Below are 72,089 nucleotides of genomic sequence, written 5' to 3' on the forward strand. Positions count from 1 at the left end.
AGTTTTTTTCTCTCTTCACAGAAGCTCTGTCCTTTCTTCCGGGGGCTGGGGGCGTGGGGTGTCTCTGCGCGGAATGTCCTCACCTGATCCCTTCCTAACTTTCTCAGGCCCTCATTCCTTCTGGAAGCTGGGTGCCCTTCTCCTGCGTCCCCATCTGGCTCCTGGACGCACTGCGCTCTCCAGCCGTGCTGTCGCGCCCCCTCCCCAGGTGGCCCCCAACTTCCCGCAGCCGGCACCGAGGCTCCCCGCGGCTCCCCGCCCCCGCCCTGCCCCCCGCAGGCCGCTCGTGGGGGCGGGAGGAGCGCGCTCCCACCTTCCGGGCAGGCCGAGTCTGGCGGTCGGGAGAGGCGGGCGTCCAGGAGCCACCGGAGAGGCGGGAGGGCGTGGCTGCGGGTCTCACGTTGCAGCCGGGCCTGCCGGAGGGGGCTCCCGCCCGCACACGGGTTCGGGGGAAGCCGCCAGAGCAAACTCCGGCCCGCGCGGAGGGGTGCAAAGCGCGCGCCTTGTCCCTTCCCCGGAAGGAAAGGCGGCCGTTTGGCAGCCCCGCTCGGCGCCCCGGCGCGCCCCCGGCCCCTAGTCCCCGGCCCGGCTCCGGGACCGGCGGGACTCGGTCCCAAAGCCGCTGCGCGCTGGGCCCCGGCCGCTCCCGCAGCCGCAGCGGGCGAGGCGCGATGAAGAGGCGCGAGGAGGGCTGAGCGCAGCGCGCGCGGCCAGGGTCCCTGGGCTCGGGCCCGCGCCCCGTCTCCCCGGGGTGGGGCAGGGCAGGGTGGGGGTGGGCCGAGGCGTGGACTCGGGGAAGCCTCTCGGCGACGCGAATAAAAGGGCGCCGGCTCGCCGCGCCGAGCTGGGAAGCCTCGCCGCCTCGCCCCCGGCCCGGGAAGGGCATGGCCCCGGCGGACCCCCGGCGGTGAGTCAGGGCGCCCCGCTCCCGTGTGTCGCGGCTTCCGGAGGACAGGTGAGGACCGAGGGCGGCCTGGGCGCCCGCGGGGAAGGGGGCGCGGGGTCTGCTGCGCGGGGGCAGTTGGGGGTCGGCCAAGGGTGGGGGCGAGGACGAGGGCGCACAGGCCACTGGGCCAGGGGCTTGCGGGGCCTTTTGGGAAGGACAGACAGGCTGAATCTGGCGGGAGGATCCCCGTCGCCTTAACCTCTCCGCTCCCTTCCCGGGCCACCTCGCGCCTACCCATCCCTGCTCTCCAGGGAGGCGCCCGTGGGACCCCCGAGGGAACCCGAGCCCTCCTGGCGTGGGAGGGGACTGCAGAGCCGCGGGGCCTCCCCGGAGGGCGCTAGAGTCCCCCCGCCTCCTGCTCGAACTCTGGAATGTGGGTGACCCTCGGCCTGCTGGCGGCTGAGCTGCACGGAAGCCAGACAAGTCTTCGCCCGGGAGGGACGGCGCCTGTTGCGCGGGTCCCCGCAAGGCCACCCGAGCCGCGTTCCGGGAAACCCCGTATTTTCCTTAGAGCGGCGCTGGAAGCTGGCCAGCTGGTACGGCGGGGACCAGCCTCCCCTCCCCCCACTCCCCGGGGCGGCCCCGGCGGCCCCGGCGGCCCCGGCGGCCCCGGCGGCTCCGGCGGCTCCGGCCCAGGGCGCCTCCCCGCGCGCGGCGCCAGGTCCGGGCTTCCCTGGGGCGCGCGCTCTCGGTCTCCGGGGACCACCCGGCCAGAGCCGAGGCTTTACAGAAGGCGTCGGCGCGCGGGGGCCCGGGTGGCCCGCGGGCACAGCGCGCTTTCCGGGCGCGGTCGGCGGGGGAGGCTGCAGGAGGCTGAGCCCCTCCTCTGGAAAGGCTGCAAGAGAGGACGCGCTCGGGCCGAAGAAGGTGTCTATCTCGAGGTTGTTTAAAGGACCAACAGCGCCGGATTCCTAGCCTGAGCGAGCGGATCAGAGCGTGTTGCCCGCGGTTATCACCTTCCCAGAGCACGCGCGTGTCTTTTGCGCACTTTACACGTGTATTATTATTTTTAAATAAAGTCGTTGCAAGAAGTGAGAAACACATAACATGATTAACGGATGCGCAAAGCATGGACAAAACAATAATAATAATAATTAATAATAAATAACCACGCATATTCTAAACTGTTGCTTGAAATATCCGCGCATTTCCATGTTTGCGCGCATGGCCTCACTGATCGTGTTTCTTGACTGCACATGTTTTATGGGTCAATTCCTTTCCTCTCTATCTGATGTCGGATTTCACCAACTTCTTCCCCTATAGCGCATGCACCCACATGTAGTGGAATACATTTTGCTTCAGTGAGCGCGCACCCTTTAAACACTGTAAGAGGACATATGGAACACCTCAAGGAATGTCATTCAAAGAAGGGTATACTCTTAATAACGACCTTGTTGAGAAGTTTATTTTCAGTCAAATATGTACAATATATAATGGCTCGGAATGAACATTGGAGGCGGAGACTTTAATCAGTTACTTTATTATTATAGAAACATTATAGTAATATATATTATATTGTTATATATATAAAGTATATATTATAGTTTTTAATAAGTTACTTTATTATTATAGAAACATAATATATATATTGCTGTATATATAACTATATATTATAGTTACTTTAATCAGATACTTTATTATTATAGGAATATTATGGTATATATTATATTACTACATATATAAAAGTATATATTATAGTTACTTTAATCAGTTACTTTATTATTATAGAAACATAATATATATATTACTATATATAACTATATATTATAGTTACTTTAATCAGATACTTTATTATTATAAGAATATTATAATATATATTATGTTACTATATACATAAAACTATATATTATAGTTACTTTAATCAGTTACTTTATTATTATAGAAACACCAGTATATCTCTCCTCTCTCTATACGGATAAGCAAATATATACACGAATATCTGTACATTTGTATATATGAACACACATGTACGTATATTTTTGTGTGTCTGGTCTCCATCCATTCCATACCGTCGCTCGTCACAGCGTCAGATTTCCAAATGGGAGCGTCAAAGTCAGGAATTGAGATGACCTTCGAAATAATGGTTCCAGATCGCGGGGAAAGATCAGGAAAATAAGTTTCGAGTCTCTTGGCCCGAATATCTTGTGTCAGTGAAGGACACCATGCGGTGATGTCTTGGGAAGCCCCAAACCATCTTGCACAATTCGAAGAACGTTCGCTGCACATGCGCCCGCTACCTGACACTAAATGGCTCTCCTTCTGTGGTCCCACGACAGGTGTCCAGGGATAACGAATCAGGACAAGATGCCATCATCCCGGGCGCGGTGGCCAGCCCTGTCCGTGGTGCTGATTCTGCTCTGGGGTCATCCACCAGCCGCGCTCGCCTGCCCTCACCCGTGCGCCTGCTACGTCCCCAGCGAGGTCCACTGCACATTTCGGTCCCTGGCTTCTGTGCCCGCCGGCATCTCTAAACATGTGGAAAGAATCAATCTGGGGTTTGTACCACATTCTTACTGAACAATTTCAGCCTCTTTCGTTGCGTGTTTGTTTTTGTTTTTGTTTTTTCACACATGTACGTGCATTTACGAAACTGTCAATGCGTACGACTTTCTGTAAATGCAATCCTTTGGGGGCGATTATATGAATTTATCCGTCAACTGGAACGCTATCATATGATTTAATAACCAGGCATCCTGGATAACTTCAATGTATTGACAGATTTCCCTTGATAACAATTGCCTACCGTAGAGTAGATACAAATGTGTCTGATACACACATAAATATATAAACATTACTTCAATAGACTTCAGAAACTGCTAAAAATAACTTAAAAATCAGTTGGACTTCTCTGGCATTCTGTAAGTTATCTGGATGATGCACTTGTGCTCTTGGGGGAATAAAAAGTCCTTGTAGTTTTTACCTATTTAAAATATGAATATTTTTTATGAGAGGTTTTATGCAGCATTTCAGGTAGATTTACATTCGTATACATTTATATTTATATAGATTTATGTGGAGACATATATTTTTGTATTTTAAAATATCATTTCATGTGCATAAATGCTTTGTATACATAAATATTAGCTGCCTTAAATTGCAGGTACTCATGTGCAAATTAAATAATAAACAATTATTTGGACTTACTCAACAAAAAATGTAAGCTATTTTCTACCACCTACAAAACAACAAAAATAACTTAGGCTTTGGTGACTAGCCACAGACGGGATGTTTTAAGTGAAACGCAATGGCCAATGAACAAATAATTGTAAATGCGCTTAGCATCTTATAGCAGAAGCTTAAAAAAAAAATCTTGTATTTGTAAAGTCCTGTAGCAGGAAAAGAGAATGAAAAGTTAAGACAGTAAGATAGAAAGTTCCCTAATCGAAGGCAGTAGACTATTGAGTAATTTTCTCAGTAAGATCTTGAGAGACCTTATGATTTGAGTATCTGAAAATCCAACCAGAATCATGATAACTCAGTAGGGGAAATAGTTTGACTTTGCCAGAAGAGGGGGTTAAGTTTTTTTTTAATTTTGTTTTAAAATTTATTCTTGAGAGAGAGAGCACGAGTCGGGGAGAAGGGCAGGGAGAGAAGGAGACACAGATTCCAAAGTAGGTTCCAGGCTCTGTGCTGACAGCTCAGAGCTTGATCCCATGAACCGTGAGATCATGACCTAAGCCCAAGTCAGATGCTTAACTGACTGAGCCACCCAGGCCCCGCCCCCCCACCCCCCGCACTTAGAAGAGGGGATTTCAATAGCTAAAACAGTCCTCCCCCTTACAGCCTTACCATTTGGCAAGTGGGAGACAGAAAGGGAACAGCAGGTAGGATGAGCCGTGCTTTGTAGAAAGGAAAACCGTCTTTATCTGTGACTTCTCTCCTCTCTCGCGTGTCCTGATGTGCAGGATGGTCCTGTCTCCGCACCATTGCTGTCTTTCTCAGCCTATGGTCCCACCGGCTGTGATTAGCCCCCTGGTTCCTCCAGCCCGACCCCCTGGCAGTGCACACAGTAGGACGTGGCGTCCCACAGGGCGTCGTGCAGCCCCCTAGAAAGCGTGACAGTGACCAGCAGGACGACAGGTTTCTGCTGTGCTCCTGCCTAGAAGGCATGCATGTGCCGCCTGCTGTATACTGGGGCTCTGGGCTGTGGGGTGGGAAAACAGGGCAGGGAAGATGCCGCAGGCCTCCTCCCACACGGTGAGCTACACGGTGGCTTTGTACAGACAACAGCACTGGGCTATGACCTGTCAGGCTGCGTTTATCTCAGTTACGATTTCCGCGGCTTTTGTCCCCTACTCGTCTTGACAGTGAAGTATTTTGTACATGTGAAACCTGGCTTCTCAGCTGGAACACAGTTTCTGGTGGCTTCATTTTAACCAACTTTATTTATTTAACTTTATTCTGAAAGAGAGAGAGAGAGAGAGAGAGAGAGAGACAGAATCCCAAGCAGGCTCCACACTGTCAGCACAGAATCTGACATGGGGCTCGAACTCATGAACCGTGAGATCACCACCTGAGCCCAGAATCAAGACCCAGATGCTTAATGGACTGAGCCACCCAGGTGCCCCATTTTAAGCTGACTTTGTATGGTAAACACTATAAATGACTGGTTCCCAAAAGCTTTGCCACTGGAGCAGTACATAGATACTGAGATCCTTCCTTCCCCTGTTGATGGCAATAATATTTTCGGGTGTTTTCTGTAATATTAAAGAAAAAAACAAAACAGCTAAAATATGGCTTCCCTGCACGCAAGTGTATAAGTTCCGCCCAGCTAACTTGGTCATAGGAATCTACATGCCACCTTTTCAAATCACTCTTTTTCAAAAATGTTTATGTATTTCTTTTGAGAGCGTGCACACATGATCAGGGAGGGTCAGAGAGAGAGAGAATTCCAAGCAGGCTCCATGGTGTCAGCGTGGAGCTCAGTAGCAGGGCTCGAACCCATGAAATAGGAGATCATGAACCTGAGCCAAAATCAAGAATGTGACACTTAACCGCCTGAGCCAGCCCGGTGCCCACTAAATCAGTCTTATATCCCAGCACTGTCTCGGGAAATCAGTCTGCAAGGAGATGATGTTAGTGTCATTGTGCGTTTTGTTGATGGGGGGAAGGAAGAACCAAGGGCGATGTCTAATACAGACGGGACTCAGGGTCTGATTTGTGTTTTCGCCATCTAGAAGGAGCAGCATGCTCTCAAGGAATGAGGGATTGTTGGCAAAACGCTACTGAACTCTCCCATTCCCGCACAGATGTTTTTTCAGGGTGTTGAGTCGGCATTGAAACAGAGATCTGCTGTTTCCTGTTTGGACACAGCCCCAGAACTTTTTCAAAAATTACTTTCCAAGTATATTTTAAATGTTTGTATTTATTTATTTATTTTAGAGAGACAGAGAGATAGAGAGAGAGACAGAGCATGAGCAGGGGAAGGGCAGAGAGAGAGAGGGTGACCCAGAATCCAAAGCAGGCTCCTGGCTCTTGAGCAGTCAGCACAGAGCCCGACGTGGGGCTTGAACAACTACCATAGGTAGATAGATTATATATATATAGATAGATGGATAGATAGATAGATAGATGATACATGGATGGATGAATGGATAGATGGATAGGTATATAGATATATATGATAATAGATAGATAATAGATACATGATACATGGATCAATAGATGGATGGATTGCCGGATCAGTAGATAGGTATATAGATAAATGATGCATGGATAGATGGATAGATAGATAATGAATGGATCTGTGGATTGATGGATTGGTAGATAGAAGATGAATGGATGGATGGATGGATGGATGGATAGATGGATCAATAATCAATGGATAGGTGGATGATGGATGGACAGATGGATGGATGGATGGATGGACAGATGGATAAATAGATGATGGGTGGATAGATCAATGGATAGGTAGATGATGGATGGACAGATGGATGCATGGATAGATAGATAGATGATGGGTGGATGGATCAATGGATAGGTAGATGATGGATGAACAGGTGAATGGGTTAATGGATGGATGAATAGATAGATAGATGATGGATGGATGGGTGGATGGATGGATGAATAGATAGGTAGGTAGATAGATAGATACATAGATACATAGATAATGGGTGGATGGATAGATAGACCAACAGGCAGTGTCTCTTCCACGTGGGCAGTTTCCAAATCTCAACACTCTTGATATTAAGGGCTGAGCCATTCTTTGTGGGCGGCCATCCTGTGCATTGTGGGATGTTCATCAGCACCCGTGGTCTCTACCCACTGGATGCCACTAACACATCCCCAGTCAGCTGTGATGCCCAAACGGTTCTCTGGACACTGTCCAATATCCATGCTGTCTAATCCGGAAGGGAGAGCCTTTCTATGAAATTGTCCGTTGACTCTGTGAGTTAAATGCAAACAGCAGCCATGATTACTTTTTACTGTATTTTACCCGTGCATCACTTCAAAGCCCTATTGCGTTTTCCTAACGAGACAGGATACATTTCATTGCATCGAGTGTTTCCTTTGCCTAAGTTGGTCTTATAAAACAATGCAGTGTTTAAAGTCATTCTTTGTAGACGTCCAAGTGATCAAGCTGAGTGGTTTTGCTGTTGGAGGTTATTTTTCCTGGAGTTTATAGCTGAAAAGTGATGCTTCCTCAGGCTGGCTCTTAGAGGAGTCATTAGCCAGATCTTGACTTTGAAATCGGGGTTTGGGCACATATGTGTTTATAAGAATGGGGCACCTGGGTGGCTCAGTCAGTTAAACGTCTGACTCTTGATTTCGACTCCGGTCATGATCTCACGGTTCGTGAGTTCAAGCCCCAAGTCGGGCCCTGTGTTGGCTGTGCGGAGCCTGCTTGGGGATTCTTTCTCTCTCTCTCTCGCTCTCTCTGCCCCCTGCCCCGCTTGCATGCTCTCTCTCTCTCTCCCAAATTAAATAATCATTAAAAACTTACTTTTAAAAAGGAAAGAAATTGGTGTTGTCTGTTGTATTTAGCTATGAGCATTTCACCTTCACTGTCTTACACATCTATTTCCTTTTATTTAGGTGCTATGGGGAAGTCATAAATAATGTCAGGCTACATGTGTTGTATTTCAGCAGAAGCAGTGGCACAAAGCAACTGCCCTCCAATACAGAATTCTTCACTCATTTTAGAATGCCTTCTCTAGGCATTGACTCTGGGGATTCCCTTGTGCCATCAGTAAGGTAGCAATGAGGAATTTTCTTTTTTAAAAAAAATTTGTCACGTTTATTTACTGTTGAGAGAGAGACAGGCAAAGCGCGAGCAGGGGAGGGACAGAGAGAGAGGAAGACACAGAATCCGAAGCAGACTCCAGGCTCTGAGCTCGAACCCACACGTTGCGAGATCATGACCTGAGCCGAAGTCGGACGCTCAACCGACTGAGTCACCCAGGCGTCCCGGAGATGAAGAATTTTCAAACTGGCCAAGAAAACATCTTTGCCAATGTTGACGCGACACGAAAACCAAAAGAGACCAAAATGTTTACAACTAATTTGGAGAATCCATCAGAAATGGCCACTGGTCCTGGTGAAACAGAGTGCTGGTGTTAGTCTTCGTTCTTTAATTTGGTCCTTCCTAGCCTGGAGTACCTCCTCCTGTCATTACATGATGCAAAGCTCCTTCCCAAGCTGCCTGTTCCTTGGCATCAATGCTCATTCTTTGCATTCAATGACCCATGTGTCATCCATCATTATGGACACTTTCCATTGGACGTTTCCAACAAGGGGCCATTGGACCAGCTTCCTTTAGACTCTAAATCCTACTTGTGTCCCTGAAATCACCTCTAGCTGCATTAGCACATTCTTAGTCAAAATATCCAGCGAATATTCCTGAACCGAGTGAAGGCCAGTAAGAGTAGGTCATTTTCCTTTTGACCCTAGAAACGGACAAGGATACAAAGCAGGAAATGGCACCAGTACACCTCAGACTCAACATTGGGTAAATGGTTCCTGGGCAGACTGCTGAATCTTTCCCAGATGGGGCTTCAGTATTCACTGTTTCTTATTCCAACTCTTCTTCTTCTTCTTCTTCTTCTTCTTCTTTTTTTTTTTAGATTTAATAGTATACAGGCTTTGTCAGAAACCTCATTTGCGGGACTGAGCAAGTTGGAGCTGCTTATGATTCATGGCAACGACATCCCCAGCATCCCCGACGGGGCTTTAAGAGACCTCAGCTCTCTCCAGGTAAACCCGGGCTTTTACGAGCATCAGGAATTGCAGCTTCTACGACCGTTAATGAGTAAGGGGAAACGACATACTGCTCCCCAACGATTAATAAAATTGCCGATTTTTTCTTTCCATTGAAAACCAGCTTAATGTCATTACCTCTCTGCCCTTTGTTCTGGTTTCTGTCCCTGCTTGTGGCTTTGTCTATTATAAACAGGCTTTTCCACTCCGCCCCTGCCTTTGTAGGTTTTCAAGTTCAGCTACAATAAGCTGCGAGTGATCACGGCTCAGACCCTGCAGGGGCTGTGGAGCTTGACGAGGGTGCACATTGACCACAACAAGATCGAATTCATCCACCCACAAGCTTTCAATGGCCTAACCTCCCTAAGGCTGCTCCACTTAGAAGGAAACAAGTTGCAGCAGCTACACCCTGGCACGTTCTCCACGTTCACGTTTCTGGATTATTTCAGGCTCTCCACCATCAGACACCTCTACCTAGCGGACAACATGATTACGACTCTCCCCACGGGGATGCTTCAGAACATGCCTCTGCTGGAGAATCTTTACCTGCATGGGAATCCGTGGTCGTGTGACTGCAAGATGAAGGGGTTTCTGGAATGGGACGCCAGATCCAAAGGTAAGAGGAGAGCACGTCGAACGTGGCTCCCACCTGCACGGTGCCCACCCTTCTGGAGAGGTTATGTCGTCCAGTGTTGTGCCATGGCTTGGTCTTGTGAAGAGAACATCACCGAATCAGCATGGCAGGAAGCTTCCCGTGTAAAGGGTTACAGCGTAGATGCTGAGGCACCTCGGTTCCATAATTCTCACGGCTGTCTCCTTCAGGGAATTGTGAGGCAATGATCATTCAGTTTTTTTTTTTCAACGTTTATTTATTTTTGGGACAGAGAGAGACAGAGCATGAACAGGGGAGGGGCAGAGAGAGAGGGAGACACAGAATTGGAAACAGGCTCCAGGCTCCGAGCCATCAGCCCAGAGCCCGACGCGGGGCTCGAACTCACGGACCGCGAGACCGTGACCTGGCTGAAGTCGGACGCTTAACCGACTGTGCCACCCAGGCGCCCCAATCATTCAGTTTTATATGGTTGACTATGGTTTCCTAAACTGAATATCTGGAGTGTTCCATGCAGCCCTGGGTTACGGCGACCTGTGGGACTTTCTCTGCATCCCTGTTATATGAGGAGGTGTTCAAAGATGCTTGGAAAAGGGAAGGCTGGCAATGGCTGTGACACGTCTCTCTTGAGAATGGGTGACAGGGATGTTCTGCACTGATCCAGAGAACAAAAAACAGGAGGGCTGTGCAGAAGTTGCAAGAAAGTAGATTTTTTTAAGTTTATTTATTTTGATGGGGGGGAGGGGGAGGAAGAAAGAGAGGATGAGCGGGGGAGGGGCAGAGAGAGAAGGAGACACAGAACCGAAAGCAGGCTCCAGGCTCCGAGCCGTCAGCACAGAGCCCGGTGCGAGGCTCAAACCCACGAACCGCGTGATCATGACCTGGGCCGAAGTCGGACGCTCAACAAATGGAGCCACCCAGGTGCCCCTTGCTTCTTAATACTCTTAACTAGAAAAGACACACGTCACCTCCATTCATATTTCATTGCTGGGAGATAGTCCCCAAACCCCACTGGGTATGGGGCGGGGTGTTGAAAATCAGTTTGGGTAGACCTTTACCAGCACAACACTGGATCAGGGAAGTGAAAATATGATGTTTTCCTGCACAGACGGCCATCTTGGCCATTCTGGAGATACATGTGTGTGTGTGTTATGTGTGCATGCACATACACGTATGTCTGGATATTTGGTGTGTGCATGTGTTTACATGTGTGTCTGTGTATCTTTTGTGTGTGCATATGTGTCTCTATGTGTCTGCATGCACTGTATCTATATATTTGTATCTGTGAGTGTTGGGTGATGGAGTGACACAATTATATCTGCATGTTGAGGTGTTTACTCTGAAAGTCACGTGGAAAACTGCATTCAGAGAGGCAGAACCAGATCTCGTGAAACCAGTTAGGAGGTTTATCGTGCTCTGAGTCATACGATAGCCCTTTGACTGGTTTATTCCCAGCGGGGATGGAAAGAAGTGCACAGATATCAAGACAGTTCGGTCTCATAAATGTCACCTGGGGGAGACTCTGGGACTTGGAAATAGGCACGTCAACTAGAAAACCGGTGTGGAGTTTGTACGATGTGTGTTGACTGGAGAAGCACGTATGGCAGCCGTCATTGGAAAATGGATGGTAACGAAAACCATACATGTAGGTGAGGCCACCTAGGCCAAGTCCTGGAACACTCATCATGAATGAGTCCATGGGCAGAGAAGGGTGAAGGCAGTGAAAGAGGCAGATACAGACAACATTCTGGAACACTTGGTATCCAGGAAGACAAGAGTAGAATGTGAATCCAAAACATAAACATGGCCTGAAATGCAAAATTACCCGGGGCCCCTGGATGGCTCAGTTGGTTAAGTGTCTGACTCTTGATTTCAGCTCAGGTCATGATCTCGTGGCTTGCGATATTGAGCCCCGAGTCAGGCTCTGCACTGACAGCATGGAGCCTGCTTCGGATTCTCTCTCTCTCTCTCTCTCTCTCTCTCTCTCTCTGTGTCTCTCTGCCCTTCTCCCACTCACTCTCTCTCAAAATAAATTAACATTAAAAAAGAAGAAAAATTATGGCAACAAAAAAATCATGAAAGACAGATACGATGTGATTCATGGCAAAAGTGGGGCCTTTCACCTCGAACTCTTTTCATGGGTTGGTTGCATTTGTTTATGTAGATTCTCGTGGACCTTCAGAGAAGGTAAGTTGTATCGGGTGTGTGAATGGAGTCACTTTTTTAAAAAAATAACTTGGAAATACTTTTGGAAAAAAAGCATTCATTACTCCTTGTCAGGGAGTTCAAACACCGTGGTTCCGTACCACATTCTGTGCTAAATGGATTTCAAGTCATTGGTGAAGTCACAGAAGTGGGTGAGTGTTGAATCATTATGCACATGCACTGAGGAGATAAAGGTACACCAAAAGCCTTCATCCTCTGCCATGTGCAAGGCATGCTGCTCTTGGGTTCCCTGACTTACCGCACGCTTGTTGATTCCTTTTAGGGACTCTGAAGTGCAAAAAGGACAAAGCCTATGAAGGTGGTCAGCTATGTGCCACGTGCTCTAGTCCCCGAAGATTGTACAAGCAAGAGATTCACAAGTTGAAGGACATTACTTGTCTCAAGCCTTCCATAGAGTCCCCTCTGAGACAGAACATGACCAGGAACAGCGAGGAAGACCAGGAACAAGAAGAAGACGGTGACGGCCAGCTGTCCTTGGAGAGGTTCCAATTCCCCCCATGGAACATCTCTTTGAATATGACCGACGAGCACGGGAACACAGTGAACTTGGTCTGTGACATCAAGAAGCCAACGGACGTGTACAAAATCCACCTGAACCAGACAGATCCCCAAGAGATTGATATAAATGCAACGGTTGCTTTGGACTTTGAGTGTCCCATGACTCGGGAAAACTATGAGAAGCTGTGGAAACTGATCGCGTATTACAGTGAGGTCCCTGTGAGGCTAAACCGAGAGCTCATGCTCGGCAAAGACCCCAAGGTCAGCTACCAGTACAGGCAAGACGCCGATGACGATGCCCTTTACTACACGGGTGTCAGAGCCCACGTTCTTGCAGAACCAGAATGGGTCATGCAGCCGTCCATAGATATCCAACTCAACCGACGTCAGAGTACGGCCAAAAAGGTGCTGCTCTCCTATCATTCCCACTATTCGTTAACAATGCCCGCCAAAGAGGCCAGGCAGTCTCGGAGCAGAAGCTGGGTCATGATCGAACCCAGCCGAGCAGTGCACACAGCCCAGATTGTCTTGGAAGGGGATCCATGCCAGCTAAGCTGTAACGTGAAGGCTTCTGAGAGTCCATCCATCTCCTGGGTGCTCCCGGATGGCTCCGTGCTGAAAGCACCCATGGAGGACCAGCATGGCAAGTTCTCCATCGTCACCAGCGGCTGGCTGAGGATCAGATCAACAGAGCAGTCAGACTCGGGTTTGTACCAGTGCATCGCCCAGGTGAGGGATGAAATGGACCAGATGGTGTACAGGGTCTTTGTGCAACCACCTGCCACTCAGCCTCCCGACGGACATACACTGACAATTCCAAAGAACGTAGGGGAGCCTGTGATGCTGCCTTGCAGTGTGCTGGCCGTACCCGAAGCCCAGCTCAGTTGGATCCTTCCAAACAAAAGGATAATAAACAATCTGGCTAACACGTCACATGCATCCGTGTTGGCAAATGGAACTCTTTCCATCCCAAAGGTCCAAGTCAGTGATGGCGGTTACTACAGATGTGTGGCTGTCAACCGGCAAGGGGCAGATCATTTTACTGTGGGGGTCACCGTGAGTAGGAAAGGATCTGGCCGGTCATCCAAAAAAGGCAGACACCCAGCTGGGAAGACTCTTTCCAGAGTGCCAGGAGATGTTGTAGAGGACGAAGGTGGTTCAGGCGTAGGAGATGGAGAGAGCACTTCAAGGAGATTCCTACATGCAAAGGACCAAGAGGAGCTCCTCAAAACAAAGGACGATGCCGTCGCTGGAGGTAAGAAAACCAAGAAAGGGCGAAGAAAACTCAAACCCTGGAAGATTTCTGAAAAAGAACCAGAGACGAACATCGCAGAAGGTCGCAGAGTGTTTGAGTCCAGACGAAGGATAAATATGGCAAACAAACAGATTAATCCAGAGCACTGGGCAGACATTTTAGCCAGAGTACGTGGGAAAAATCTCCCTAAGGGAACCGAAATACCCCGAGTCACTAAAACCACCACTCCCCCATCCGTGGGTCCGGAGGTGACGCCCCTTCTGCCTGCCGTCCCTCCCCCCTCGGTAGGGGAGGAGGGTCCTGCACGGACCACAACCAGTGCTGAAGAAACCTCGGCAGACGCATCTCCATTTGGTGAGGACGATCAGGTTTCCGGCACTGTGTCCTCAACCAGGATGGGACCGGACAGTGGACACGATGGAGTGATTCTCGCTGAACCCAAAATGACAAGCACGCATCTGGAAGAATTTATTGACCATGACTTTTCTAAGACTGAGGATACAACTCCCACTCAAGTTGACCCAAAGTGGGCTACCGCCAATGTACTGATATCCATCCCTTATGAATCTTCTCCTACTCTCCAGACCCTGCACACGGTCTACGAAGAGCCCACCAATGAAAACACAGGCACAGAGAGCTGGCCTGCAGGAGATGTTGGGTCTGTGCCAGAGCCTACGTCAAATGGGTATGAGTCTCCACTGGGTGCCATCGCCTTGGCTGAGTCTGAGACTGTGTCCTACGTTTACCCAGATGTGGAGGCTGACTCACAGCCAGATGAAGAGAACAGGAAAGAATTGACTTTCGATCACTTTACGCCAACCCCCATCGTGTGGGTTGATGACTCCAGGACATCTGAGCCATTAGATAGTGTCCCATTAGGGGAGTCAGCTGTCCAACGACAAGGACATCCACGGAGACAAACAGACAACACCCAGCTTGTGAAAGGTCCTTCAAGCACTCAGGGTAACCCGCTGATTGAAAAGAGCACAGAGGAGAATTCTCAGACACCGCAGGAAGGAGATATTCCCGAGAGAGACCCCACAAACTCCAGAGATCCTAAGAGTATGGGAAAGCAAGTCAAATCTACCCCTCTGCTGGACTCTGCCCCCGGAGTGATGAATGGCATCACTCCCTCGGAACATCCCAGCGACACCACACTGGGTGCTCTCTTTGACAAGGACCCCACCACGGTAACAGCAGCGATGCCAACCAAAAAGGCCACTTCGGCCTGGGGGCCGGCCACTCACCCTTCTCGAAAGAGACCCAACGGGAGGAAAAGATTACGCGCCCACAGATTCCGACACAGGCATAAACAAACCCCGCCCACGACTTTTGCCCCGACGGAGACTTTTTCTACTTCACCTACTCAAGTACCTGAGGCGAAGGTTCCAGAGCACGTGGAGAGTTCACCGGTGCCGACATCTTGGATTGGCCGCACAGTTGGGGTCCCCAAGCAGGTGCAAATGGAGAAGCAGGCAGAACCAGTACCCAAAGGAACCCCAAGAAGGAAACATGGGAAGAGGCCAAATAAACATTGGCATTCCACTTCTACAGCGAGCTTTCCCACGTCTGCCTCGGCACCCAGCCCTTCCCCAGAAAACAAGCATAAAAATGTCATTGTCCCCAGTCCAGAAACTCCACTCTTATCTACAACCATTTCTCTGACAACTGGGGACCCACGTGAGAGGACTACCATGGAAGATTCTATGACAACCACCGCAAAAAGACACTTGTCATCCAATAAACTCCAGGAGACCATTCCAGTCACCTATAAACCTATATCGGATGGAAAGGAAATGACGAATTATGGTGTCACAAACATCAATGAGCATAAAACGGACAGCCCAGTCCCTGATGACCCCTCGAGTAATGCTGCGTCACCTTCTGGCTCTGAGGTCTCCACTGTGGGAGACTTTCAGGAGGAATCTGCTCCGTCTAGCTTTCCTGGAACCTCACACTGGAATCCCCCAGGGACAGCCCGGCCTGGGAAGCCACAGACAGACATACCTGTTACCAGCTCTGTGGAAACCCTTACAAACTCACCCTTTCTTAAACGGTCGGAGGATAAGGTCGAGTTCCCTCCATCAGTCGCAGCATCTACACTGTTTCAACCAGAAGAAGCAGTTGTCTCAACCCCTCTCTTGAGCACAAAAGTAGAGCCATCTTCAACTGAGGCAGAAACCACCACTGGTGCTCATGATCATCATGAAACCACTCCAGCTGCAATCACACCTTGGAATCCTGCCTCGACTCCTGCCCCAGCGGAGGGGACTGCATCCCCATTCCTGGCCACCACTCTTGTGTCCTTGGCACAGACCTTCATGGAGCCCACCTCTCTTTCTTCAAGTACACCACCGTTAACAGATTCCAAGGAAAACGTTTTCTTGAATTACGTGGGGATCCCAGAAACCAAAGCAGCCCCGGTGAATAACGGGGGAACTCAGCATGTATTGAGGCCACATGATTTATCCACCCCTTCTTCCAACCAGAATAAATTTAACTTAACTCCAAAGCAAGAGTTGGGAAAGGAAGCATTTGATGGAAAGACCCAAAACAGTCTTCCACGTGGCCCCGACGGTAAGGCTGGGAGAGTGCAACTTTTCCACCAGCCAGCCAGAGTTCCTGCCAAACCAATCCCACCGAGGGGAACGGTGAGGCCACCACATGTGGCCACAGAAGGCTCCTTTAGGTACTTTGTAACTCTCCAGCCCCCTCGTCACTTGACCAACAAACCAGAAATAACGGCGTACCCTTCAAGGGCTTTGCCAGAAAATAAGCACTTTACGACTCCAAGATTACCAAGTACGACAAGTCCCATGGTTTCAGTGCAGAAGCCCAAACCTCGCCTTCCTAGTAAGTTCACTGACCAAGGAATGGACCGGTTCAGTGTCAACCCCAAAGTGTTTGGGAATAACAACATCCCGGATCTAAGAGAACCTGGTGGCAAGCTTCCAAGCTCAAGCGTACCCCATTATCCCAATGGAAGATTCCCTTTCTTTTTCAACAGGACTCTCTCTTTCCCACAGTTGGGAGTTACTCTCAAGCCCCAGACTCCTACATCCCCTGCCCCCAGCGTAAGAGAGAAAAAAGTCAACCCAGGTCCCTACAATAGGATACATTCCCAGAGCATCATCCACATGGACTTTGGTCCCCCCGCACCTCCATTATTGCACCCTCCCCGGGCCACGGGGCCGCCCTCAACAAATGCACAGAACATCCCTGTGGTCTACTCCACCCGGAGCTCTGTCCCCAACGTGGTATCTTCTGGCCAGCCTTCCAGAAGCTTCCATCAGACCAGCTCCAAGCTGTTCTCTGCTGGAGGACCACCCGCATCCAAATTCTGGACGCATGGGGAAAAGCCCCAAATTATCACCAAATCCCCTCAGACTGTGTCTGTCACCGCGGAGACAGATGCTATGTTCCCATGTGAGGCAACGGGGAAACCCACACCTTTCATTACCTGGACAAAGGTTTCCACAGGTAAGGCGTTCAAGTGTCTGCGTTTTACCTGGGGCTTGTGTAGGAAGGGGTTACTTGGGCATGTGACCCTCGTCGAAACTGCAGACTCTGGGCAAACGGCAGATGTTTGGGACAGGAGGGGACCTCTGAGAACCTAGATACAAGGATACTCCTTTAGAGGGAACGGAAGTAAGGAACCAGAACCCCTACTCGGGCTCTAACGTATGTGAGATTTTAGTGGGTCCATGGAAACATGTAGTAGGTTCTTTGGATAAGGGATGACCGAGGCTCAGGGACATTTCGGAAAGGAGCCACTTGCCGTTTCCCTGAGAGACTCAGCACACAAGTCCTCCACCACTTGTGGGGTGCCGTGAGGGTGAGGATAGGAGTGAGCAGACTCCCCTGCCCTTCCATTGGCCGGCAGGTGTAAGCACTGCCTGTCTGGGATGCATGAGGCATTCCTTTGACTGGTACCTACACATTGGGTTCTATTCATTTGTTTCGGTTGCCATTAACAGCGGACCACATGCAGGATGCCTTAGAGACAGACATTTATTCTCTCCACGTCCGGGAGGCTGGGAGACTGAGATCCAGGCAAGGCTGAGGCTGGAGATCTGAGATCCAGGCAGGGCTGAGGCAGGGGCTCTGAGATACAGGCAGGGATGAGCCTGGGAGTTTCAAATCCTGGCAAGGCTGAAGCTGGGGATCTGAGATCCAGGCAGGGCTGAGGCAGGGGCTCTGAGATACAGGCAGGGATGAGCCTGGGAGTTTCAAATCCTGGCAAGGCTGAAGCTGGGGATCTGAGTTCCAGGCAGGGCTGAGGCTGGGGGTCTGAGGTCCAGGCAGGGCTGAGGCTGTGAGTCTGAGATCCAGGCAGGGCTGAAGCTAGGGGTCTGAAATCCAGGCAGGGCTGAGGCTGAGGGTCTGAGGTTCAGACAGGACTGAGGCTGGGGGTCTGAGATCCAGGCAGGGCTGAGGCTGGGGGTCTGAGGTTCAGACAGGACTGAGGCTGGGGGTCTGAGATCCAAGCAGGGCTGAGGCTGGGGGTCTGAGGTCCATGCGGGGCTGAGGCTGGGGGTCTGAGATCCAGGCAGGGCTGAGGCTTGGAGGCTGAGATCCATGTGGGGCTGAGGCTGGAAGTCTGAGATCCACGCAGTGCTGAGGCTGAGAGTCTAAGATCCAGGCAGGGTGGAGGCTGGGAGTTTGAGGTCCAGGCAGGGCTGAGGCTGGGGGTCTGAGGCCCAAGCAGGGCTGAGGCTGGGAGGCTGAGGTCCAGGCAGGGCTAGAGGCTGGGACTCTGACGTCCAGGCAGGGCTGAGGCTGGGGGTCTGAGATCCAGGCGGCACCGAGGCTGCGAGCCTGTGGTCCAGGCAGGGCTGAGGTTGGGGGGTCTGATATCCAGGCAGGGCTGAGGCTGGAGGTCTGAAATCCAGGCAGGGCTGAGGCTGGGAGGCTGAAGTCCAGGCAGGGCCGAGGCTGGGGGTCTGAGATCCAGGCAGGGCCAAGGCTGGGACTCTGTGATCCAGGCAGGGCCGAGGATGGGAGTCTGGGGTCCAGGGAGGGCTGAGGCTGGGAGTCTGAGGTCTAGGCAGGGCTGAGGCTGGGAGTCTGAGATCCAAGCAGAGCTGAGGCTGGGGGTCTGAGATCCAGGCAGGGTTGAGGATGGGTGTCTGAAATCCAGGCAGGCTGAGGCTGGGATTCTGAGATCCAGGCAGGGCTGAGGCTGGGAGTCTGAGATCCAGGCAGGGCTGAGGCTGGGGCTCTGAGATCCAGGCAGAGCCGAGGCTTGGAGGCTGAGTTCCAGGCAGGGCTAGAGGCTGGGGGTCTGAGGTCCAGGAGGAGCTGAGCTTGGGGGTCTGAGGTCTGGGTAGGGCTGAGGGTGGGGGTCTAGGTCCAAGCAGGGCTGAGGCTGGGAGTCTGAGGTCCAGGCAGGGCTGAGGCTGGGGGTCTGAGATCCAGGCAGGGTTGAGGCTGGGAGTCTGAAATCCAGGCAGGCTGAAGCTGGGGTCTGAGACCCAGACAGGGCTGAGGCTGAGGGTCTGAGATCCAAGCTGAGCTGAGGCTGGGGGTCTGAGATCCAGGCAGAACTGAGGCTGGGCATCTGAGATCCAGGTAGGGCTGAGGCTGGGGGTCTGAGATCCATGCCGGGCTGAGGCTGGGGGTCTGAGATCCAGGCCGGGCTGAGGCTGGGGGCCTGAGGTCCAGGCCGGGCTGAGGCTGGGGGTCTGAGACCCAGGCAGGGCTGAGGCCGGGGGTCTGATATCCAGGCTGGGCTGAGGCTGGGAGTCTGCGATCCAGGCTGGGCTGAGGCCAAGAGTCTGAGATCCACGCAGGGTGGAGTCCAGGAGGCTGACATCCAGGCAGGGCTGAGGCTGGGGATCTGTGATGCAGGCAGAGCTGAGGCTGGGGCTCTGAGATCCAGGCAAGGCTGAGGCTGGGGCTCTGAGATCCAGGCAGGGCTGTGGTTGGGGGTCTGTGATCCAGCCAGAGCTGAGGCTGGGGGCCTGAGATCCAGGCAGGGCTGAGGCTAGGGGTCTGAGACCCAGGCAGGGCTGAGGCTGGGGGGTCTGAGATCCAAGCAGAGCTGAGGCTGGGGGCTTGAGGTCTAGGCAGAGCTGAGGCTGGGGGTCTGAGACCCAGGCAGGGCTGAGGCTAAGGGTGTGAGATCCAAGCAGAGCTGAGGCTGGGGGCCTGAGATCCAGGTTGGGCTGAGGCTGGGGGCTTGAGGTCCACACAGGGCTGAGGCTGGGAGGCTGAAGTCCAGGCAGGGCTGAGGCTGGGGCTCTGAGATCCAGGCAGGGGCGAGGCTGGGGCTCTGAGATCCAGGCAGGGCTGAGGCTGGGAGTCTGAGATCCAAGCTGAGCTGCGGCCAAGAGTCTGAGATCCAGGCAGGGTGGAGTCCAGGAGGCTGACATCCAGGCAGGGTCGAGGCTGGGGGTCTGAGATCCAGTCGGGGCTGAGGCTGGTTCCTCCTCTGTCCTGTCTGCTTGGCTTGAAGACCCCGTCTTCTCCCTGTGTCCTCACATGGTCATCCCTCTTTGTGGGCCAGTGTCCTCATCATCCTCTCTCCCTGTTTGGACACACGCCCTCCCCATCGCCAGACAGTCCTGTCCTGAGATCCTAGGGATGCTTCTTCAACGTACAAGTTGGGGAGGGACACAATTCAGCCCACCACAAGGGTGCACACTGGGAATGCTGGGATGCCCAAAGAGCTCTCGGCCTTGTAAGGATGAGCATCTACTTCATCTGGACGGCAAAACAGTTTCCAGGTGACGGAGGAAAGGAACACCTGACGAGACACCACGAACGGCCCATCGCTTCCCCTTCCCTGTCTCTCTCTCTCTCAACGCGGCTGTGTCCTTCAGGCCTGGATGCTGATCAGAGGGGTTGTTTTCTTCCTCTCTCCATTTTGATGATACAAGAATGATTTATGCTGATGGCAATGGCACTGGAGGGAGCTATTCATTCCTCGTTTAGGTTTATCTCACCAGCGTTTTGGAAACCTTCTGAAGTTCAGCAGAGGCTCCGCGCACGGGGGAATTAAGGACCTCTTTGATCCGCTCAACATTGATGTCATACGTTTGCATAATGATCTAAGGAGGGATGTTGCTCGAAGTAGAGGGCTTTTCATCCCGAAAGCATCGTGCCTGTGTTTCTCTCCCGGCAAAACGTATTTGTATTAACCCCTAGAATCTTCGTGCCTCACGTGAGAGCAGATCACCCCCCGGACCGGGCCCCCCTCACTAGACATACATGCGCACAGGGAGCCGTGGGTGCAGGTGGGATCCAGGAGCCCAGCTGTGTGGGAGATGAGGAGAATGCCAGAACTCAGGGCTCGCCAGGACTTTTCGTTTTGTATCCATGGGATTTGGTATTCTTCAGAAATCGTGAGGCCACGACCTCCGGGAAGGACAGCCGTTGAAGACAGTGTGTTTTGCAATAAGAGGGGACCACGCAGGGAGGGGCCAGGGTCCGTCAGCAGGCAGAAGGGGCCAGGGAAACATGGACGGGAGCCTTTACTGTAGTCTGTGCAAGGAGGCTTAGGGTTGGCTGGCTTGAATCTCACCATTGGGCTCTGGGGTCTAGGGGCTTCCCGAATGTGTGGTCCCGCCCTGGGAAGCTTCCAGCAGGTGAGCGGTGGCCTGGGAACGGGAGAGCCCCATACACAAGGGGGTCGGGATATGGGCTCTGGATTGGGTGGTTTATTTTTATTTGTAATTTTTTAATGTTTATTTTTGAGACAGAGAGAGAGAGAGAGGGAGAAAGCAAGCGAGGGAGGGGCAGAGAGAGAGAGGGAGACACTGAATCCGAAGCAGGTTCCAGTCTCTGAGCTGTCAGCACAGAGCCAGACGCGGGGCTCAAACCCATGAACCGTGAGATCATGACCTGAGCCAAAGTCGGACGTTTAACCGACTGAGCCACCCAGGCATCCCTGCATTTATTTATTTACTGTTTATTTATTTATTTTTGAGAGTGGTGATCTACTTGTAATGCATACTTCTTTTTTTTAAATATTTATTTTATTTTTCAGACAGGCAGAGAGAGAGAGAGAGAGCGCGCGCGCGTGCGCGCGCGTGCGCGCGCAAGCGGGGGAGGGGCAGAGAGAGAGGGAGACACGGAATCCAAAGCGGGCTCCAAGCACAGAGCCTGAGGCTGGGCTCAAACTGATGAACCCTGAGGTCGTGACCTCAGCTGAAATCAACATTCCGTCACTTGAGGGACTCAGTCACCCAGGCGCCCCTATTAGTTTGCATTTAAAAGGTGAATTGCTTGCTAACTCTGGGACCGGCTAGTTCTGGGAGGGGCCTGGGGTCCCTCCAGGGTCAGCAAAACGCAGATGTGAAAGCATCAGAAAAGCCTAGTTGCTAACACATCCTGAGCGTGGTGACAGCTCAGAGCCCGGAGCCTGCTTCACGTTCGGTGTCTCCCTCTCTCTGCCCCTCCCCTGCTTGTGCTCTGTCACTCTGTGTCAAAAATAAATAAATGTTAAAGAGAAGAAAGAAAGAAAGAGAGGAAGGAAGGAAGGAAGGAAAAGAAAGAAAGAAAGAAAGAAAGAAAGAGGAAGGAAGGAAAAAAGAAAGAGTAAGAAAGAGAAAGAAAGGAAGAAAGAAAGAAGGAAAGAAGGAAGGAAGAAGGGAAGGAAAGAAGGAAGGAAGGAAAGAAAAAGAAAAAAGAGAAAGAAAGAAAGAGGAAGGAAGGAAGGAAAGGAAGGAAGGAAGGAAGGAAGGAAGGAAAAGAAAGAGAAAGAAAGAAAGAAAGAAAGAAAGAAAGAAAGAAAGAAAGAAAAAGAAAGCAAAATTTAAAGTTTACAAACTTCCTCGTAGAGATTTTACCATCTGGTTGGGGCACCTGGGTAGGTAGTTCGGGCAGTTAAGCGTCTGTCCGACTCCTGATTTCAGCTCAGGTCATGATCTCACGGTTTGTGGGTTCAAGCCCCGCATCAGGCTCTGTGCTGACACCTCGCAGTCTGGACCCCGCTTCGGATTCTGTGTCTCCCTCTCTCTCTGCCCCTCCCCCGCTCGCACTCTGTGTCTCTCTCAAAAAGTAAATCAATATTAAAAAATATTTTTAAAAACCATGGGGAGGAGAGGGTGAGGAGAGAGAGAAGCACGCCCCCAGACTGCAGTGCGGGGAGGGCTCTCAACTCCGTGTGGAAGCAGGAGTTAGCGGCCAAGTCCGTCAGACATGGCACAGAGGGACCAGCTCAGTGTCGCTCACGTTGGACTCGGGACCCTCGCCACACGCGGGGGGGGGGGGGGGGGGGGGGGGGGTCAGCCTCCGCACCTGTGTCTCTATTAGCAGAAGTGACAAGGAAATCCCCCCGTGCCAGGGGTGGGGTGTGGGGGGTGGATCTCATAGAAGCTTCCAGAAAGCCCTCCAAACCCATGCTGGCTGCGCTTCGCCAGAAGGTGGCATATCCCTCGATTCTGGGGTCGGTATACGAGCCAGAAATGGTGACCCTGAACGTTCTGTGGTCTCCGTGGTGGAGCTGGGGGCTGGTCTTTGCTCCTGCGGTTCCGGACGTGAAGAGAAGGATTGATTCAGCTCCTTAACGAGGAATCGTCTTCCCTGGCTTGTGCGGAGAGGGTGTGTTTGCCTGGAACCTGATTGTACCTGTTTTGACTCCCAGGTGCCCTGATGACCCCCAACACCAGGCTCCAGCGTTTCGAGGTCTTGCAGAACGGCACCTTTGTCATCCGGAAGGTACAGGTGCAGGACCGTGGCCAGTACATGTGCACGGCCAAGAACCTACACGGGGCGGACAGGATGGTGGTCCTGCTGTCTGTCACCGTGCAGCAGCCCCAAATCCTAGCCTCCCACTACCAGGACGTCACCGTGTACCTGGGAGACACAATTGCCATGGAGTGTCTGGCCAAGGGAACCCCGGCGCCCCAAATCTCCTGGATTTTCCCGGACAGGAGGGTGTGGCAGACCGTGTCCCCCGTGGAGGGCAGGGTCACGCTGCACGAAAACAGGACCCTGTCCATCAAAGAGGCCTCTTTCTCGGACAGAGGCGTCTACAAGTGCGTGGCCAGCAACGCGGCGGGCGCGGACAGCCTGGCCATCCGGCTGCACGTGGCGGCCCTGCCACCCGTCATCCACCAGGAGAAGCTGGAGAACATCTCGCTGCCCCCGGGGCTCAGCATCCACATCCACTGCACGGCCAAGGCCGCGCCCCTGCCCAGCGTGCGCTGGGTGCTGTGGGACGGGACCCAGATCCGGCCGTCGCAGTTCATCAACGGGAACCTGTTCGTCTTCCCCAACGGCACGCTCTACATCCGCAACCTGGCGCCCAAGGACAGCGGCCGCTACGAGTGCGTGGCCGCCAACGTGGTGGGCTCTGCGCGCAGGGTCGTGCAGCTGACGGTGCAGCGCGCGGCGGCCAACGCGCGCATCACCGGGACTTCACCGCAGAGCACCGACGTGCGCTACGGCGCGACCCTCCGCCTGGACTGCAGCGCGTCCGGGGACCCCTGGCCTCGCATCCTCTGGCGCCTGCCGTCCAAGCGCATGATGGACTCGCTGTTCAGGTACGTGCTCGCTCCTGCCTCCCGCTGCGCTCCGCTCCGGGGCCTGCCTCCCCTCTGGGCGCTGGGGTCCCCTCCTGCATCCGCCCTGGAGCCATCGCGGGAGCCCTCTCCTTGGGGTCAGATGGGGAGGGGAGTGACTCCGTGTCGGGACAAAGATGCTCGCACCCGGCTCCCTGCGTGTGCTCCGCGCAGGGAGCGGGCATTTCTTTCTTTGCACGGTGAGTTTTTGTCTTTGGAAAGTGGGATGTGGAAGAAACATCTGTCTTTCTCCTTCTCCTTTCCTGTTCCTCCCTCCCAAGGGAAAAAAAAAAAACGAACTAATAACTTCTGTTTTAATGATTATATATGGACTGTATTTACAGGGATAATATTGCCTGTAGTCCCCTAGGTTGTACGATTTCGACCCAACACACACACGAGAAGCTTCAGGTCTTACGAGAAAGTGGCCTTAGCGGAAGAGAAAGGCCGTGAACACAGAAGAAGTTAAAGACATGAATAGGGCACCATGTTGGAGTATTCCAAACATTTCTTTTGGCCGCAAAGAGAGTCACGGTCTCATCCAGTGCCTTAAGTTCCCAGATGTACCTAGACCACTGGTTCTCCCCGGTATGCGGCTTTGGCCCCAGGGAACATTTGACAATATTGACAGACTTTTTGATTGACAGGAATCAGGAAGTGACGATGCCACTGGTAATCACCCTACACTGCCCAGGACACCCCATTCCAGGCAGTCATCCAGCCACGGGTCTCAGTAGTGCCCAGGCTGAGACACTAACCTAGCATGAAAGACCATTCTTCTATCATCTATGTGTCTATCTATCTATCTATCTATCATCTATCAATGATGTATCCATCCATTCATCCATCTATCCATCACTTATATATGTATCTATCTATCATCTATATCCATGTATCTATCTGTCTATCCATCCATCCATCTGTCCACTTATCTATGTATCTATTATTGGTCTATCTATCCATCTATCCATCCATCTATCCATCAGCTATGTATGTATTTATCCATCTATCTATCTGTCTGTCTATCATTGATCTATCCATCCATCCATCCATCCATCTATCCATCAGTTATGTATGTATGTATTTATCTATCTATCATTGATCTATCTATCCATCCATCCATCCATCCATCTATCCATCAGCTATGTATGTATGTATGTATGTATCTATTTATCTATCTATCATCTATATCTATCTGTCTATCATCTATGTATCTATCTATCTATCTATCTATCCATCCATCCATCCATCCACGAGCTATCTGTTGTGGTTTTCAGCTAGACAGATTATTCCCCCAGGGAACACCCATAAATGCCTGGGGACATATTTGGTTGTCACACTAGAGGGGAGGCTGCTAGTGGCCTCGGGTGGGTGGAGACCAGGGACACGGCTCAACACCCTACAGTGCTCAGGACACCCCACCCCAGAAAGCCACCCCTCCCAGATGTCAGCCGTGCTGAGTCTGAGAAACCGTGGGCTACATCCAGAAGAGCCAATGTCTCTTCAGGAAGCATCTCAAGATACAGAGCAAAGAGACAATGGTTGCCAAAATGAAATCAAGGAAACATCAGTGGTGCCGTGGTGTAGAAACCCTGGCTCACGGCGCGTCCTCAGCATCCACAGCCCAGCAGCTCAGGCAGGAATGCATGCGGACGTGGGTCCCACCGCAGCACGTGAGGAGGGTAGCCAGCACCCAGGGCCTTGGCGCAGCTGTGCCTGGCCTCTCCAGTTTCTTTCCAATGCAGGGAAAGGGCGAACACGCTTTCTCGAAGCCTGAATGTGAACTTTAGATGGCGGGGTGGTGCCTGGTGAACCTTGCACTCTCCTTCCAGAATACCATGCACCCAGTTTTCCCTGGACTATCTCCCAGCTGAGCAGATGTACTGAATGAATGTGCAGTTAAAGAATGTGGTCCCAGGACGAATATGAGCCACTCTGCTAGTATGCCCCTATAAATCACAAATCGCTGTCTTGGCATCTTCATTATTATGAAACTCTGACTAATTACATTCTTAGTAGAGTGTAATTAAACAACCCATGTGAGTTTTATCAAAGAGCAGGCTCTTTGGCTCGCATACACATTGGGACTATTTAAAAATACAGATATCACAGCTTTTCTTGACTCCCGATCCCCTGTGATGCGTAGGCATGTATATGTTTCTGGGTTGCCCAGATGATTGTGGTTATGACCAAGGCTAGGAATCACCCCTCCGAAGTTTCAAAAAGCTGGCAGACATGAGGTACTACACAGAGTTTTGGATTCTAAACTCTTTTTTTAAAAATTTTTTTTTCAATGTTTATTTATTTTTGGGACAGAGAGAGACAGAGCATGAACGGGCGAGGGGCAGAGAGAGAGGGAGACACAGAATCGGAAACAGGCTCCAGGCTCCGAGCCATCAGCCCAGAGCCTGACGCGGGGCTCAAACTCCGGGACCGCGAGATCGTGACCTGGCTGAAGTCGGACGCTTAACCGACTGCGCCACCCAGGCGCCCCTGGATTCTAAACTCTTAAGGCACATTGAAATCTGTTTGTCTCCTCCTCTCTACTGACTCACATTGGCCTGATTCACACTTGCGGCCAACCGAACGGTGTATTTGGCTGTTGTTAGTTGTTGTTTGTACTTTATTAACAATAGTCAGGTTGAGTCAACCGTAGGCAGACTCTGTTTGGTTTTGTGTTTTCTCTTCTTTTCTTTTCTTTTCTTTTCTCTTCTTTTCTCTTCTTTTCTTCTCTTTTGTTTTTTCTTCTTTCCCATTCTTCTCTTTTCTTGGTAACTGTACAACACAGTTCCAGACACGCTGTCCGAATAATGCAAAATTTAGGATACATTTATGGGTTCAAACTCAACCCCTCCTCTCCTGATACCACCACGGTAAATTATGTGTAATTGCAAATTTTCAATCTGGACACTTTTTGAGGAAGAATCTCCCAGATCTTTCCACTTGTTATTGTGGGAATACCTCCAATTACGCAATGCCTAGACTGGCCACTTTGCAGCTCCTTGCCTCATAATGGGACATAGTATAATATAGAATTGTCAAGAGTAGAAATTATGTCCGAAGCATTTTATTCGGGAAGAACCCTGCCTCTTTATTTGGGTCAACAGATTCATTCTCTCCATGGCCGTAGCCTCTTTTATCATTACCATTAGCTCTGCCCTGACCTCCCTGCAAATACGCAGTGAATACCCACCCAGCCTAACTGGGCACAAGTCCTTGACTGCATTGCACATCCTGGGATCAGCGGCCGGGCCAGCCAAAGGTCAGGCTCTACCGAGTCAGAGGTCTTATTTGTGGCAAATCAATCATTTCCACCTGTGAATGCAGTCCCCTGCCGGCTGCAAAAACCACGTGACATTTTGTAGCCACGGCCGTGTGCCCAGAAAGTTCCCCAGACCACATGTTTTCCTTTCATTCTGGTGACCTAAAGCCAGGATAGAGCATATGGGAGACTGACATCCCTGTCCTTTTTGTCCCCCTCGGCCAGCTTTGACACCAGAATCAAGGTGTTTGCCAACGGGACCCTGGTGGTGAAGTCTGTCACGGACAAGGATGCGGGGGATTACCTGTGTGTTGCCCGGAATAAGGTTGGCGATGACTTTGTCGTGCTCAAGGTGAATGTGGTCATGAGACCGGCCAAGATCGAGCACAAGGAGGAGAATGACCACAAGGTCTTCTACGGGGGTGACCTGAAAGTGGACTGTGTGGCTACCGGGCTTCCCAACCCCGAGATCTCCTGGAGCCTCCCGGATGGCAGCCTGGTCAACTCCTTCATGCAGTCTGACGACGGCGGTGGCCGCACCAAGCGCTACGTGGTTTTCAACAACGGGACCCTCTACTTCAACGAAGTCGGCATGCGGGAGGAAGGGGATTACACCTGCTTTGCCGAAAACCAGGTTGGGAAGGATGAGATGACGGTGCGAGTGAAGGTGGTGACCGAGCCCGCCGCCATCCGGAACAAGACGTACGCCGTGGTTCAGGTGCCCTATGGCGACGTGGTCACCGTGGCGTGCGAGGCCAAAGGGGAGCCCACGCCCAGGGTGACGTGGCTCTCTCCAGCCAACAGGCTGATCCCCGCCTCCTCCGATAAGTACCACATATACCAGGATGGCACTCTTCTCATCCAGAAAGCCCAGCGCTCAGACAGCGGCAATTACACCTGCGTGGTCAGGAACAGCGCCGGGGAGGACCGGAAAACGGTCTGGATCCACGTCAACGTCCGGTCGCCCACCATCAACGGGAACCCCAACGCCATCACCACGGTGCGGGAGATCGCGGCCGGGGGGAGTCGCAAACTCATTGACTGCCAGGCAGAAGGCATCCCCACTCCGAGGGTCTTGTGGGCCTTTCCTGAGGGCGTGGTTCTGCCGGCCCCTTACTATGGGAACCGGATCACCATCCATCGCAACGGCACGCTGGACATCAGGAGTCTCAGGAAGAGCGACTCCGTGCAGCTGGCATGCATCGGCCGCAACGAGGGAGGGGAAGCCAGGTTGATTGTCCAGCTCACGGTCTTGGACCCCGTGGAGAAGCCCGTCTTCCACGACCCGGTCAGCGAGAAGATCACAGCCATGGCTGGCCACACCATCAGTCTCAACTGCTCGGCCGCAGGGACCCCGACGCCCACCCTGCTGTGGGTCCTTCCCAACGGGACAGAGCTCCCGAGCGGCCAACAGCTGCACAGATTCTACCATAAGGGTGACGGCATGTTGCACATCAGTGGCCTCTCCTCCGTGGACGCGGGGGCCTACCGCTGTGTGGCCCGCAACTCGGCCGGCTACACGGAGAGGCTGGTCTCTCTGAAGGTGGGACTGAAACCCGAGGTCAGCAACCAGTACCACAATCTGGTGAGCATCATCAACGGGGAGACCTTGCAGCTGCACTGCACCCCTCCGGGGGGCCGGTCAGCTCGCCTCTCTTGGACGCTCCCCAACACCATGCTGTTGGAGGGCCCCCAAACACGGGGGCGCTTTTCCCTCTGGGAAAATGGCACCCTCACGGTGCGCGACGCCTCCGTCTTCGACAGGGGAACCTACGTGTGCAAGGTGGATACGGAGTATGGCCCCTCCGTCATGAACTTTCCAGTTATCGTGATCGCTTACCCGCCCCGCATCACCAGTGAGCCAACCCCCGTCATCTACACGCGGCCCGGGAACACCATCAAGATAAACTGTATGGCCATGGGGATTCCCAAGGCCGAGATCACCTGGGACCTGCCGGACAAGTCGCACCTGACCGCCGGGGCGCAGGCCCGTCTCTATGGGAACAGATTCCTTCACCCCCAGGGCTCACTGACCATCCAGCAGGCCACACACAGAGACGCGGGTTTCTACAAGTGCACTGCAAAAAACATCCTAGGCACTGACTCGAAAACTACTTATATCCACGTCTACTGAAATGCCTCCCCCAGAATGTGGACTCCACACAGCCACTGCTTGGCAAGTTAGAACAAAGCCTCATTTGTAAGGAAAGCCGCCTCAGTCAGATGGTCAGGACTCTTAACGGATCTGTCACGGTGCATGGGAGCCCCCGTCTGGGTTTCAGGTTCATGTTGACTTTGACCTACGCTTGTCGGCAAAAGGAAGCAGGGCAAACCCGAGAAGGATGGTTTGGCTTCTCCAGGGACTTTCATTCATGTTTATGGGATGTCGTGTGCTCGCAGGAGCTGACTTGCACACACCACGCCAATGCCTTACTGGGCGTCTGTAGCAGACGTAAGGAGAACTCCCTGAAAATAAACCATAAAGATTGCCAGTGCCTTGCTACCCTGTTGAAGATGCATCCCCTAGTTAACCTGCTGCAGTCTTAACATGATAGAATGTTCTACGATGACTCCCCATCTTTCACTTATGTCCTGTCACTTTAGAACTCCAGCTTGCCCAAGAAGGGTTTAGAAGCACAGTGACTGATGTCTTTGTAATGTACAAGTTTCATACAATATGGCTACCATTTTATATGGGAGTCACTTTTTATATAATGGACTCACTTTCTCCCTGGAACTCACTTTTTATATAAGGTCTTACCTAAAGACTTTTTTTATATTTTCTTTCCAATCAGACGATGAGGCTAGAAAGAAAGGAACACTTTCTGTCTCATTAAAAATAATAAATTATTGGTCTTTACAAGACTTGGATACATGAGAGCAGGCATGGAAATACAATTGAAAAAAAAAAATAGCCTCCAAACCTCCTTGAGCAAATTCAGTAACCGTGATTGTATTACCTTCCCCAGCAACCCTACAGTGTGGGAGGCTGGGAGATTGGATTTCCTTGTTTGTGGATTTATCTTAAGAGCTGAAGTCGGGGAGGTGGAAGGAAAGGGTAGGAGAGAGCTAAGCCGTGTCCCTGAACAATGAATCCAGAGCCTCCTGGAAAAGCCCGGAAAGGTGTCTCCCTCATGCAACGCCCCGTCGGTGTGTGCTCATGGAAAATAGGAGACATGTTATCCCCATGACTGCTTTACTGTATTTTTAAGGTCAATATAATGTACATTTGATAATAAAATAATATTTTCCAAATAACCAGGCAATGATAATAGTCCTATTTTCCAGGGCAAGAGCATTTCACGTGAATTTGGGTATAAAGCAGTGTTTAAAGAGCTGCCTTTATCCAGCACATTGGAATTATTTTATTATCTGCAAGGGTTTAACAGGCAAGGAAACTGAGTGGCTCTAAGCATGTATTTTACAGGAAGGTATGGTGGGACCCTTCCATCCCAGGGGGTGCTGGTTCAGTAAAAAGCAAGACAATCAGGGGCACCTGGTTGGTTCAGTCTGTTGACCATCTATCTGACTTTGGCTGAGGTCACGATCTCTTGGTTCATGAGTTTGAGCTCCAAATCTGTCTCTGTGCTGACAGCTCAGGGCCTGGAGCCTGCTTCAGATTCTGTGTCTCCCTCTGTCTCTCTGCCCCTCCCCTGCTCACACTCCCTCTCTCTCTGTCTCTCAGAAATGAATAAAGGTTAAAGAAATTAAAAAAAAAAAAGAAGCAAGACAATGGGGGGGGGACGTGGTGCCTTTGCAATCGCTCAGGAAATTCTCTTTGGGAAAGACACATCTGGGGCACATGTCCCAGCCTTCCTCGAATATGCCAAACTGTCATTCTTCTGTTTCCCCTAAGAGGAAAAACAAAACTCGAGATAAGTATTTGGGAAGAACATGACTCTCAGCGTTGACACCAAGTGAAATGCTGCCAATCTTTAATGAATGGCAGTCACTGATGCAAAACAGTGCTTGGCTCTCCATGACCTGTGGGATGCACAGAGTGTCTCTCGTCTGTCCCTCATTAATCCATTTATTTGCTTACACATATTTGCAGTGCCCTTACCATGTGCGGGATACGAGGGCAGGCCCTGAGAGAACCACGTGTGCAGGAAACACGTCTTGCCTCAAGAGTTCATGCTCCGTAGACAAGTCTTCAGCCAAAGGAGGGCTTCTCGACCTCTGTATCCATTTGGGTTAATGAGGGACAGACGAGAGACCCTCTGTGCACCACTCTCTGGCGTGGGGGGTCCTGTGCACTGTAGGGTGTTGAGCAGCGTCCCTGTTCTCCACCCACCAGATGCCAGTAGCACGTGCCAATCCAGGTGTGACAACCAAAGATGGCTCCAGATATTGGCAAACGTGCCCGCTAAGATTGCCCCTGCTTGAGAACCACTGCCATGGATGCCAGATATATGGTGGAGGACAAAGATGAAAACAATACATAGGTAAATAGATGGACAGATGATGAAAAGGAAGATGATGATGATGATGATGATGGTGGTGATAAATAAATAGATTGGTGACACACGGGTGGGCTCCACACACATCCGTAAGGACTTGCCCTGTCCTGCCGGAGGCAAGATAGCACGGCACAAAGATGCCTTTGGTGGTCTCCACGCATAGTCTTCTCAAAGGATGGAAAACAGTTGCCCAGGTCAGCTGGACACAAGCCTGAGACATTCAGAACCATTACAGGTGGTTCAAAGAGCTTTCAGAGCCCAGGAGACTCAAAGGCCACATCAGACGGAAGGGTGAGTGACATTTTTATGATGGGAAGTCATAACAGGGATGGCTGGAGCTAGTCAGATGGACTTATTCCCCAGGAGTAAACACATTTAAGTCCGTTTGCCCACAATACGGATGTATGTGATTTCAGATTGTTAATTGGCATCACATATGGCTCTCTCATGACTTGTAAATACTATATTAACGACATAATACATTAACTAAAAGAAGGTCTCCCCCACCCGCCCTCCACGAACTTCTAACATTGGGTACATGTGCTTGTAAATCCGGGCGCATGAGCAAAACTCTTAGCTAGCAGACAGTTGTCCCTCTTTGCTCCCAGGGTTTCACTGGAAAAGAGAACCCAAACCGGGCAGTTTGGTTTCCAATTGCAAATAGAGCTCTCGTTCCAATGAAGCTGGACAGGACTCTAGATCTGGTGAGGCCAGCCTTCTCTTGCTACTAAATGGAAAGTGTAGGATGCTACATCCTGCAGAGGACTTTTCTGCACTTTTTATCCCGTGAGACCAAACTCCAGATGGGCAGTGTGGTGCGTTTCTGGGTTCCGGGAGGACCTGATATTTTGGGAAAGGAAACTGCATCCCACGTGTCTGGATACTCAGCCTTCCTAACAGACTTAAACTTGTTACGTCATGAGAAGTCAGTGGCTCTCCTTCTTGGCTTTGTGGTGTGATCACCTGGGGAGATTAAAAATTCCTCATGTCCTGGTGTGTTCATTTCCTGGGGCTGCCATAACAAATTACCACAAATTGGGAGGGGGATGGGTAGGGCTTAAGAGAATTGAAATTTATCCTCTCCCAGTTCTGGGGAGCAGATTTCTGAGATCCAGGTGGGGCAGGACCACGGAGATCCAGGAGGGGCAGGGCCATGGAGACCCAGGAGGGGCAGGACCACGGAGACCCAGGAGGGGCAGGACCACGGAGACCCAGGAGGGGCAGGACCATGGAGATCCAGGCAGGGCAGGGCTGTGCTCCCTCCAGAGGCTCCAGGAGAAGATCCTTCCCATCTTTTCCAGCTTCTGGGGCTCCAGGCATCCCTGGACTTTTGGCCACGTCCCTCCCATCTCTGCCTCCGTTCTCTGTGTCTGTGTCTCCCCTTTTTTGTCCCTTATAAGGACACCTCCCATTAGATTTAGGGTCTACTTGGATAATCTAGGATGATTATCTTCATCTAGAGATGTTTTACCTAATTTTGTCTTCAAAACTTGTTTTCTTAAATAAGGTCCATTCATAGGTTTCAGGGTTTAGGACGTGGACATATCTTTTGGGGGCCATCATTCAACCTAATACACCAACCCATATGTCTAGCTAATTAAGTCAGAATCTTAGAAGGAGAAGGCCCTGTAATTATAATCTGTGTCAAGGTAGAGGTGAACAAGTGGCTGTTGTAGTGCTGAGATCCATCAGGGGGTTTGGCAAATCTATACCATGGTCCATTCTGCATTTCCTTATGGGTTAACGCTCTGTGGGGCAATCTAATGTGCTCTTTTCTGCCATATTGCAGGGCCCCTGCCTGTGTAGACATCAGAGCCTTGGCTCATGCTATTTAACCTCCTGTGCTCTGTTTGCAGACTTGGGAGAGAGAGGAAGCTCCCTGCACACCCACCTTAGAGGGTCATTATTCAGATAGAAAATAATGTGCTTAGAACAGAGACTTTCCCATTGCATGTGTTTCCTATGCTTTGCGATTTCCATACTTAGTGCTTTTATTTCCCAAACTTTTAAAATAGCTCTGGCTTCCAATGCATGTTCACACACTGTGTTCCATTCAGTCTTCACAAAGGCACATGGAAGGCTTGAATTCTGAGGATGCGTCTTCATGATGATATAGTCTGCTCCTACGCCATGAGTCTTTGGCTGTGACCCGCCCCTCCGAAGCCACGTAACAGGACCAGAACCAGAAGCAGAAGCAACCTGTGTACTGGGCTGGGCTCTGCTCAACTATGAGGCTTATTAGAATATGGCAGAAAAAAAACAAAGCTTTGAAATCAATGAGATGCGGTCTTGAATTTAGGTTCTGCCCCTTATCAGCTATGAGAACCTAAGTATGATCTATGCTAGCCTCCATTTCCTTGTATGTCAGAGGACGTTAACACTCCTCACTTTATAGGCTTACTAGGAAATCCACTGAGATAACATACAGATAGTGAGACAATGGTTAAAAGTCCAATTAAAAAAAAATCCTACAGCTGTACCTATCACATATTAGAGTAACATAAATCATCTGAAAGAGAAATACACATATTTTTGTTGTTTTAGAAACTCTACAACACCTTTTGATTATGTAAAAAGAAAGTCCAGCCCCAGTTTGGACTCTCAGAAACATGCTGAGGTGTGAGAGCAAAGAAGTGAGGGGGCGCAAACAGAAAAATAGAGGAAAGGGAGAGGGGTAGATAGATAGATAGATAAGTGATAGATAGATAGATAGATAGATAGATAGATATGATATATAGATAGATGATAGATAGATAGATAGATAGATAGATAGATAGATAGATATGGGTAGATAGATAGATAGGTAGATACATAGATATGATGGATAGATAGATGATAGATAGATGATAGATAGAGAGATAGATAGATAGATAGATAGATGATAGATAGAAAGATAGATGATAGATAGATGATAGATAGATAGATAGATAGATAGATAGATGATAGATAGAAAGATAGATGATAGATAGATGATAGATAGATAGATAGATAGATAGATAGATAGATAGATAGATGATAGGTAGATAGATAGATGATAGATAGATGATAGGTAGGTAGATAGATGATAGATGGATAGATAATAGATGATAGATAGATAGACAGGTATGGTACACAATATATAAAATATTTATAAATCAATATAAAATTACGTATGTATGAATATTGGGATTCAAGATTCAAGAAACCATAGTGGAGCCGACTATTAAATCAACGTTTACATTTCCTGCTGAATCCTTCAGTATCCAAAATGTCTACATAAACCTCACATTGTGCACACTCTGTCCTGGCTGCCCGTTTCACACACCGTAAAACGAACATCCCTAGCACCTTGCAGGATCCGTTTGCCCCAGTGACTGTACATCATGTGAGAAGATAACTCTCATCGGTCAATGAAACGTCTTCCATTCATAAAGCAAAATGCCACAATCCTGAATAGTATCCAGACCTTCCCACACATCTTAACACAAGTCTTCTTAATAATTATTTCTTATTTTAAAAGTTAGGTAAGAAGAGACAGAAAAATGAACAGGTGGGATTCCAAGGGAAAAGGTGGATAATTGCAGAAGTCACACATAGCAGGGAAAATATAACTTGGGAAGCACTTTCAACCCTAAAAAATGAAATTTAAAAAATCTTCCTACTATTTTCTTTGGTACTTATTCCCATTTTATTACATAGAAAACAATTTTATTTTTATTTTTATTGAAGTTTATTTATTTTGAAAGAGAAAGAGAGTGGGGGAGGGGTAGAGAGAGGGAGAGACAGAATCCCCGGTAGGCTCCATGACATCAGGGGTGCCATCGACGCATGGCAGGGCTCGAACTCATCAACTGTGAGACCATGACCTGAGCCAAAATCAAGAGTCAGAGGGTTGACCGACTGAGCCACCCAGGTGCCCCTAGAAAACATTTTTAAAAGGCAACCCTACCACATACTGTAGCCTGGATGTAGACCTGGTGTCCAGTTACTAAGTCTCAGAGTTTTTTCCCCTTCTAGAATGTCGACAGCAATGCCATTTCCCTAACACCAAGGTGATTAGCTACCCTTGAAGCTTGAAGCATCTCCTGACACATTGCAGAATATTGGTGAGGTACATCTTCCCAGGCAGGCTGAGACTACATTTCCCAGGCTTCCTTGCGTCTAGATGGAGTCACGTGACTACTTCTCACCAATGATGTGTCTCCTTTCAAGGTAAAGACGGTGAAGAAGCAGGGACGCATGGTATTTGCCAGGATCCCTTTCCTCCCGATGCAGTCATGTGATCAAGTCTCACCAAACAGGTGACTTCCTTCCAGGCTAAAATGATGGATATAGAAATTATAAGGTGCTAGAGGACGGAGGGGCTGCAGATAGGAAGAGCCGGAGTTTCTGAATAGCTCTGGGGCTTTTCAGAAAGCATGGCCTGCCATGTGGACTCTCTGTTATGCTACAGTGCTCTGAAACCCTTCCTCTTATGGCCGCCATAACTCTTGGGAACCACTCTCCCCCTGGCAAGTAGACACGCATGCTTATTGGGTTATGACTTTGCAAGTCTGAGGTTTATTCTACCCATAGGATGGTCCCGTATAAGACCATGAGCCATAACAAGACTGTGATGTTTAAATAATACTTGGGAAGAGCTTTCTTTGGAAATGGGGGAAACCAGTGGTTACTTCTTCCATCATTATTACAATGATCTTTATGGATAGATCGTATAACTCAAATTTGTACACAAGTTGTGATTTTCTAAATCTCTCATATGCTGCGATTTAAAATGCATGATAGGACTTTTGGTATTAATTATTTATTCTAGAGCAAGGAACTAGGGCCCATGAGATCCCAAATTTCTCCCATCTGTGAGCCGTAGAGAACCACTGCCTGCAGTCCAGGCCAATGTTTCAGCTGAATTTGTAAACATGGCATACATTAAAATTTCCTACAACGTTTTTGTCAAAACATCCAGACTCTGAGGTTTCCCCTCCTGATTGTTTAAGAAATAGAAAGAAAAAAGTATATTTTCATTTAAAAAAGTACATAAAGTGGCTTGAGAGCAGGAATGCGTTGTTAGCGAAACTGAATTCAACTTTTCTGTTATGAAAAAGAAAATGTAGACACCGTGCTTTGGGAAGGAAGAAACCAGGCTCTTTTCCATTAATGTCTGGCAACGTGAATTTTAAAACAATGATAAAAAGTAAATAAGCAAAATCTTTAACGGATTTCACATATAACATGAAGAGTCACAAAGTCCCTTTTATTATTTTAGGTTGTATAGGCTTTTGTCCAATATGTCAAAATAATTCAATGAGATGGTGGGTTTTGTGCCATTCTTTACGATTTGGCTCTCAATGATTATAAAAATAGATGATGCGTAAAAGCTTTTTTTTTTCTATTTTTCTTTCTGGATGATGGGAGGAGGTCAAGGTCTATTTTAAATAAATAGTTAAAGAAAGATTAAAAACACAAGTTTCAGAGGACAGGATTAGTACCCACTACAGTTTCGTTTTCTTCTTGTTGATCCTGGAAAATGAGACTTTTGTCAAGCCAGGATTTAAACTAATAAAAAAAAAGTTACCGCAGAGATTTTTTTTTTCCTACAGAAAATACTGGGTTTAGTACATTTCAAACGGGGGAAAATAATCTTTCTTGACAGCTTTCCAGCAGAAACCAGAAAAGTGCACCAAAGGCCACCCACCATGTGGCCAGGTTTCTGGAGGGCCAAAAGGAATTGGCCAGAAGGAAGGCAGATCCGGGACCATCTGGGAGAGAAAGACCAAGCTCCTAGTTTCCACACATAAAGCTTATACTACAGTGAGTTTCTGTAAAGCCTTTATTTCATATTATAAATGTTATAGGTAAGATATCGCAATATAGAAGAAAAGGAATAAATAAACATTACTCACAATTGCATTACTCAACATACACTGAGCATACTCGGACTTGGCTAAGTGTATACGCAAACAAAAATCAGTTATATATGTAATTTCAGTTCTGTTTGTATGACAAACCATGTGGTTTAAGGTTCATTTATTTCCCATAACAATCTATGATTTTAATACTCCAACGCCATCAGTGGGACTAATATCCCATTATTTGGATGCACCATTAAGTGTTCAACCATTTCTTGGTGGACGTCTGGATTGTTTCATACTTTGCACAGTCTCCCGTTAAACTCCGAAATCCCATGGCACAGGATTGCTCCAGTAAAGAATGTGAATGTATGTGAGGTTGTTGCCAGACATTTGGAAGTACCCTCTAAAACGGGTTTCCAGGGGCGCTTGGGTGGCTCAGTCGGTGAAGCGCCCGACGTCGGCTCAGCTCATGATCTCGCAGTCCGTGGGTTCGAGCCCCGCGTCAGGCTCTGTGCTGACAGCTCAGAACCTGGAGCCTGTTTCAGATTCTGTGTCTTCCTCTTTCTCTGACCCTCCCCTGTTCATGCTCTGTCTCTCTCTGTCTCAAAAATAAATAAACGTTGAAAAAATGTTTTAAAACGGGTTTCCAATTTCTACAGCTCCCATCTAGCATATGACAGTACTATTTCCCCACACTTTATGCCCAAGATTTCCTCTCATGTTAATAACTCCTAATTTGGTACTTAGAGAGAAGTGTGTGTTTTCTATCTTTCATGCATATTAACTAACAAACTGCATAACTTGGCAATTTCATAAAGGCAGCATTTATCAGCCTGTCCCCACATTTCTGTTGAGCTGTTTAAACTTGCTTTTTCAGTAACAATAATTTACATCACAAGGCATGAACACATCCTAAATATAGCAAATGCTCTATGAGGCATTAAGGTCCTAAATAGAGCAAGTGTTTCGTTACATTTTGGTAGTCATTCTTTTCCCCTCAAATTTGTTTACAGAACTGCATTTTTTCGAAGACAAGTTTTAAAATTTGTTAGTAGCTGTATTTCCCATGTTCTCCTGTTTTCACCCTTGCTTAGAAAGCCTTTCTTCATTCTGAGATTAGATATTGCCCTACCTTCTTTTATACTTTTTAGATTTTTAAAAATTATTTTAAGTTTATTCATTTATTTTGAGAGAGAGAGAGAGAGAGAGAGAGAAGCAGAGACAGAATCGAAAGCAGGCTCCATACTATCAATGCAGAGCCCAGTGTGGGGCTCAAACTCATGAACTGTGAGATCACAACATGATCTGAGATCAGGAGTCAAATGCTCAACCAACTGCACCACCAAGGTGCCCCTACTTTCCATTTCTAAACATTAAGATCGTAAACATGTGGGACCTATTGTAGAGTGTTTTAGAACACGTTTTCATATGACAGTGCAACTTTCTTAAACCTTTTTCTGACTGTCATGTGCATTCTTACCCACTTTTGCCTAGAGATACATTTCATTAAAATTTTTCATTAAAAAAAGGTCATTAGATTTCAGCTGGAATGTCTTAAACAGATGAACGTTTGCAGTATGTTACAGATTTTTTTAGGTGTTATTATATACTGTATATTAATATAAGATTGTGTCTTCCCATGCAAGGTCATGAGTTGTGCCCCTTTTAATAAGCATCTTTCTGATCATCAGATCAGAAATGGTCTGATCTTAGGGGCACCTGACTGGCTCAATTGGTTAAGCGTCCAACTCATGGCTTTGGCTCAGGTCATGATCTCACAGTTCTTGGGACTGAGCCCCGCACGGGGCTCTGCACTGACAGTGTAGAGCCTGTTTGGGATTCTCTCTCTCCCTCTCTCCCTCTCTCCCTGCCCCTTCCCCATTTGTGCTCTCTCTGTCTGTCTCTTTTAAAACAAATAAATAAGCATTAAAGAAAAAAGGAAGTGGTGTAATCTTGTCTGCATAGACATCTTGAACCCTTTTGCTACATATCTTGTGGAGGTATTTTATCTGCCTAATTTTGAGCTATTTAACAGATTGTATTGTCTGTGCACACTTAGAAGGTATTCCCCTCTCCACAGTGGTGCCTCTTACTTATTTTTCTTGTTATGGTGCACTGGCTACAGGTTCCGTCGCAATGGTTGGCAACGCTCTTGGCTCTTGCAGAAGGAAAAGGTCTAAGGAACAGCTTTTCCCAGGTCACCCTCAGAACTCTGCTTTGAAGTCAGGTTCTGGTTCTGCCAGATGCTCTCCAGACAAACGGGGGCTGTTCTACTCAAGCAAATGTGCACCAGGCAGCCTGAAGCAAAAGTTCACAACATCCAAGAATAATCTTTCAGGCTCTGAATTACAAAGTGTGTTCTTTGGTTGAGAAGGGGTGTTGAATGAACCAAAGACCTTTCTCGCATAGCTGTGCATGAGCTGCATGCTGGAGGAGCTCGCCGTGGCTCTGAGGAGCCAGGGGTAGACCATCCAGGAATCCTGCGAGACATGTGTTCAACCACAGGTAGCTTGGAATCAACTGCACTGGAGTGTTTACACCACAGAAATGGGCAAATGCTACAAATCGGAGGGTGTGTGTTGGAGAGTTGGTTTGCTTAGCCTGCCACTTACTATCAAGGATATCTCATTCATGCATTCATTCAGTAAGTATTTTTTGAGCATATTCTATGTGCCCAACAAGTTGAAAAAGAAAAGATAAAAATTTTAATAATGGGGGCAAAGATTCAGCAGTAATCAGTTGATGCACACAGTTGCCATAGGGATTAGGCAGAGGAAGACGCTCTCAGAATTTGTAACACACATAAATCGCCAGACCAGGAGCTCCCAGGTTTCCCTGAAGAAATGATGCGTCGGCTTGGACCTCGTCACTTCCCAAGACTTTCTATCCACCCCACAAATATATAAGCAACTCTTTCCTGACCGGAGTATCTACATCAAAGACAGAAAGGCTCCTCCCTCTGTTTTAAAAAGTTTCAAGCACAATAAACAGAACCCCCTCCAGTAAGCATATCCAAGCCACAGAATCGAGTAATAAAGGTTTACTACTCTGAGCGAGATCTGGGATCAAAGGGACAGGGTCGAACATTTATAGCGGAATTCACAGGCGATCGTCAGTGCCCATCATCTCACCCTGAAGCCTCTTCTGGTTGAAGCTCCACACATTCACCTCCTCAGAAGACCACTTACCTCCAACTCTGGCCCTTTTGCTTTCCAGATAAATCATTCTGTTTTCGGACCAGAGTGCTCTATGGAAAAGACAACGAAGGCGTTCCAAACGGTTTGAAAAAGGAACAAAATAAAATCGTGCCTTGGAATAATTCATATTCTTTCACTTCCCACTCAAATTCTGCATGTGTGTGTGTATTTAACTTCTTGGAAACATAGGTTTTTTTCCTTTCCTGGACTCTGTCTTGTGTTTGTAAGCAACTCAAGGCAGCAACCAGTTTTTCTGTATCAAGCGTTTATGTGACAAAGCTGCCGTTTTTATTCTTTTTGGTATTGTAATAGCTGATGAAATATCAGGCTCACATGCTTACAGAGTGAGTTTCCTTTTGAGATCAAACCTTTATTCTCAGTACAGGGTTCCAAGGTTGGTCCACCTTGCACGGAGCTCTTAAGCTAGAGAGGCAGGCCAGTTCAGTGATATATATGTGTTTTGTTCATTCACATATCCCCATATTTAGTGAACACCTGCTATTGAGAAGTCACTATTTGGTGGAGACAATAAGTCAGATATCCCAGTGACCCCAAGGACAGTGTAGGCCACCTACTAAATGCTCATTGCCAGGATTAGGTGAGTTATAAATGGGGAATAATCTTGGATGAGAAAAGGGGACTCAGGAAGACGATCACTCAAGGGTGCTTAAGATTCAGTCAAACACAGATGGAAGGGAAGGATGTGGGGTCCTGGTGCCTTGGGAATCAGGGAGAGTTTCAGTTTAGCTTGCACATGGATTTCATCGAGTGTGGGTACCAAAGAATGCCAGAGACCTCCCCTTGTGCTGTGTTGCGATGTCTGCTCCATATTGGGACGAACTGCATAGTCAACAAGGAATGGTTGTAAGGTTTTTTGCTTTGCTTGTTTTAAACCACCCACCATGGACAATTTGACCATTAGGAATTAAAAAAAAATGGAGACTTCAACGAATTCCCATTGGGGAAAATTAACTGGGCTGCCAGTACAATTAGTTAGGAAGCAATTGCCATAATTTAGATTAGGATTAATGAAGGTTTGGTTTAACGCCATCTGAGCAAAAATAGAACAGACTGAAGATAATTGAGACGTATCAGAGAGAAAGATTCGCAAGGATTTGGTGATTGTATGAATGGAAAGTAAGAAAAACCAATATCAAAGAAAAAAAATCTTTGGATCTGAGGGACTAACAGTAATGTATCTCCTTCAATGAGAGTAAGAGAGTTGAAAGTTTCCTACTTGGACGCTGCTCCATTGGAAGCTTTCTTCCAGATGGTGAATTGGAGGTATTGAGCAAATATTTAGAAATGACATGATATCCATTTAAGATCAACAGACTCAGAAAAAAATTACGTTACAATTTTTTTTTCACCGATACTTCTATTTTAAAGTAACTTTTTTGGGTAGTTAGATATTCATTAATATGCTCTGAGCCAAAGATACAAAGAGAAAGAAGGTGTGAGTATGGGGCAAGTATCTTGGGATATTGTGTATCCACAAATACAATGTGGAGTCTGGACACCAAGAGGTAAAACTGGGGGGTTTTGATTTTGATTTCAAGATCTCATCATCATAACCCCAAGCATGTGCTGATTACAGATTTCTGAACGTTTATTAGCCTCCTGTAAAACCTACAGTTGTTGGCCCACGTTAAGGCAATAAAGCACCAACCAAGAAAACCTGGCTATTGATACAAAGGCCCGTAAAGTCCACTTGGACTACCGTGGGCCAGAGGCAGAGGTCCAGCTGGCTTGCAAAGCTGTGTGCTGGAAAACCGAGCACCCAGGGTGATTTGTTGCACTTGTGGTCGCCTGGAGGGCCCTGGGGCATCAAGAGGATGCCCGGAAACTGAGCCTTCCCCACCCAGGTGTCTGCAAGAAAGAACTGCAGAGGTTCGAAGGCAACAGTGGGACCCAGACTTGCCTCTCGGCCCAGAACAGTGATTCAGACTCTCCACGGCTACTGCTTGCAACCACAGAAACCAGCAAGAGAAAAATGGTGGGGCGGGGAAGAATCACATGTCTCCTCTGCAAAACCCGGCTGCCAACAAGGGAGGGAAGATCCAGCAGGTACAGGTTTCATGATCACACAGGGTTGATGGTCAACGAGGTGAGCCCCGTTCGCATTAGTCTAAAAGTTTCATCGCTCTTCCTACGGTCCTAGCCCTGGCAAGACAACCGCGAGCTGCCATCCGACTTGCCAGGATAAATAAAGCAAGCTGGGCTCGTCCAGGCTTGGGGAGCGGCTTTAGTGCTAAGGGTGGAGCCCACGAAAGCTTGCACTTGTACCAAAAGCCCACAAAAGCTCTTTTCGCATGCCTATAGAATGAGTCACGCTAGAGCCGAAATCACAATAAACGCACCGGCAAAGCTAAGGATGGGGTGAATTATGCTCGTGTGCCATGGCAGCCTCCCGGAGTTGTATTTTATTTTTTGGTGGCCATGGTAGCACAGAGGAAGGGTCAGGCAGAACCAGAAGTGCTGCCACGAGTTTCGGAAAACCCTCCATTATAATTTTCTTATTTCATTATGGGGGTAAAACGATGCCACGCACACCACGGTTACTGAAACATCCAAACAAAAGTCATACGACAAAGTGCGCACAGCCTGACCAAGGATCCAGGAGACGTTTAGAGAGACGGAAGGAAATTTTGTGATTAAAAGGGTAGACCAACAAAATAAAGACCGCATAAAGGCCATTAAGACTGAAAAGAAAAATAAAAAAAAATAATACATATACATATTTGCATATATGTGTCTTCCTGAGATAAAGATTACAGCGTGAGTTGTTGACTTGAAGGGAATGATTGACACCCAGCTCAGGGCTACAGTAGCTTTTATAACACATCCAATGATAGGTCTATTTTTGCATAATGCAGACGTGGCTTTGGTTCTTTTGCAAGTTGAAAAAAACACTGTGCCACAAAATACATTGCTTTTGGTCAGCGGTCATTAAAAACTACGAAAATAATTAGGAAGAAGAGTGGGTCATTGACTTAAGAAAATGGAAAGGTAGCTGGAGCGTTCTGAAGCGTTGACGCTGGCTGACCACCAGGCTAGAGCTTTGTCTAGATTCCCAGGAATGCTGGGACTTGCAGAAGCCAGATTATCCTGCGTGTCTGGAGTCAGAACTCTGTTCATTCCTGTCCAGGCTGCATAGCCACGAGCTGCACGTCCTGAATCGGAATTGCAGGCACTGCTTTCTCCTCTGCTCTGTGATGTCCCTTGAGGGTCTGAAATGGAAGTGGGAGAATGGAGATAAGTACGGCAGCCTCTTACTGCCATCCAGCATCGACTTGTCACCATCCAGCATCGGTTTCCTCATCATCATTGCATACAGCAGGCTTCTGAACGTGTCATGTATCCTCCAGATCAAATAGAATGGGCGCATTCTGGAATTTTCCTTCATACTACTAACAACGCTAACTACTCTTTACTGAGGATCTTGAGCCAAGCGCTGGGCTAGAACAATTTACACTAAAGTCTGTAATTCTCCAGATAACCCTGGAGACCCTCATTAACCACCTGACCCCTGACCCAAGTTGAGAGGGAGAGGAAGGAACCGACTTTAGGTCAAACACCTAGGAAGAAACATCTGGGCTTAGAACCCAAGTATGTAGGCAACCGATCTCTACTATACTTTACACGGCAATGTGCTATGCCTGTTCTGTAGTGAATGATGACTCTTATTGCCTTAAGAACTTCTGTGGTTATCAGCATGTGGGGCATAAGGAAGACAGCAGCAACAACATGGATGGTCCTCTAGGTGATACGCTCTGAAGGCACAATTTCACCTGGCTAGAAAAGATGGGAACCATTGCCATCCATGACAGAGAAAATTGAGGTGTATCAATCAACAGATAGTCATGGGAAACTTTCTAAACCTGAATTCTATATCTATCTGTCTCTCTCTATACCTATCCATCCATCCATCCATCCATCCATCCATCCATCCTTTCTTACCTATCCATCCCTCTCTCCATCTATTAGCTATCATCTATCCATTCTACCATCCATCCACCCATCCATCCACCCACCCACCTACCCATCCATCCATCAACCTACCCATCCATCCACCTACCTACCCATCTATCCATCCACCTATCCATCCACCTATCCATCCATCCATCCAACCATCCACCCACCCACACACCATCCATCTATCCACCCACCCACCTTTTCATTCATCCATCCTTCACCCATCAATCTTTCCATCCATCCTTCCATCCATCTACCTACCTACCTACCTACCTACCATCCATCCATCCACCCACCCACCTACCCATCCATCCATCAACCTATCCATCCATCCATCCACCTACCTATCCATCCATCCGTCCATCCATCCATCCATCCATCCATCCATTCTAATCTGTCAGTCTAGTGATCTGCCAACACCACAAAACTATAAAATAAAACCGAATTTTGTTAAGTTTAGAATATCCCATTTTATTTAAAAATAGAATTTCATCTCCTTGTATCTAAACAGGAAGGATTAATCCTTTTCCAAAGAGTAAAATAAGACTCACCTGCCCTCTCTCCAGGTCTTTGAAGCTTCTTTGTTCATTTGTTCTCACCCTTCTGCATAGGCAGAGCTCTGGGTGCCTGGCTTCTCCTATCCAAGGGCCACATGGCCATATACCCACTATCAGTTCTTTGGAGCCATGGTGGACGGAAGAAAATTCTGGAGAGCAGATAGGTGCAGTGTTGAATGTAGTATTCCTATCTGTTCATGAATGTCCTGGGGAAGCACCCTGTGTTGCCACAGACCCTAGACTCATATTATGAAGAAGGTATACTTCATGCTCATAAATTGCCAACATTGCTCCTCATGGGGATAAACACGACAGAGGAAAAAACTTGAGCTATTTAATACATTCATCGTCAGAGCAAAACCAAGCTATCATCTTAAAAAGCTTAAACTTTCTGTTTCAAAACAGAGAAAAAGTAAATGCAATTTTTTAAAAACTATCCTCAGATTCCTTCTCGTTTTGTTTTGAAGTGTTCGTTTACTCATCTGCCTTAGGTCTGATTTCTTAGAGGCAGCCCACGAGAGAAAGTGCTCCCAACAAACCTATTGCGTGAGCCATATTTTGGGGCGGCGGAGGGGGGGGAAATAAAGCAAGCAAGGTGGGATCTCAGGCCGAGTTGTACAAAAGGAAGCCTCCATATGAAACCACAGGGGACTCTGGAGAGTAAGTTTGCATCAGGGTTGGTCGGTTTGTACCACCTTGGTCTGAGCGCGGAAGTAAATTCACACCTCTCTGGAGATGAGGGAGGCAGCTCCGGGAAGCCAAGCTCACGTTTCTGCAGAGGGTCTTGGCTGGGGGAAGTAAAGCACATGTGTATCCAGGGAGGGTGCACAGCCCCAGCTAAAGGGACCTTTGCATACGGCCGGGGACCCCTGAACGTTTCCAATATATCACCCTGTCTGTCACCCCGAGCTTCTGTCTTCAGTGGAGGTGCCAGTGTGCTTCTGTCTACACCCAACCCTGAAATCTATGGAAATGCTCCTTTCTGAGACACAAGCCACTTCTTCTGGACTAAATTCCTCCTTCTACGTCTCTTCCTTTCTTCTGACCTTTCTACCTGCCCCAGTACTACAAGTGTGGTCCAGGACCAGCAGCCTTGGTATCACCCGGCCAGAAATGGAGACACTCGCGCTCCACGCCAGACCTGCCCCATCAAGGTCCGCATGTCCGCAAGTTCTGCAGGGATTCCTGGGCACCCCAACCGTTGAAACCCATGGTCCTGGGGCATCCAACTGTTCTGGGCACTTCCTCATGGCCAATCTTCAGAGTCTTTGGGGGGAAGGTCTATTCTGCATGAATCAGTTAAGGAGACTCCAGCACGTGACTTATTTTTATGCCTTCACACTAATTTTTATATATTTTTAACATTTATTTATTTTTGAGACAGAGAGAGACAGAGCATGAACGGGGGAGGGTCAGAGAGAGAGGGAGAGACAGAATCTGAAGCAGGCTCCAGGCTCTGAGCTGTCAGCACAGAGCCCGACGTGGGGCTCGAACCCATGAACTGTGAGATCGTGACCTGAGCTGAAGTCGGACGCTCAGCCAACTGAGCCACCCAGGCGCCCCAAATTTTTATGTATTTTAAACACAGGTTGACATTGTCTTCACTCAGCATTTTGGGTGTCATGCATAGCAATTTTCTCCTAATGAATGGACATGTTATCTTCACAAGCCCGCTCCCCAATAGTTAGATACATCTTGTCTCTACAGTGGAATCCATTTTTCCGGCATGTTTTCGATGCAAGATAAAATTTCACGTTCTTTCCAATTTGTGAATTTACTCCTTCCTCCCTTCCATAAAGGTTTGGCTAATTGTCCTCAAGGTGAGTCCCTAGATTGGGGACTGTGAGTACATGAACAGGTACACCACATTGGTTACCTCCACAGCATATCACACGTGTGGGGTTTTTTGGACCCGTGAGACTGCCTTCTGCTACTGACCACCTAGATTCATTCTTGAACAAGGTCAAATGAGGTTGGTACTCCAGGCCCAAGGCACCCCACTTTGAGAACCATCGCGGTAGAGACTAGAACCTGACCCGCTGGAAACTCAGCGGTCAACCGTCGGGCTGGAGAAGGCAGCAAACGGAAATGCCGACTCGTTCCTGAGATTGTAAGTAAGAAACCCAAGAGCTTGCATTGCCAGCAAGAGCTTAAAAATGCTGGTTATGCCATTTGCTTTCTCGGACCCTCGTTGAGGGTGAGGACGGGGCCATAGCTCCCCCTCGTCTGACTTGAGGAAGGATGAGAAATTCTGATGCCCGCCTATCTTGCTGGCATTTCTACTTGCCGGGTGTGGATTTTACATGCACTTTAAAGAGGCCCTAGAGCCACAGACGGGAAGCTTGAAGAGACAGCTTGACAGCCCTTTGTGACTCTGTCTCTGATGCACAGCACAGGCCTGACGGGTCTTTAATGACAACCAGAGAAAAGAGGGGAATCTTCTGCACTCCAGATGGGCACAGGCTTCCTCCTTCATTTGTTTGCACGAAGCAACACCAGCAGTCCAGGGAACCCAGTGACCCGGTCTGCACACGCAGTGACACGCTGAACCAGTAGGAGCTCATCGACACCCAAGCATTCGACATCTGGCATCACCCAGGGGTGAAAATCTCCCCCATCTTTCAAATGCATGCAAATGGGAAGGGCAGAATTTGGCCGTGTGCCAAGGACAGAAAACCCTGCCACCGTATCAATGGGACTGCGTTTTGGCACAAAACTGGGCTTTCTTTGGGTGTAGAAAGTCCTCCTTCTTGGGATGGCAATTTCAGATCCTCAGTGAGTTCTCAGCTTTACCCCGTCCTTACATGGCCCTTGTTTCTAGGTTCCGCGTCCGCGGTGGCTCAGGGGGTCACAATGCAACAGCATCGACCTGCCATGAGCAGGGAAGGAACTGTTGTTTGAGAAACAGAGTCTCTATGGAAGAATTCACTCAGGACACAGGAGGATGAGGGAAAAGGCACAAATCCTTCTGTTCTGGTTTCTTCAACACTTCAGGACTCTTTTCTGAGAAGGTAACACCTTAGCTCCTTCCCTTTCTGTCTCTCACCCCCCCCTCCCCCGCCGGCTCTCTCCACATTCATTAAAGATTTACAGTCTTAGAATGTTATTCCAACTTCTCATACCGACCCCACTTCCTGCCCACACATACAGCCATTAATTGTGGAAAATGTGTCTGTAACTGAAATATTTACTGGCAGCCCCAGAGAGCCACAGAGGCATTTCTTATAAACGCTCAAACTTCAGCTCTGTTTCTCTGGGTTGCCTTTTCTCCAAAGCAGCAGAGCGGGTGCCCGTAACTCCCTGACGGTGCAAGTCCTTGCACGCACAGCTGTTCCGTGATATTTATTTGCTGCATCCAATGGAACCTTTTCCACGCGAAACATAAACACCAGCCGACTTCAGACAGATGGCGGAGATGACAGGCTTTGACACGCAGTGTGCTGTCCGGCCAGTTCAGAGCCTTTGGGTGGAACAGTGATCCTGAGAAGCTGCATAGATGCAGCTGGGAAGCAGAAGGCCACCTTAGAACGAAAGTCCCTTCAGGGATTCGCTGGGCGGTGAAGCCATGGGAAACAGTAAGCCAACAGTCAATCAAGCATTCGCGTGGCACAGCTGTAACATTATGCCAACTGACAGAACTCGGCGCTCCCCTAGCAACGCCAAAGGGAGAACACACTAAAGGCATTGCCACAAACGTCGCAGAGAGCCACGAGGAGAAACAAATCTATCCACAGGGGGGAGGTCTGGAGGTAGGACTGACGCTGTCAGCTTCCCACCCTCACCAACCAGACTTTGGCGTGAAGAGTCGTCTTCTTACTGGATCTGTCATCCATCTCAGGGTTTCGGCGTGTTACGGAAGGTGGCTCCAAGTGACAGTAGTGTCCTTTTCAGCACCAACAGTCTGATCACAAAGTGATCGCACTGGGCTTCTGCCCTAAAAGCGTGGTTGAGTCTCGGATGAACGCTACTGGCATGGCCCAAAGAGCTTGTTGAATGACCGTTGCCAAACAGACCCATAAAGACAGAGAACAAAGTGGTGGTTGCCACTGGGGGATGAGCATAAGGGGTGAAGGGGAGTGAGATGTTTGGATTTCCAGTTATGGAATGCACAAGTCACGGGATGGAAGGTGCAGCAGAGGGAACACAGTCAATGATACCCCAATAGCGTTGCCTGCCAACAGGCGGTGGCTATTTGTGGCGAGCATAGCACACACTTGCTGGATCGCTATGTTCTAGACCCGAAACTAATGTAACACTGTGTGTCAAGTATACTTCTATTAAAAGAAAAAAGTATCTCTTTTCTTACATCTCTTGTGATTCGGTATCGTAATATGACATGAAAATCTTTAGCTGGCTCCCTGTTGACTAAGGATACCTTCCCGAACCCTTACTGCTGGGAACCCCTACTTTTCTTGGCCCCCAGTTTATGCCTTCAAATTCACCCTGATGGGATGCCAGGGTGGCTCAGTTGGTTGAGTGTCCGACTTTGGCTCAGGTCATGATCTCATGGTTCGTGAGTTCGAGCCCCGCGTCGGGCTCTGTGCCGACAGCTCAGAGCCTGGAGCCTTCTTCGGGTTCTGTGTCTCCCTGTCTCTCTCTGCCCCTCCCCTGCTCGTGCTCTGTCTCTCTTTGTCTCTCTCTCAAAAATAAATAAACATCAAATTCACCCTGAGCTGCCCATCTGCTCCCTCCCTTCGCTCCACACCCTGAAAGTCTCACTGTGTTCCAACAACACATGCATCCTCTCAACCGCAGAGTTCACGTATTTCTTTGCCTGGAAACTTCTTGTGTAATTTCTCCATCACGTAAGTTCCAATTTGATCTCTGATGTCTGGTACAAGAGTCATCTCTTCTATTAACCCTCTGTGATACCCACCCTGCTGGGTTTCGCCTTATGAAATTTCCCTCTCTATCTGAGTGAACTGCTTAAAGGGTTTCTGTTTTCATTGACTTTCATGCTTCCAACACACAGCGGAGTTCCTTTGCACAGCACCGTACGTATTTCATGGCAACCTTGACTTCTCTCCTGGGTCAGGTATGAAGGACACATCACAGATGTGGCTGTCAAGGGTCTGACAGCCAAGAGAGTACCCAGAATATCGTACAGCCAGTGACAGACACATCTACATCCTGTTATGGGACCGCATCACTTTTTTTCACTAACATCAAAGGAGACAAGGTTTTTACAAAAAGTATAAAATGCTACACAGCAGGGTAAGGTGAAACCAGGAAAAAGTCGTGCATCATAAAATGTACCACATCAATTTAATGTGTAACATCTGGAGTCTAAGAGAGCCAGTATGTCAGGGAACTGTGGATGCATCAAGTTGATTTTACGTGAGCCTTTGGTCACACGCGATATGAATATCCCTTACCTGGGAAACGCATGACTAAGTCAGTCACAGGATTTATTTCTGTTAGAAATGCACACAAAGCAACAGAAGCTGGCACATTTTTGGTCTGTCATTTTCAGGCTCCAAAATGACCTTATCGATGGGATTTTTGCAGGCGGCCACTATAACCAAAAATGTCCCTGCTAACTAGCAAAGGCAGTGCGAACTAGCTAAGTAGCTCATGGCAGATCAGATTCCTTATTCACGGTTGTTTTATATCAAACATGAGCACGCCATTTCAAAGGATCGAAATTTACAGCTTCCCGTGGTTCTCATGTGTAATCAGACCTCAGAGTGATTTTTCAGCTTCTATCCTGGGTTGTGTTTGCATTTGTCGAACATTGGTTTTCATACTAGCTCTCGAAAATTCAAGACAGACATTTAAAATCCTACCCAGTTCACCCATGTGAACTCAACACATTTAAAATTCCACCCAGTTCACCCAACTGAATTGGGCAGACACTGAAGCGGACAAAGGAAGCCTATTTATCGAATGTCATGACATAGACTAGAGACATGGCCGTGAATTATCACCCCCCCCCCCATTGCTGCTTTCCTGGTCCCCAGGCAGTGCACAGTCAACCTCCTTGGCTTTACCCCTCACGATGAATGTGACTTGGAATCCACCCAAGATTATAATACAGCCGGGGCCCCATTTTCAATCACTTGGCTTGTTCTAATGTGGTTGACATGGGTCTCAAAACACAAAATAGCCAAGCAGGATGAGTTAGCAGGTCTCAAGGCAGTCAGTAGAATTCACCACATGAACAGAACCAGGCACGAAAATAATTTGACAACAATCCAACATCTATTCATACTAAAAACTCTCAGTAAACTGAGAAAAGAAAAAACTTCCTCAACTTTATAAAAGGCACACACACACACACACACACATACACACACACACACCCTAACAGCACACCGTCACCCTTTTTATGTGACAATATACTGAAGATCCTAGCTATTAAATAGGGTTTAAAAATTTGTATATAGGTAAATAAAGGCCACTCTGTCCAGAGAAAAGAAGTAAAACTGTCTTCATTGACTGATGATATGATCACCCATGTAGAAAATCCTAAGACAGCTACAAAAAGGTACTAGAAGTAGTAACTTAGCTTAGCAAGGTTGCAGGATACTAGGTCAATATACAAAAATCTCTTGTAGATTGAATAAAGGCCACTGGGATTTTTCAGTAATGCTGCTTCTCTCTCCCTAGATTATTTTAAATGTTTTGGTAAACACAGCAACTTAAAAATATTAACATTGGATGAAATGTGCATGCATTTTTCTCCTGCTGATTTGTCTTTTGTCAGTTTCATTTACAGGGTCCCAGGGACTGAACTTAAGAGGGTAGGAGAGTTTCGGGGCGCCTGGGTGGCGCAGTCGGTTAAGCGTCCGACTTCAGCCAGGTCACGATCTCGCGGTCTGTGAGTTCAGGCCCCGCGTCAGGCTCTGGACTGATGGCTCAGAGCCTGGAGCTTGTTTCCGATTCTGTGTCTCCCTCTCTCTCTGCCCCTCGCCCGTTCATGCTCTGTCTCTCTCTGTCCCAAAAATAAATAAATGTTGAAAAAAAAAAAAAAGAGGGTAGGAGAGTTTAGTTTTCTTCCCCTAAACCACTAAATGGACGGCATTGCTACGTACCTATGTGCACGTGTGCATTTGTGTGTGTTCATATACTCATATCCCTAAAACACCTTTACCATTTCTACAATCTCATGTGTGTGTTTTGACGATTTTTCTATATTTGAGACCTAATAATCAAATTTTGGAGCAACCCGAGGACATTTCTCCAGGACACCGGAAACATGCTTTAATGATGTGGTGTGTTTCTTCAGCCCTATTTTACACAATTATATATTGTTTTCTTAAAACGCTTTCTTGACCTGTTATGTGCTTCCAAATTGAGAAACCTTGCATCTTTTATAGATTATAAAAGCTTATAGATTTCTTCCCCTTCTCTGAGAGCTCGCCATACACAATGGGGCATGAGAGCTAGAACAAACATTAAAATTGTTTTCTCACCATGAAAGCTTGGTGGAGAGAATAGTCTGGGTAAATTTGGGAGGGGGGTAGGTCTATTCTCGGTAAATTTCAGGGGGAGGGCAGTTAGCTTCCTGAACTCCCGCCAAGTTAAGGGAAAAGGATACACCAAGGTTGTCAGTTGGGAGGCCAGGAGAATGTCAGTAAAGATTTTCACACTGAAGTGTATAGACCTAGCCTGACTGAGAAGATGTGATTTATTTCTATGACCCATCCTTTTACTCCTCTGTCCCCTGCCCTACCTTTCTCCTGACCACATCCCATACTCTTCCTAGAGTTTAACGAGTAGCTATGTCTGCCTCTGAGTCTACTGGAACATACCCGCATCTCCCCGGAGAGGGGTGACCCTGCTGTCTTCAGCTTCTGCGCCCTTGTGGGACTCCACTGGTAGACCACCGCTGTGACACGGAACCATGTGGACGTGTGTGACTTTTAGACCATGGATTCATTACTGAAAAGAGCATGCTTACGTTCATAGCATGCATGAGTGGTTTACACTGGCTGTCTAAACAGCAAACATTTCTTTCCGCAATTTATTTAAAATATTTTCACTTTTTGAGTATCGAGCCCTGAGTTGAGAGCCAATGGCCTGATAAAGAAGATGTGGTATGTATATAATGGACTATCACTCAGCCATAAAAAAAGAATGACTTCTTGCCATTTGGAATGACAAGGAGGCAGTTAGAGTGTATGATGTTCAGCAAAATAAGTCATTCAGAGAAAGACAAATACCATATGACTTCACTCACATGTGGAAAGTACGAAACAAAACAAAGAAGCAAAGGAAAGAGAGAGAGACAGAGTCAAACCAAAACACAGACTCGTAACGATCGAGAGCACACTGATGGTTACCAAAAGGGACATAGGTGGAGGGACGTGTGAAATAAGGGATGGGGAGTCGAGAGTACACTTATCATGATGAAAAAAGTAAAACGAAATAAAATGATTTTAAAAAGCAAATGACCTATACGAGCATGGAGTTTCAGTTTTGAAAGACGGAACGTGCTCAGGACACGACTTCCACAGTGACGTGAATATACCTGGCACTGAAGACCTAGTTTTGCTTAAAATTGGCTAAGATCATCCATTTTAGATTGTAGTTTACCCCAGTTTTTAAACACATAGACCCAAAAATGTGCACATTGTTTTGCCTGTAGGATCACCAAATGCCTTCAAGTCTGCTCTCTCTGGTTCGGTGCAAAGCAGAGGAACAACCACGTGCACGTATCACAGCCAAGGCAATGCCGGTCACAGCAGATTCAGAGCACGGGGCAGACTGAACAGAAGGAGGCACCTGGGTCTCATTTACCTGTCCCCCTGGACGTTCTGTTTAGGAGGCTCCAATGGAAAGCCATCTTTTTAAACCATTTTTGTTTCCTTTAGCCCAGCCATTGAAATCAAAGCAGCTTCCTCTTTGATGAGGTGGCTTTAAAATACATGCCCCCAGGCCAGCAGCTGTTTTTAGTACGTTACTAATGGTTACTAATGGTTACCTAGGCCAATGTGGTTAGAGCGCTCCTGACCCTCAGCAGCAATGTGGGGGTGCGGTGCTTCCCTGCCCTTGGGTAATTCTAGCAACATCTGCGTACAAATTGCTGCTACCTCACAATTCAGACCCAAGTAGCTGGTCTCCAGGGCCTGTAAAAACTCTTGCCAGCCTCCTGGCATCCACGCCCATAGGTGGATCTTTGGTGTTTTCACAGGATCCACAATCACACCCTTCTCCTGCACACGTTACCTCATTTCACACCTGTGCGACCCAGCATTAACAGCTTAGAACCCATCTCGCCCAGCTCTGTGTTTGTGCTAAGTTTCCACCAATCCAACAAGCACACGTAGTTGCAAAATACATCGTGGTGTACGTGGAGCTCCTTTACCGGTGCAGATGACAGGGCTGTTGCCTGTGTGGGTGAAACTCCGTTGGGCAAGATGGGGACAGCTGCAGAGGGATCGCAGACATCAGCTAGACTGGCAAGTGCGAATACCATGCGGGAATAAAGCCATGGAAGGAGGAAGGGGAGGAAGTTTCACTGCAGTAGACGAACTTGGTTGGTTTCAGGAACAAAATGACTTTTGAGTTGGGACTTGCGATGCTACGAGTCTGGCATGGAGATATTGGGACAGAGACGTGACAGGGGAACACATGGGATATACAAGTGGACAAAGGGAACGTTCAGAAGAAGGGGTCAGGCCGTTCACCTTTTCATGTGCAATAAAAACTTGGTGTGCCTCTGACCTGGCATGGATTCCCAGAGGAAGCACTTTCAAGTTCGGGCACGTTTCCAAATTCCTTCAGGTGCAATCTTTAAACAGACAAACAAACAAACAAAAACAAAAGTAGAGACTATTGCACAGACCAGTTTGTTTGGTGTAAGTAGAAACATAAAAGGCATGCAAACACCTTCACACAGTCACCCCACATGCTCTTTGAAAAATAACCAAACACAATAGAAATCCAAAGCTGCTGAAATTGAATAATGACCCAAAAAGATAGAGGTGTGTCGTTATAGAACTTGGTGAATCTCAGTCTGATGATGATTCTTCCCAGGTGTATTCACCAATACACCTGCTCGCTAAAGCTGAATGGTAATCCCCCAACCAACGCTCACTTACTCTCTGTCTCTCAAAAATAAATAAAACATTAAGAAAAACGTTAAAAATGTGTCTTCTGATGCACACAATCCCAGTGAAGGTGGGACAGGATGAGGCTCTCCCTTCTCGTTTCAGATCTCAGACAGCAAATCCAGTGTCCTTTGTGAGGTCTATTGGGTGCCATGTTTTTTCTCATTTCTGTGCTTTCTGTTCATGATTTTCTGTTTAAAATGGCCCCATGTGTGCTACTGAAGAGCTACCCAGCGCTCTCAAGTATAAGAAGGTTGGGGTGTGCCTTACAGAGAAAATACATGTATCAAATAAGCTTTGTTCAGAGACGAGTTCTAATGCTATTTGCCGTGAGTTCAATGAGAATGAATCGGCAATTTCTAATCAATCGGGTGTCTTTAAATGAAAAAGCACACAAAATGAGATTATATATGGTGGTGTGACCAGAAGTTCACAGGATCCTAATCTTGTCTTTATGGTTCAGTTTTGGCAAATTCAGTGTTTGTGGTATCTTTCAATGACATCACAACTGTGAATAACAAGAACCGGCTATAATCCTATTTTAGTTTATTTATTTATTTTGAGAGAGAGGGAGTGAGCAGGAGAGGGGCACAGAGGGAGAGAGAATCCCAAGCAGACTCTGCACAGTCAGCATGGAAGCGAACATAGGGCTCAAACTCACAAATCATGAGATCATGACGTGAGCCGAAATCAAATGTTGGACTCTTAACCGACTGAGCCACCTAGGTGCCCCTGCAATCATAACCTTTATTTCTCCTGGATGGTGACCTCCATCAACCTGAAGCATGTTGGATTTGCTCACCTCTGCATTACTGGTGCCCAGCCCAATGCTGGGCTCATAATAGGGATTTGATAACCATCATGGCAATAACGTGATCTACACCATCTTACAAGGAACATGAAGGTTCCATTACTCAATACCACCCAGTCACAATGCCATTTGTTAAGGAAGTGGGATATGGAGGAATAAATGCATGAAATTTCTGTACTGAGTCATGGCTGAACATAATGTAAAATAGTTGTTATGGGAAAAAAAATGGTAATTTATACCCAACCATCATGATGAATGATGCTTTCAAAAAGCAATCATTTCATTATTGTTGACTTTGACCAAATGTCTATTTCAAAGGGGAGAAGAAATGACAATCACACAATCTGAAGCATGTAAACACCCCATGCACGGGTTTCCCGTGGTTGTTGTTAACCAACGATCACAAACTGGGTGTCTTACGGCAGCAGAAACTTATGCTCTCACCACACGTTGGGAGACCACATGTCCAAAATCAAGGTGTTGGCAGATTCCTGCACTCTCTCTGCAGACACAGAAGGAGAATTTGTTCTTTGCCTGTTCCAGCTTCTGGTATCTGAAGGCATTCCTTACCTTATGGACACATCCCTTAAAATATCTGATTTTATGGCCACACTACATCTTCCTTTTTGTCCATGTTATCTTCTGTGTGTGTCATACAAGGACACCTATCCTTGGATGTAGAGCCACATGGAAAATCTAGGATGACCTGTCCATCTCAAGACTGTTAACCTACTTACATCTACAGAGACCATTGGACCATAGACAGTCATATTTACAGATTGCAGGATTAAGACATAAAAATAACTTTCTGGGGCCATCATTTAACCACTCACTACGACCCATACAAAGAGAACCACAGAAAGCAGCAGATGATATTGCTTTTTTTTAAATTGAGACATAATTGACATATAACGTTATATTCATTGCAGGTGGAAAATATGGTGACTTTTCTGGTTCAATATGAGAGCAAAGCGAACAGCCACACGAATGCCCAGAGAAGTGAAACAAAATAAACCCAAGGTTTTCCAGGAGGTAACTCAGGAGTGTGGGATTGTAGTAACATGCCAAATTCCTATCTTAGTGCATTCCCAGAATTTAGTGAAGATGGAATTCATCCTACAAAAGCTCATTTCATGACAGCCGGTTACAGGGAAAAGAAATGGGGGAATGTAAAAATTTGCATCACGTGGAAAGTCTATGAAAAACACATCCTTATTGTCTGTGCTTCAGCATCGTGGCCGACAGACAGTGCACATAATTCACATCGTTTTTTTCAAAGACCGTAAATGGACGAACCCAGCTAATGCAAAGTGAAGACAAGCCACCAGGTTCAAGAAAGAAAAAGGTAAAATCTGGACTTATCGTCGGCTCTGGGAAGTACGTTTAGAAAGAGTGTGTGCTTAGCACTTTTCCCTTGCTGGCAAAGAGCAATTGCACACGTTTGGTTCACACTAATTAAAAGTGAACGCCAGGGGCGCCTGGGGGACTCGGTCGGTTGAGCGTCCGCGTTCGGCTCAGGTCATGATCTCATGGTTGGTGAGTTCAAGCCCCGCGTCGGGCTCTGTGCTGACAGCTCGGAGCCTGGAGCCTGCTTCGGATTCTGTGTCTCCCTCCCTCTCTCTTTCTCACTCTCTCTCTTTCTGCCCCTCCCGTGGGTTCAATCATACTCCAGGCAGATGTCCATCAATAGCAAAACCTGTAGCAAAACCTTCTGGTCACCCGTCTTTTAACCATAACTTTGCAGGGGCCACAGGAAGACGATGTTGGCAAATGGAAGGGAATGTTTTGTGGATTCAGATGATTTCAGTCAAGCTTGTCTGCCGAGGCTGTTTTTCCTCTGGTGCTTGTTGTGTTTGGTCTGAAAACAAAGGAATTTGCGTAAAAAAGCAACAGTGCTAGGGTGACATAATCGCCTGTGACATCGCTGGAAGTGTTCCTTGGTGAACTAACGGTATTTTAGGCTTCCCGCTGTGAGAGCGAGGGGAAGAAGCAGAAATGAGTCTCCGTGCCGTTTAAAGATGCTTTGGAAGAACATAAAAGCAGACAGCTCAGTAAGAGCTAAACTCTGTGTGAAAGATGGAGCTTGAGACAGGAAGATGTCTTCTCATCCCGGGAAATCGACAACCCATCAAAGCCTAGAGCATCATGGGTCCTCTGGGAAGCACCTTCCTACCCACAACAGTTAGGATGTGGGTTCCAGGGTGGCCTCAGAGATATAGGTCCACATCCTATCACCAGCTACCTGTAAACAGGAACTAACTGTGAAATAGAGCATTTGCAGAGGTGATTAAAATCAGGATCAAGGTCAGGGCATCCTGGATCAATGTGGCCCTAAATCCAAAGGCGGGTGTCATTATAAAAGGCAGAAGAAGAGAGACAGACAGAGAGGAGAAGCCACATGAACACAGAGGCAGATTTAGAATGTGGCCACAAGCCAAGGGATGCCTGGTGACAGCAAGAATTAAGAAGCTAAACTCTGAAAATTATTAAAATACAGGGGCATTTGGGTGGCTCAGTCGGTTAAGCGTCCGACTTCGGCTCAGGTCATGATCTCGTGCGGTCCGTGAGTTCAAGCCCCAAGTTGGGCTCTGTGCTGACAGCTCAGAGCCTGGAGCCTGCTTCAGATCCTGTGTCTCCCTCTCTCTCTGACCTCCCCCATTCATGCTGTGTCTCTCTCTGCCTCAAAAATAAAGAAACATATTAAAAAATTTTTTTTAATTATTAAAATATATCAAGACAATCATATGTCTAAAGGCGTTTCTTTCAGTCTTTGAAGCATGATTGCTATGTCCTTGTTGGTTATACCCACGAAACATGCTGGTGGCTCTTGGAAAGGGAATCCCTCTCCTCTGCATCCACTGGGAATCGGGCTAATGAAACCCCACAGAGGGGAGAGGCAGGCATATTGTGTTAATTTAGGCAATTTGGGCTCCCTTGTGTTTTACAGGAAAAGAAGGCAGGCTTCACTGATGTGTATCTGGGATGCAGGCTGGAGTATTAACCTCCCTGGCAAAGACCATCAACGTGGGTTTGTGTTCGGAACCGGATTTTTATGACGTGACCCAGTGCCTTGCTTCTTCCTTCTGGAGAATCAGCAGTCTGCGTTCCCCCTGAACGCAGGACAGGAGGGAGAAACCTTGGGTCATGCCCAGTGCTCACATATCTTGAGCACAATGATAACATTCCCCCTCTCGGGGTCTCCCAGTGCTGGTCGACTGCCACGTAGGGAGAAATGGTTATGGAGGGAGGCAACTCCCCAAAGGCAGCCCCTTGCTGTGTTGCAAAAGTTCCCACCGCACACGGCCTTCAGGACGTAGGTGCAGAGAGAATCTTCCCCGGGTGCTATGCAGCCACATCTAGGAGGAACCAGCCCAACGTCAGGTAACACCACAGTGCACGAGCACCCACAGTCATGATTTCCGTGTGCAATTTCCAATCCTAACCTGGCGAACAAACACAGCAGAGGACAGCACTCTCACACATCCAGCCGGATGAGCCCCAGATCACATTCCCCAACAGAGAGCACATCTGGTTGACAAGACATCCTTGTGCAGTGAGGTCATCCCCGAGCCAGCAACAGCCCTTACTGTCTCTATGATTCACTGATTCCCAAAACGCACGTTGAAACTGTTCAGTAATGTCTCTGTCTGCCCAGAGTAAAACCTTTCATGCATTTGAGTTTGCAGGCGTGTGTTTATGTGGCTACATCCTGAACAAAACAGTTTTGAGAGGTCATCTAAATAGTTGGTACGGATGAATTAAAATGCTGTGTTTCTTCTTGAGAGCCTCGGGTTGACTGTTTGGACATGTATCAAAGCTCCGATAGGCCCGCGTTGTGGATGATTCATGCAGTGTGCTTGGGTCTTATCAGGAATGAGTCAGGCTATTTGTTTATCCATGGATTCATTCAACAGCAACTTTCCCAAGGCTCTCCATGTGTCCACAGCCACCCGGGGCACTGGGGAACTAAGATACGTGTGTCCCTGCCCTCATGAACTATCCAGAGGGGCGAAAGACAGATACATTTAAAATTTTTAACGTTTATTTATTTTTGAGACAGAGAGAGACAGAGCACGAACAGGGGAGGGGCAGAGAGAGAGGGAGACACAGAATCGGAAACAGGCTCCAGGCTCTGAGCTGTCAGCACAGAGCCTGACGCGGGGCTTGAACTCACGGACTGTAAGATCATGACCTGAGCCGAAGTCCGATGCTTAACCGACCGAGCCACCCAGGTGCCCCCAGATGCATTTAAGGAAATGATAGAAAGCCTGTAGCACGGCCCTTTGTGGATGGCATGATGGCGTTTCCTTAATACATTTGCATAATTGACCCTTGTAGAAAGCAAGCCCTGAAGCCAGTTGGCATATGGATCTGGACGTAATCTAGCCCAGATGGTGGCATCTCCAAGGTGCAGACAGGAACTCAAGCCTTCACCTTGAGGTGCCAGAGAACCCATTTGCTATGAAAGGTAAGACTGTCCCTTCTACTTGGGAGGAAATTTACTTCTCAGGCTTCTGTTTGCTGGTCCGCTTCTTCCAATTAGCTCTGTGGTTGGCTACGATCGATTTCTACGCGGACTTTAAGACAAAAAGTGGGTCATATAAATGGAATCACATGGAATCAAATGGAATCGGGGTCTCAGACTGCCAGTAGACTTCCATACGGGGAGGGATGTTTACGGAGGGGGGCAACTCCCATAAGGCAATGCATGCTTTAAAAGACGTGGATTCCACTGCCTCTGCTGCTAGAATCCTTTTTCCCATCAATTAAGGGACATTGAGCAAAATGCTCCAAATCAAAGCATTCAGTTTGGGATTTTTTGGGGGGGAAATGGCCTGTGCATCTGGCTTTTCTCACCGAGACCATGTTTTCAAGGTCCATCCACACGGTAGCAGGTGTCAGAGGTTTGCTCCTTTTCATGGCAGACTCATATTCCATTTGTGGATGGACCACATCGCGTTCATCTATCTGTCCTTCGAAGGACACCAGGATGCTTCCACCTTCTGGCTGTTGGGACTCGTGCTGCTATGGGTGGGGGGGGCGATTAAAATATTCTGGAACTAGGGAGTGGGGATGATCGCACAATATTCTGAATGAACTCAATGCCCTTGGATTATGCACTTTAAGGTCGTTACAATGGTCAATTTAGTGTGATGTGCATTAAAAAGGTGGGGGGATGGTGAACATTGGCATTTTAGAAGGAGACAGACACGTGAGATGAACAGGAAGGTGTGTACTTACATGATGTTAGTCCCCTTAGTAATACCTTCGTCATTTAGTAAAAATAAGGGGGGAAAAAAACAGGAGAAAAAAGGAACACTACTGCTGATCTCAGCATTCATCATCCCAACGCTGATTCTTGTAATAGCTTCTTGACATCCCTGTGTCAGTTTGTGTCTGTCTGTCTGTCTCTCTCTTCCATTATCTGTCCATCATATCTATTGATCTATCGATCTATCATCTATCTACCTGCCTACTTATCCATTAGTCTATTTATCTATGTATCTGTGTATCTATCTACCTATCTATGCATCTATCATCTTTCTGTCTACTCTCTCTCTTTTTTTATAGTTGATTTACGTATTTTGAGAGAGAGAGAGAGAGAGCACGGGAGGAACAGAGAGAGAGGGAGAAAGAGAATCCAAGCCAGCTCTATGCTGTCAGTGCAGAGTCCAACGTGGGACTCAATCTCATAGCTGTGAGATCATGACCTGAGCCAAAATCAAGAGTTGGACGCTTAACTTGATGGAGCCACCCAAGCATCCCTCTCTCTTCCTGCTTCTCTCTCTGTTTGCCTCTCTCTTCTCTATATCAGCTGCATTCCCTGCCTCCAGCAAAGAGATGACAGACAGCCCCACCTGACCACACCCAGTAAGCCCCTTACCGTACGGGAAGACATCCCAGTTCTGAGCAGACCTTTTACAACTGGCTGCACACGTGAATGCCATCCCCCAATCCACCCGTTCCCCACTCCCCCACAGCCATCACACCTGACTCTGCATCTGGGATGTGGGACCTCACGTCTCAAGGCCTCTCTGTGCTTCTGCTCCCCTCAGTTCAGAGAATCTTTGATCTCCTCTTATCACTTGAATTTTTGTGCAACCTTAGAGCCCTCATTAGTGCAAGGTCCTCCTTGACATATCTCATAACCTCCCCAAATCAGCAGGAATCTGCCCCCACCGTCCACTCTCTCGTGTGTTTATGACCTCTCCTGCTGCACACGCACGCTTTGATTACTCGTCGCTTGTCGAAATGCCTCTTTTCCCAACCGCAGCCCGAGCTTCCCAAGAGTAGGGGGCCATTTCTTCTCCTCTTTGTGACCCCTGCTCTCACCATGATGTTGTGGGTTCAACTCTGTGTGATTTTACAATCCACATATCCTGGCATGCACAGTCTTTTTCTTGGGCTTGGAACATGACAATTCAATCAAAACCTTTAGCAACCGAGTTGGAGAGCTCATTCCACTGAGACATTAACCAAAAATAAACGTGACTTCACTTCCATGAACAGCGAAATGAAGCAACCCAACAGCTGAATTTAGCACAGAGCAGACAGGGAAAAGGGCTGTAATTCCCCTTCAATGAGACACTCGATGCCCACACTTGCCGTGACCGTTCTATTCCCGGCTGTACGTCGGCCACATGGTATCTCACGTTCACACACCTTCTCGTTGGTCGAAAGCATATGAAGGTCAGAACACACATCACAAAGCTAGCTTTAACACAAGCAAGGAGGTCTGAGTTTCAGCGTTGGGTAAAACCCAAAGCATGAAAATGGGCAGGTTTATGTCAAGCCAAACACCATGCTGCCCTCTGAATTATAACAATTATTTTAATTCATATACATAGATATGAAGAGACTGTAGATGATTCCCTGCATGTCACAGGGATGGCCTCAAAACCAAAGGCAAACTACAATCTAGAGTGTTACACTACGATTCAGTATTGATGCTCTGTGTGTGTTCGTGTGTCTCATGCACTAGTGTATAAATATGCATATGTATTAGTACATGTATCTATTACTTATGTATTATTTGTATGTCTTTTTAAAATTTTTTAAAAATGTTTATTCATTTTTTGAAAGAGAGGGAGACAGAGAGTGAGCAGGGGAGGGGCAGAGAGAGACAGGGAGACACAGAATCTGATGCAGGCTCCAGGCTCCAAGCCATCAGCACAGAGCCCGATGCGGGGCTCAAACTCATGGACCGCGAGATCGTGACCTGAGCTGAAGTCGGATGCTCAACCCACTGAGCCAACCAGGTGCCCCATATGTTTATTTTTGAGACAGAGAGAGACAGAGCATGAGCAGGGGAGGGGCAGAGAGAGAGGGAGACACAGAATCCGAAACAGGCTCCAGGCTCCGAGCTGTCAGCACAGAGGCCGACGCGGGGCTCGAACTCACAAACCACGAGATTGTGACCTGAGCCCAAGTTGGACGCTCAACTGACTGAGCCCCCCCAGGCACCCCATTTGTATGTCTTTATATGTGTGTATACATCTGTATCCGTGCATACAAGTATGTTACTCTTTGTATTAATTCCAATTTTTATATGAATGTGTCTTCCCAAATAAAACTCTGGAATTCTGGTCGGGAATGGCTTGTGGCTATTAATCATGAAAATGGGGTCAGATTACGTGGAGGTAAAGCAAATGTAGACTTGATTTGGAGGCTTGCCTGAGGCCTGGAAGACAGCCAGCCTATATGAATGCAGCGTCTTTTTCTAGATAGGGAATGAACCAAGCGGGTTTCATTATATTCTTGCAAGACTGTACCTTTGCGAACGTTCCAGTGCATGGAGCGACCTCTGTGATTATCCTACCATAGCACAGCAGGATTTAATATTAGGGGTATTTTTACTGGCTCTTATTCAAGAGGGTTTATTTATAAAAATGTCCAATTTCCCATAAGGTTATTTCAGCTGGAAAGCAAGCCCACAGCCTATAAGCATGAGACGCTACCCCAAGGCATCCTGATAGAGTTGGGCTGAGCTCCTCTCTAGGTACGAAGGACGGTGACCCACCAGCCAAGCAGCCAAACAAGTCACCTGTCACATGCACCCCCACGACATCATAACCGGAGAAGAGGCTCTCATGAGCATTGCCTTTTGTGGTCACGTTGGTCTTTGAGGTGAGTAGATGAGCTCTACTCTGCCTCCCATTCTGCAGGTGATGGAAAGCAGGTGTCCTTCTCTGGATTCCAGCAAACGAGAGGTATAGGAGGGGGGTGGCCCCACCGCATTCACTCATTCCATGAATCATACATCCATCCCTCTTTAATCCTTGTCAAATCAACCACGAGAGCATGACCCTTCGTTTCCTCCAGAGATGAGAGAGGGCAGGGACACATGAAATAAGTCACACATGACCTCACTGTGTGCCTCAGGCTTCCCTACGAGTGGAGGGAAGGAGGCACAGACCAGTAACAGGCATGTGCAAATGATTTAAAAGCGCATTCTTTTTTTTTTTAATTTTTTTTTGAACGTTTATTTATTTTTGGAACAGAGAGAGACAGAGCATGAACGGGGGAGGGGCAGAGAGAGAGGGAGACACAGAATCGGAAACAGGCTCCAGGCTCTGAGCCATCAGCCCAGAGCCTGACGCGGGGCTCGAACTCACGGGCCGCGAGATCGTGACCTGGCTGAAGTTGGACACTTAACCGACTGCGCCACCCAGGCGCCCCTATTTAAAAGTGCATTCTTAATCGTTTCTCCTCTTACGTTCCTTTTCGCTTTCCTGGTGCAGGTGGGTTATGACTTTCACCACCCGCAGATGGCACCTGGGCACCCTATTTCCAGCGACTGTCTCTCCTTCTTCCATGCCCTCCTCCCCCAAAAAGCATTTATTGAACAGACTTTCTTGACCTGAGCACAACTCATATTTTGGGCTGGAGCCTTCTGTGGGGTGGAGCATCCTTCTTTCCCAGTGTGACAACCAGAACCACCCCCAGACATGGCCAAGCGTCCCCCGGTTGAGGGGGTAGAGTCACTACTCTTCCGAAACCTCATAGAGCTCTTGTCCCACCATAGACAGCATCTGCGGGGACACCTTTATTCTGTTCCTCAGAACGGCAACGTGGATTGTCTCAACCCTGCTCCTTCCTGAGGAAAGGTGAGAGCTCACCCCGGCTGCCTTGAAAATGGCAGCGAAAACTCGTGAGGACATTTACGAGCCTGAGTCAAGGAGCCACCCAGGCGCCGCTGATCAAAGGACATTTTCTGGTCTCCACGTTTCTCAGAGCCCACTGACATCGCACAGCTGTGCAGCCTGATCAAAGTTCTCTGAGGTTTCCACGCTAATTATACACGTCCTCCCTTTACACGCCAATAAGCAGCCTTCCAGCACCGTCACCGACCCGGGGCCAGATGGAGCTCCCAAAGCTGACATGGAAGGAATTTCTGCCAGGCTGCCAGAAACGCACCGAATCAGCCTCAATCCTACAGCTAAGCCCACGTGGCCAGATCTGTGCCCGTTGCTTTAATGACCACCAAGTAAGGTGGTGGAACGGGGGGTTACCGTTTCATGCACCCTGCATTGCCAGACTGAGTAATTCAAAGCCTGGGATCGATTCATTCTGCAATTGACCAGCCTGGGTCAATTCTCAAGCACCTGGTGATGTCCATTTTACAATGGACTCAAACTTTGAAGAGTCACGTGAAACGATGTCTGCAAAAGATCTCCAGTGCGGTGCATTGAAAATTCAGGGGCTATAGGAGAATAACAGCCCACACACTGTTATTCCTGCTCCAATTCAGGATAAATGAAGAAAAGTCTGTCCAGCAACCTCCCAATCGGGGCAGAAACCCTATTTCCTCCTTGCATTATCCTCGTAGGCTGTTAAAAGTTATCAATCCTGGGGCGGTGCCTGAGTGGCTCAGGGTGACTCTTCATTTCAGCTCAGGTCATGATCTCACAGTTCGTAGGATCAAGCCCTGCGTTGGGCTCTGCACTGACAACACGGAGCCTGCTTGGGATTTTCTCTCTCTCCCTCTCTCTCTGCCCCTCCCACTGTCTGTCGTCTCTGTTTCTCCCTCTCTCAATAAATAAATAAATAAATATGAGAAAAAGGTATGGATCCTCAGACTGGAATATCATATTTTTAAAAGTCCGTATTTTTAAAAGTCCATCTCACCAGATGATCGTCCCATAAAATGAAAGGGCATTCCACCAAAAATCACATGGGCAAAGTGTTTTGCTATTCATTTGTGTGTGTGTGTCTGTGCGTGTGTGTGTGTGTGTGTGTGTGTAGCCCGATGCGGGGCTTAAACTCACAACGCTGAGATCGTGACTTGAGCTGAAATCAAGAGTCAGATGCGCAACTCACTGACCCTCCCAGGTGTTCCTTACTACACATTTTTAATGTGAGAAAATCATATATACACACATTCCACACATTGACCCACCTGCCCTTCTTCTAGTTCTTCTGCGGCGACAGATGACATCCTTTACGGGTAGGCTGGACACGGAGTGGTCCACAGTCAGTACGCGGATCACCCACAACCCACTCAAACCTAGGCCAGTAGACCGGACCCCCTGGACAGGTACCCTCTGTGGCCTCAAACTGAAAATAAGGGGATTGCCCCTAATAGTATGCTCTGCTGTGAAACCTAACGTTTGCTTTCAATGCAGATTATTTGCTTAACAACAATAAAAAACAAACAAACAAAAAAGGCAATGGGGGTGGGCATTCTACGCCATTTAGTAGCGAAGTGTGCCGGACTGAAGAGTGGGAACTATATAGACTGAATCCATTTTTATCTATGGGACATCTTAGAGACTTTACAAACTCAGCTGGGTCTGAGACAACCATCCAGGTGTGGAGTATATAGCGTGCAACACAACCACGGGTGGTCAAAAATGTAAACTCTTCCGTTTGGGGAAATGTCTCTATACGGCTCCGGCACTAAGCACTGCCTTTTAGGATGCACTGCTTCTGCTCCTAGGGACACAAAATGTGCCTGATTTGGCCAAACGTCAATGAAATAGGTCTCAGGGCCTCAGGGGCAACGTGAAAAAACAGAATTCATGTAAATTGTGTTAAGTTCCTGGTGCATTTCACGGGATTGTCTTCCTCTGGGTTATATTTAGCCTGGGATATATGATTAAAGTGTCATTTCGCCTGTGTATTCCCCAACTTAATAGGTCCCTGAAGTGCCTAATATATGCCCAGCATCAGGGAGAGGCCAGGAACTGTGGTGCATGCTGTCGCCAGATTAATCTCATGAAAACAGCACTTGGATCACCCTCACTTGAGAGAAGCCCTTAATCACCACCCACCAGCAACAAGACGGGGAGGAATCTACCTAACAAGTCATTCAAAAGCCGCCACAGTACCATCTAATTCATCTAGGAATCACCACATTTCTTCCCAAGCGAAGGTGACCCCAACAAAGCTTGCCTACCAGTGGCCAACGACTTCCTCTACACCAGCTTGGGAATGACAAAAAGCCAAGGAGACACACTCAACCCTTTCCTCTACCTGAGCCACAGAGGAGCACCAAGGCCAGCCATGCCTTGGGAGCAATGACCATCCATCACTGTATGTCTTCAACTCTGACATAAAGCATCCACGTCAAAGCCCAAATGTCCCTCTTTCCTGGGATAATGGCTGGCCTCTAAGTGGCATACTGTTCCATTTTGTTCATCATGCCGTTGCCTGTCTCCAAAGGTCCCACGGCCGGGAAGGGGCATGTGGTGGAAAAGTCCTGTGAAACATCAGAGAGCATCAGGACAGTTCAGAAAGATGAGCCACAGAACATGAGTGGGATGGGCTCATTGGTGCAAGAGTCTGACCTACACTTGCTGAAGGTAAAAGAAAGGCCAGCATCATGGTGCTCATGACCGGGTGTAAATGACCATCATTCAGTATTCCCACGCCCTTGTTGGAAGACTCAAGCCAGGGGATCCAAGGAGACAATGTCAGAGACACAAAAGCCAGCCATGAGGCCGCCGATTCATTCCTCCTAGAGGCAACCTGACAACCCACGGTCCCAAGGCGGGAGGGACATTTAGGCTTCAAGGCGGATACCTCGTGTCGGGGTTAAAGACACCCAGAGATGCGTGTGCTGGTCGGTGCCACCAAGGCTCGGCTGGCCCCTGTCCTCACTCATGGCTGGACAAGTAGGAGCCATGAAGTCTAGTCTCTGCCCTAAGTGAGCTTGAGTCCTTCAGGATCTGACAATTTCAAGACACCCTCCTCCGCCTGCCCGGACGTCACTTCTGAATGTTCAGAGGAAGCTTCCTGTTCACTGTCAAGTTGACCACGGTCTTCCCAGAAGCATGTACCCCGCCCTTGTCCAGACGTGGAGGGTCAAGACCACAAGTGCCCCCTCCTTCCTGCCTGCAAGTTCAGTGTATTCTGTTGTGAGTGTACCTTGGATCCTCAGCTGCTGGCACCCAGTTAGAGCCTGGGACTGTGTAGTTGGAGAAGCAGAAATCTAGTCATGACTGAGGGGTAAGACTTTGGAAATGTAGGCGTCTCCATAGACCACCGGGTTTGATTCCCTCATTTTCTTTCCAGATGTCATCACTGCCCTTTCATCACACTGCTTGGTCACAGGGGAGTGAGGGGGGATTCTCCAGCAACCCCTGGTTCTTACCCTTAAACCATTCCCTTGACATCCCACATATTACACTATATGCTTGGTATTTCTTGAAGACTCTTGGGGGAAGAATCATATGTAAGTGTTGTGTTGAACAAGCGTGACTCATTGGGTGTAATCACAGAGCAATTTTATTTTGTCTTCTACCATCCCTTTCAAATATATTCTGTAAGGGTGGAGAGGGGGGGGTGATTTCTAGATCTCTGGAGGAAGTCCTAGGCAGACTTAGAGGTTTTCATGACTTGCCTCTACTGGTTCTTTCTCTCTCTGTGTCCCTCTCTGTCTCTACCTGCAACACGGTGGGTTTCCTTCATCCCCTTCTTCTTCGGGTGGGAATCACTAATGTAGAGGCAGATGTGAAGGGAAGGTGTAACAGCTGTTCTGATCCCCACCCAGTAGAATAACCTCACTGGCGGAGGCGTGGGGAACCTGCTTGGGCCACCTGCCAGCCCCATCCAGTGTAGCTGGAGAGGCCATCGGCAGAGGTCTTGATTTCTGTCCGACACCCCTGTGGACCTTGCCATGGGCTTTCCACCCAGCGGGGTGGGGGAGGGATGTGGACTCCCCAGCTTCTCAAAGGACACACGTCCGGGTATAAGCACACCCCCCCAAAGACGCTGGGGGTCTCCACACTCTGTGCTGTGTTGAAGTATCCTGGCTTTTCATGTGGCCAAGCAGAGTTTGCACAAAGTTCTGGCCATGTGGGCCTGTGACCTTGCAGCTTACCACCACTCGCACTGTGGCTGGGGTGTTTTGGGGCACTCCTCCAAGCTTGCAACTGATATCAGCAGTAAGGGTGCTCTCGGGATCCCCGAGTTTACAACTGGCGTCAGAAATGATGGCAGTCGTGTGGAATGCCCCTTCCTCCGAGGGTGCACCTGCTTCCTTGCTCCTGGCTCAGGCATTGCTCTGTCTTGCAGGGAACTGGGTGGGCTCATCCAGTTTGGCAGGGAGACCCCAGCACCCCATCCCTTTGCTCCCAAGCGAGCTCTGACCTTAACAAAATAGCTGTTCGGGTGGTGATCCGATCCCTGTGGACGTCTCCACTGGCCAAACCAAAACTTCCCTTCCAGATTATTCCGGACACTACCACACAGACAGTGTAAGGTTTGAAAAAGAGAGGTAACCAAACAGCACTTTCTGTCCCTGACGGTGAAGGCCAAACACAGCTGCCTGCCTTACACGTCCAAGGACGAACCTTTGCCAAATGAAATCACATCCAGAATTTGACCCATACAGAGTCAGCGGACTTGCCTCTGACTCTCGGAGCCTTAACAAAATAATCAAAATGTGGTCTATGGTGTATATGTCTACATACCACAGATTATTCGTCAGAATAAAATATTAGAAGAAGAAACGAAAGAAGAAACTCAGAAAGAAGAAACGAAATACAGGTTCATGCTCCCACATGGATAATCCTCAAAGACACGGTAGGTGGCAGAAACCAGTCATCCGGTGTATGGTCCCACTGAGAGCATATGTCCAGCTTAGACAGATTCATAGACACAGAAAGCAGAGCAGTGGCTGGGGGCCCAGGGGGTCGGCATGGGCAAGGATGGAGGGATACAATGGGGATAACTAAAAAACATGGGAGTTTTTTGGTTGGGGATGTTAAAAATGTGCTCACGTGCATATACCAACAGCCATTGAGTTGTCAACGTTGGATGGATGAATGGCATTGTGCGTGAACTTTAACTCAAAAAAACTTACCAAAAAAACTCCACACCCCGTAATGTGTGGGAAGACCCTCCCATTTATCCACACTGGTTATCGGACGCCCTGTCTCTGGACATCACTGCCTGGGTGTTCCCTCCACTCTGCTGCAAACCATAAAGCTACCTGTGGACCACCAAATGCATGCTCACGGAGACATAATTTATACCCCACCCAGTTCCCCTGGGGATCAAAGCCTTGGAGGCAGCTTCTGGTGGGATCACACTCGCACATGGTCATTAAAACAAAGACACAAGAAATGCCACAAAGCAGGTGTCACACAGAGAGACACAATTTTCCAGGAGCCTAAAGAAATTCCCATCATTATCTGTTAAGCCTCATAAAGACACAAATCTGAAAGCCTTTGAAATACTCAGGATTCTGGAGGGATATTTTTTCCTGCAATGCTGGGCACCTTTCTTCTCCATTACAAAACGTTTACAATGTCTTAGGGCTGACTTCGTATACTGACATACTAAAAAAATGTTCCACACCCCATGGGGGAGGAGGAGGAAAAAAAAAAGAAAAAAGGAAAAAATAAAAAAGAGGTTAGAGTGGGAGAGAGCCAAAGCATAAGAGACTCTTAAAAACGGAGAACAAACTGAGGGCTGATGGGGGGTGGGAGGGAGGGGGGAGTGGGAGGGAAGGGAGGGTGGGTGATGGGTATTGAGGAGGGCACCTGTTGGGATGAGCACTGGGTGTTGCATGGAAACCAATTTGACAATAAATTTCATATATTTTTTAAAAATGTTCCACGCTTTTTATACCGACCCTGCACTGGAATGCGGGCTCATTCCCTGCACACCCAACTCTCAAGAACACGTCGCAATAAATACCAGCTCGTGCCAGAAATGGGATTCCGGGTGAGTCTTCTACGTTACAAAATTTGTAAACGATTTTATAGTTGCAACACACCTTAAAAATGTATTTCACACATGCCTCCGTGTTGCAGCAAAAACAACACTAACGATCACAATAAAAATTCGTTCCATGAAGACGCACGGCTAACAGAAGAGCAGAAATCCCAGCCTGCATGTTCCGTGCTTTCGAAAACGTCTGTGAGGTATTTAAACTTTGCACTTCAGACGTTTTCTACCTCTGGCGCCTGCCACCATAAAAATAACTTTTAAAGAACGTTCCTCAGCAAATTCCATTTTCTTTTATGGACGATGTGGATCTCACTGCTACTCCCAGTTAACGCTTGATTTTCAAATATCGCAGACGGTTTTGTTCATCCCAGATGTATAATCAAAGACATTTGCCCTAATTTGGGTAACATGAGGCAAAGTCACGGTATGATTAATTTCACTTTGCCAGTTAGGATTTCAACATATGAATGGGGGGGCTGGGGACACAAACATGGAGACCGCAGCACACATGATTGATTCTTGACT

General features: G+C 48.2%; 1 protein-coding gene across 1 annotated transcript; it reads left to right on the forward strand.

Annotated features, from left to right (window-relative positions):
- The first annotated feature begins 633 nt into the window (after positions 1-633).
- Positions 634-30,759, forward strand: MXRA5 (matrix remodeling associated 5). The gene is made up of 7 exons (XM_047847403.1): positions 634-955; positions 3,223-3,441; positions 9,010-9,139; positions 9,368-9,758; positions 12,241-17,211; positions 23,321-24,221; positions 27,727-30,759. Exons 2-7 carry the CDS (start codon positions 3,251-3,253, stop codon positions 29,633-29,635), a joined length of 8,493 nt encoding a protein of 2,830 aa, XP_047703359.1. The 5' UTR covers positions 634-955; positions 3,223-3,250; the 3' UTR covers positions 29,636-30,759.
- Positions 30,760-72,089: the final 41,330 nt, after the last annotated feature.

Source organism: Prionailurus viverrinus, unplaced genomic scaffold (assembly GCF_022837055.1).
Source record: "Prionailurus viverrinus isolate Anna unplaced genomic scaffold, UM_Priviv_1.0 scaffold_48, whole genome shotgun sequence".
Lineage (NCBI taxonomy): Eukaryota > Metazoa > Chordata > Mammalia > Carnivora > Felidae > Prionailurus > Prionailurus viverrinus.

Excerpts from the sequence above, each read along its gene's own strand:
- MXRA5 (XM_047847403.1), top strand. The coding sequence starts at position 3,251 with ATGCCATCATCCCGGGCGCGGTGGCCAGCCCTGTCCGTGGTGCTGATT. Across the intron at positions 9,759-12,240 it reads ATGGGACGCCAGATCCAAAG|GGACTCTGAAGTGCAAAAAG; the intron begins GTAAGAGGAGAG and ends GATTCCTTTTAG. Across the intron at positions 17,212-23,320 it reads CTGGACAAAGGTTTCCACAG|GTGCCCTGATGACCCCCAAC; the intron begins GTAAGGCGTTCA and ends TTTGACTCCCAG.